At 41.3% G+C, this 71,479-nt stretch overlaps 4 protein-coding genes across 6 annotated transcripts in view; 3 read left to right on the top strand and 1 right to left on the bottom strand.

Annotated features, from left to right (window-relative positions):
* clstn3 (calsyntenin 3) overlaps nt 1-27,237 on the top strand; it is a gene marked incomplete at its 5' end in the record, with an annotated part of 37,012 nt that extends 9,775 nt beyond the window's left edge. Inside the window, 13 exons of the mRNA XM_084051949.1 lie at nt 991-1,176; nt 2,564-2,851; nt 3,894-4,006; nt 5,981-6,140; nt 8,873-8,932; nt 9,357-9,505; nt 11,125-11,273; nt 19,717-19,943; nt 21,119-21,280; nt 22,182-22,327; nt 24,391-24,526; nt 25,330-25,514; nt 25,805-27,237. Of these exons, the coding sequence (XP_083908075.1) occupies nt 991-1,176; nt 2,564-2,851; nt 3,894-4,006; nt 5,981-6,140; nt 8,873-8,932; nt 9,357-9,505; nt 11,125-11,273; nt 19,717-19,943; nt 21,119-21,280; nt 22,182-22,327; nt 24,391-24,526; nt 25,330-25,514; nt 25,805-25,954 (2,111 nt within the window). The 3' untranslated portion in view covers nt 25,955-27,237. The remainder of the gene's footprint in view (nt 1-990; nt 1,177-2,563; nt 2,852-3,893; nt 4,007-5,980; nt 6,141-8,872; nt 8,933-9,356; nt 9,506-11,124; nt 11,274-19,716; nt 19,944-21,118; nt 21,281-22,181; nt 22,328-24,390; nt 24,527-25,329; nt 25,515-25,804) is intronic.
* A 2,735-nt stretch (nt 27,238-29,972) lies between these two features.
* pex5 (peroxisomal biogenesis factor 5) lies at nt 29,973-51,529 on the top strand. 3 transcript variants are annotated; one of them, XM_084052837.1, is made up of 16 exons: nt 29,973-30,205; nt 33,004-33,161; nt 33,356-33,394; nt 33,574-33,691; nt 35,737-35,883; nt 36,351-36,435; nt 38,198-38,288; nt 38,689-38,811; nt 41,592-41,675; nt 41,952-42,071; nt 42,937-43,080; nt 43,964-44,034; nt 45,256-45,477; nt 46,265-46,430; nt 47,708-47,865; nt 49,271-51,529. In XM_084052837.1, exons 2-16 carry the CDS (start codon nt 33,048-33,050, stop codon nt 49,509-49,511), a joined length of 1,923 nt encoding a protein of 640 aa, XP_083908963.1. In that variant the 5' UTR covers nt 29,973-30,205; nt 33,004-33,047; the 3' UTR covers nt 49,512-51,529. The 3 variants fall into 3 exon arrangements, with proteins under 3 accessions (XP_083908963.1, XP_083908962.1, XP_083908964.1); XM_084052836.1 differs by having other exon boundaries at nt 29,974-30,198; XM_084052838.1 differs by lacking the exon at nt 38,689-38,811 and having other exon boundaries at nt 29,974-30,198.
* A 1,000-nt stretch (nt 51,530-52,529) lies between these two features.
* On the top strand, nt 52,530-57,198 carry cdca3 (cell division cycle associated 3). Its single transcript, XM_084052717.1, has 6 exons — nt 52,530-52,638; nt 53,238-53,403; nt 54,728-54,845; nt 54,979-56,181; nt 56,329-56,405; nt 56,927-57,198. Exons 2-6 carry the CDS (start codon nt 53,257-53,259, stop codon nt 57,017-57,019), a joined length of 1,638 nt encoding a protein of 545 aa, XP_083908843.1. The 5' UTR covers nt 52,530-52,638; nt 53,238-53,256; the 3' UTR covers nt 57,020-57,198.
* A 1,764-nt stretch (nt 57,199-58,962) lies between these two features.
* On the bottom strand, nt 58,963-69,293 carry gnb3a (guanine nucleotide binding protein (G protein), beta polypeptide 3a). The gene is made up of 9 exons (XM_084052696.1): nt 69,222-69,293; nt 67,484-67,606; nt 66,585-66,733; nt 64,839-64,902; nt 64,381-64,543; nt 63,499-63,565; nt 63,094-63,295; nt 61,017-61,233; nt 58,963-59,103 (listed from the first exon to the last, which is right to left on the bottom strand). The coding sequence occupies exons 2-9, from the start codon at nt 67,538-67,540 to the stop codon at nt 58,997-58,999; spliced, it is 1,026 nt and encodes a 341-aa protein (XP_083908822.1). The 5' UTR covers nt 67,541-67,606; nt 69,222-69,293; the 3' UTR covers nt 58,963-58,996.
* Between the last annotated feature and the right edge of the window lie 2,186 nt (nt 69,294-71,479).

Below are 71,479 nucleotides of genomic sequence, written 5' to 3'. Positions count from 1 at the left end.
GGTTCAGGCCAACACCTACATCGCACCACCGATCTGACTGATATGCCCATATATGCAGATCTCTGTATCTGTGAGTCCTTGTATCCTCTGTATGATCACTGATGTCATCAGCATATGCCCATATATGGGCATGTCCCCTTTTGTGCCCATATATGGAGCTGACTGATTTGTTTGCGCCGACGACGCTTGACAACACATGCCATATTTGGACGTAGCTGCATTGGGAACTCTTTATATGGTATTGGCTGAGTCATGGTGACATGAGCGGGACGTCAGAGGTCCGCCCACCGGCCCACCCACCGGCCAGACAATTTTAATATTAGGATGTTCAAAATGTTAAGAGTTTTGTACGTTTTCAGAAATGTTCAGAAAAGTTAGAAAATAGCCAATCTACAAGCTCACAATGTGTCGCATCACACTGTTTCTAATGTTTTCGATATAATGCTTAAGTGGTTAAAAGCTCACAAGTTGAAGTGGACATGAGAAGCTGTAGAGATGGGACATAGAGATAGATGTACAGTATGTGGGATGAGCATCAGAGGCCCACTTGTATCTCTGGTAATGGAATCAAGTGATCCTATCTTGTTGTTTTTCATTGGACATTCTTGGCTGGGCTAACTGGCTCCTCTATCCACGGATGAATACTCCCACATGCGTGATTCAGCTGTGTGTATGTATAGTATATCAATAGCTGGCCTGTTGAGATGAGAAGGTTGCTATGGAAAAACTGACGATGCACGAGACAGGAGTGAACAATTTACTGAAATGGTCCTCCTTTTCTCACACCAGGGCTGTGTGTACTGTAATGCATGTTGCAGCATGAAGATTTATTGTTGTTAATGCGTGTTTATGTTGTATACAGGTATGAACACTTGCAGCCATGGATGATAAGGAAACTTCTTTGTTTGTGAACCTGGCATGCATAATTTTGACCCTGTGTGTGTGTGTCTGTGTCTGTGCGTGGGTGCGTGCGTGCGTGCGCGCTTTCAGGATGGACCAAGCGTGTGGAGTACACTCCAGGGTCAGGCAGCATCCCTCTGTTCCCCAGCCTGCGTTTGGAGACGTGTGAGGAGACCGTATGGAACATCCAGGCCACCGTAGACCTCCAGACAGGTCATATTGGGAAGGGCTGTGATAGAGACAGCTACTCGGACAGATCTGTGCGCCGTCTGTGTGGTGAGTTCTGCTTTATAACTGACACATAAGACTGACCCATACACACAGTAGAATCTGAGATGGTCTAATCTTTACACTGCCCTCCAGAACCGGAAGCCTTGCATGCAGCACGTACAATGAAAAGCATGTACATTTAACCTTCTTACACTGTATTATTTTAACCCATTAAGACCTGGAACTGTGTCATTTTTAGATTTGAGCTAAAAAGCATTATTTTACACTTTGGGCTATTCAAAAATAGCAGATATACAAGCTCATAGCGCGGCACCAAGTGCCGCGCTACAAGCTTATAGATCTGCTATTTTTGAAAAATCGTGAAAATGTGTGCAAATCTTCTGAATATATATATTTTTAAAGCGAACATTTTTAACTCAAATCTTTGCTTCTGGGGGGTCCCAGGAACAAAATATTTTGATGGGGGTCCGTGGCCAAATACATATCATTTTGGGGGTCCTTGGCATGAAAAAGATTGAGCACCACTGATATAGAAACATAGGTTTTTCAGAATACTGTTGGGATTTAGGAGACATGTAGAATCGGCTTCAGGTCTCAATGGGTTAAAGGCACAGTGGCTATCTTTTTTCTTTATTGACATGTATGGTTGGCATGTTGAGCAGGGAACAACACAAGGGAGACATAGGAGAAGCATTATTTGATCCTAGGCCAGGAAGTGGCGTGCGTTGCTTCAGAGATAGGGGTCTTAAAAGAGCATACCGGTGGTGTGGCATGTTTAGCCCACTGACTGCTGGTGACAGTATACTTACTAATTACTGCCGATCATCTCCCAAAGCATACCGTGTTTTTTTATATACACGGTGTATTTATCTACAAGGAAGCCAGTGGAATCCATTCATTTCTGACAGACATATCAGCCAGAGAAACAGAGAATTTTAAAGGTTTTTTTATCATCTGAAAGTTTTTATTCAAATAATTAAATTTGATAATGATTTCAAAACCAAACAAACGTATGTTTGGAAAATGGTCAGTAATGTCTGGTACACCGTGAGGTGTAGTCACTAGTCAGTGGCGTAAACATGCCACACCACCAGTATGGTCCTTTAAACCTAAATCCATATGTACTGTATAGCAGTGGTTCTTAAAGTGGGGTCCAGGAAACCCCAGGGGTCCTTGAGGGGGTTCCAGGGGGTCCACAGGTAAAGCATTGATAGTTAAGAACCAAATGGACCCATACAGATCTGTAACTGTGAGAGTATAACCATTTCTCTCAGTGTTATGGGGGTCTGTGGCCTAATGCATACCAAAACTGGGGGTCCTTGAAATTAAAATGTTTGAGAACCACAGCTGTCTACCCGCAGAGGGACATAAATTGTTGTACTGACACGTTATCAGTATATTCACATCCTTCTTCCATTGTCCACATTGCCAGGTGCTGTAAGGGGCGAGGTGGACCTGCTCCCGCCCCCTTCCCCAGCGGCCAATTGGACTTCAGCTCTGCCTACTCTCCCTTCCTCTGATTCGTCCCTGGTGTTCTCCTTTAACGGCTCCACCAACGTTGCGGTGGTGCCCGACTCCGTGGTGTCTGCCGTGTCGGGAGACCACTTCACCCTGCAGCTGTGGATGCGAAGGGGCGGGGCCAACATCCAGCCGTCGACCAGTCAGACGAGAGCAAACCGCAAAGAGGAGGAGACCATCGTCTGCAGCACCGTCAAGAATGGTCAGTCACGCCTGTCAATCATGGATGTTCTGACCCAATTTACCTCTAATTACAGTTGACATGGTTTTAATAGATTCCATGATGACATACTGTGTTTATCTGGAATTTGAACATCACATTTTTAACAAAGTCTCACTGTTTAAATTGACATTGACAAAAAATAAATAGATAGATAGATACATTCATTTCATAGCCCAAAACCTCACATATTGAGAAAATCTCAAGAGCATTTCCAACTGTGCAGAGAATATGATGTGGCTTTTTAGTAAGGGAGTACAAATATTGTTCTTTGTCATTCAGACACCTCACATATAAACCCTGCTTCACAGGAGAATGCTGAAGGTGACTAGAAAGAATCTAACAGAATGGCTGAGAATAAAAAAAATCCACATGGGGAAAGTGGTTAAATTACCCTGTCGCTCAACAACGACCACCAAGGTGCCCTTGCATGAGGCAATTTAACCCCCATCTACTCTATTAGACCTGCTTATTGGCATACAGGGAATACTGTGGTTGTACGCGGCAGCTCCTCCACCTGAATGTGCGTAACTGGATAGATGTATCGCAGTAAAATAGTGCTTGACTGTAGTTCCATGGATAAACAAGGGCAGCTGTCTCCAAAAGATGCAATGTACTGTAAATACATAAATAAATCAGTGTGAAACGAGTGTTGGAGATCAGATTCTATACAAAGGATCGATACAGAGAGTATGTACTTCATAGAAGGTAGGAAATAAGGAAACATAAAATCGAAATGTAATGCAATAAAAAAAGCTATCTTTTTAGTTTTATACTTGTAACTATTCCTATTAACCACATGAACCCTAGCATCCCTATTCTGGGGTGAACAATAGCAGACCTAAAAGCTCACCACGTGTCAATATTTAGTGTACACAGAGGGAAAATGAAGGGTCCTACCCAGTATAGACCCCGGGGGGGCTATGGTCATCTATAGGGTTTAAGTAGTAACCCCTGACTACAACTATAAACTGCAACATTGACTGGGTTCTATTTTCCCCTGCTCTCTCTCTCTGATCCTCAGATGACTCCATCTCCCACTATTCCCTGTCCGTCCATGGCTGTCGTCTCTCTCTCTTCTATTGGCCTGACGTCTCCGCTGCGCGGCCCGTCAAGTTCCTGTGGAAACTGGAGCAGGTACTGTGGGAGAAGCCGTCAGCAGCCAGCAACTCGTGTTTTTTACTTAAGTAAAAGTATCATATCATCATATCATATCATATCAAAATATATTTACAGTACCAAAGTAGAAGTACACGTTTTTCAATCTTTTTCAAATATATACGACACGTAAGACAAAATAGGGCTTAAGTGGTTAAAGTATATATATATATACAGTATATGTATATATAATAATCTAAATCTGCAAAGTAACTATATAGTAACTATAATTAACTAAACTGAAGCTGTCAAACTATTGTAGTGGAGTACAAAGTACAATATTTGCCTCTGAGATGTAGTGGAGTAAAAGTATAAAGTCCTTGAGTAAATGTATTTAGTTACTTCACACCACTGCTGGCTGGGATGTGCTGATCAGCGTGTTGACTCACTGTGAATAGGGCCGATGCTGAGGGAATGTGATAAGTGCACTTTAATGGTGATTTATGCGTTGGCTTATATGATTAAGGAACTGCGTGAAATGCTTCCCAGCTGAGTGCTTGCCATTTGGAACGTGAGCAAAGCTGGAATGTAGGTGGGCAGGATCGGGAATGATGGAAATGTGTATGTGTGTATGGAGGGCAGGAATGATTTATGTGTGTGTGTGTGTGTGTGTGTGTGTGTGTGTGTGTGTGTGTGTGTGTGTGTGTGTGTGTGTGTGTGTGTGTGTGTGTGTGTGTGTGTGTGTGTGTGTGTGTGTGTGTGTCTCTGTGTGTGTGTGTGTCTCTGTGTGTGTGTGTGTGTGTGTGTGTGTGTGTGTGAGAGAGAGAGAGAGACATTTAGATCCATTAGGGAACCGTGTATGTTTGTATACATGCACTTATTTGTGTCCACGTGTGTGAGTATGTGTGTATGTGTGTGCGTGCATATACTTGTGTGTCCAGACGCATGGGCATGCACACGCACAGACGTCTGTGTGTGTGTGTATGTGTGTGTGTGTGTGTGTGTGTGTGTGTGTGTGTGTGTGTGCGTGCGTGCGTGCGTGCGTGCGTGCGGGTGGGTGCGTGCGTGGGTGTGTGGGTGTGTGCGTGCGTGTGGGTGTGTGTGTGTGTGTGTGTGTGTGTGTGTGTGTGTGTGTGCGTGCGTGCGTGCGTGCGTGTGGGCGTGTGGGTGTGTGTGTGTGTGTGTGTGTGTGTGTGTGTGTGTGTGTGTGTGTGTGCATGTGGGTGTGTGGGTGTGTGGGTGTGTGTGTGTGTGTGTGTCTACATGTTTTGACTGCAGCCGCTGCTCCCAGACAGATTGAACTTGGCTGGATTAAGTGAAGGCCAAGCTGATAGAGAGATTTGTCAAATCCCATTCTGTCTGAACCACTATCTGTGTTCCCTGCAGTCTAGCCGGTCCCTCAGACCTCGATATCAACTTGGTCTGCAGTCCCTCTCTCTTTCTGTCCACTAAATCACTGGTCTGTTTTCCCCTCTGCATTACCAATTAGAAGAAAGAAAGAAAGAGACAGAAGTTTCAATCTAACTTTCAAATGTTGATACCTTGACAACACAGGGCAATACCTACAGGATGTATCCATACCATAATTAGAAGGGTTAGTGAAAAAGTTTAGAAATAAGCTTAAAATGATGATGTTTACATGAGTACATATTTATGTGGTTATCATTACAGTTGGCATAGCAACTAATAATTGGCCGTCCACCAAGTGGATGGCAGAGTCCACACTGCAACTATAAAGATAGTGGAGAATGATATAGTTATAGCTTTAATTGGTGCTTGGTGTGGACGGCCCTTAAGGCACAGCTCCCTGTGCTTTATGGAAATTAGCCATCAACATTTTTAAGAGTCTCTATTAAGATAATAGTCTAAGACAATTGGATTGCTTTGTTGATATTATAATTAATCGTTATAGGGGTAATGCATTTTAATCTAATAAAGAATAATAACCCAATTGTTAACTAAAAGCCTGGATGTTTATACACTGATCTAACATCAGTATGTTATCTCCAACAGGTGTGTGACAGCGAGTGGCACCACCTCTCCCTCAGTGTCCAGTTCCCCTCGGTGACCCTGTATGTGGATGGCGTGACCTTTGACCCTGCCCTCATCCATGACAACGGCGCCATCCCCAACCCGGCGCCCCGACAGAGGATGGTCATCGGGGCGTGTTGGGGTAAGGAGTTATGTCTGAACACAAGTCCTTGATTGGTTTTGTATTGCTTCACTGTTCATTCTTTCAGTTCTTTATCTCAAAAGAGGAAAAATGTATTGCACACTTGCTGGCTCCATATGCAGTAGGGCATTAACCAAAAAGTCGACACCCACCGACAGAAGTTGACAAGTTGTGTTTTTATTAAGGGGCCAAGGCCGTAGGGCCTTTGGACGATCTACAAGCTCACAACTTTTCGGATAGCAACGCGTTGTGAGCTTGTAGATTGTCTAATTTGACTAGTTTTAAAATGCTTTTATTGGTAAATGGTTTGTGAAACACTGATCTAAAGTAGTTAGTGAAACAGGGGCTTGGTTCATAACGGAAGGAAAGACTTTATACATATCAACAGACACTAACTGGGTGGCCACAGCTCTAGCTCAATGGGAAGAGAGTCAGCCTATGAGTACAAAGGTTACTGGTTCAAGTCCTACTCCTGTCCCTGACAATGTGTTGAGGTGCTCATGATTTGGCATTCTTAGGTTAAGACATAGTTTTTCTTGAGTTTAGGGTCAGGCATAGTTTAGGAGATGCATAGGAGATGGGTGGAGGTGGGTGAAGCACATTGTCACCTTTTTCACCCCGGGGCTGTTTGCATGCCATGTCATCTGAGAGCAGGGGGTGCTGACCTTTACTTTTTGGATACGATGTGCGGAAAAAGGCAAGAATCATGCATAGTGGCCAATTTTCACGGTGTCGTCACCTGCCGTCACCTGCCGGCACCCGGCGCTGACGACCTCATCTTGGAGCTATAAAACGGAGGAAGAGGTTTCAAATTGGGCAGTAAATGTACGACAGAGGACCAGTGGAGTGTAATCGGTTACCGCCCGATGAGAGTGTTCAGCAAGGAGAGCCAGCGATGAATGTCATCACATCAAGTCGATTGAAAATTAAAAGCGTAACGTACCTCAATACGTACCTCAATGACGCGCCCTAGGCAGCGGCGCTGGCCGAGGTGCTGAACTCTGCCGTCACTATGCTGGTTGGTCCTGTGGAGACACTCACCTGATCGGTGGTAATGAGGCGAGACTCCACAATGTGTACAGAATGTTAACTGTGTGTAGTATTGGTTATTCACCAAGGACGGCAGTGATTCTAACTTTTTCCAACTATCAGTGTTACGCTCATTTTATTATTCTATGTGACCATCGGCAGTTCTCATATTGGATTTAAAACATGAATTAGTTATACAAGAGCTTCATTTTAATGTGGGAGCCGATGCACGCAGCAATGCCTTTGATGGGCTGAGGAGGTGCACTCATTGGCTGCAGCAGCCAATGAGTATCATCTCCAATGTTGCTGGCCGCCATGGAATATATTAAACGAATGTGATAATAGCGTCATGAAACGACTTGTCGACTCGACTTTGACTTTATTGACAGACAAATTGACTTGCAAAAATCAGTGGTTAATGCCCTCATATGGAGTGTTTTTATGATTGAAGTTTTGGCCAAGAGGCCTTCTTCAAAATCAAGAAAATGTGTTGATTTTGAAGAAATGTTGATCATTAAAATCACTGCATATGGAGCCAGAGTGTGCAACACTTTTTTCCCTTTTAAGTTTTATTCCCAGTGATCAGTACCTCACCACGTTTCTTGTGTTTTTTTTATTTTTTATCTCACAATAACAAATTGGTAATTTGTTTCTCATATCTTGTGGTGTTTTCACAGTGTTATCACTTATAATTTTGCCTTTTCATTATGCAGATAAATTGAACTAAGCCCAATATTCTTCAAGACTCAGTTTCTCATCAAGTGGCATTTCTTTCCATGCCAACTGAGTGACAAGAATTATGCACAAAATTGAAAGTAAACACACGGCAAAGCGTGAAAATAAATTCTATAAATGTGGCAGGCAGCAGTTGCGCCCAATTTGCATCCCATGTCGCATTCCACAGTCATCGGAATGTCATCTGAAATCACTCATCCAATGTGACGAAGCAAAGATGGCAATCTAGCGTTCCAGCATCACCACCGGTGGCAAGCTCATCAGACATTTCACTGCTGTCACTGACTCACTTCCTCATTTCTCTCAATTATATTTTGGTCAGGGCGGGGTGTGTGTGTGTGTGTGTGTGTGTGTGTGTGTGTGTGTGTGTGTGTGTGTGTGTGTGTGTGTGTGTGTGTGTGTGTGTGTGTGTGTGTGTGTGTGTGTGTGTGTGTGTGTGTGTGTGTGTGTGGTGGGTTGGGTTGGGTTGGGTGTGGGGGGTGGTGTTAGATGCAGCGTGTCTTGGAGCAGGCTAATAATATCACAGACTTATCAATTATTCATGGTGGCAGAACAACGACAGGGCCAGACGGTTGCCAGTTTTACCAGTGCTAATCGTTAAAATGGAACCTTCTGCCTGCCAATTAACTGTGAAGAAACATATTCAGTCATACACACTCTCAACTGTGGCTGTAGGCACACCACTGCCTGTTAGTGTGTGTGTGTGTGTGTGTGTGTGTGTGTGTGTGTGCGCGCAGCTCCAGCTGCTGCAAGCTAATGAGGAGTTGCTGTACCTTTGAATATCATTATTCTCTCGTTTGCTCCCCGCCACTATTCTCACTGTCAGCCAACCAGCCAACAAGTCTCCAACTTCGGACGTCTTCATGTGCACGTCTTTGTTTCACCCACACAAACCTTTTTTAAGCCTTGCTTTGTCACGCTCTTGGCTCTCTCAGCTTCCCTCTTCACCCATCCGTTTTCCCCCACAGAGCCCGAGGAGAAGCTGAAGGAGATTACAAACAACACCATCCCAGAGGGTAAAGACTCAGGTGACTTCATTTATTTTCTGCAATTTGTTGTGTGAGTGTGTACTTCAGTTTGAATGAGTAATGTATCGAGTGTGTGTGTGAGTTTGTGTGTGTGTGTGTGTGTGTGTGTGTGTGTGTGTGTGTGTGTGTGTGTGTGTGTGTGTGTGTGTGTGTGTGTGTGTGTGTGTGTGTGTGTGTGTGTGTGTGTGTGTGTGTGTGTGTGTGTGTGTGTGTGTGTGTGTGTGTGTGTGTGTGTGTGTGTGTATTTGTGCGTGTGTGTGCCCAAAATAGGTATACCACGCTGAAAGTGGTTAAGTCTGTCTGTGGATGTTCTAAATATTAAACCAATGAAAAGTATTGACAATAGCTCGTGACTAAATAATAAATTGACTGTTTGTTTGTTTGTTTGTGTGTGTGTGTTTGTATGTTCACCATGGGTCCTCAGGGAGGTACGTTGGTGGTTACCGTGGCCTGTTGTCTGGGGTGACGGTGCGGCCAGGTAGCGTGGAGCCACACAGCGTGGTGGAGTGTCTTTACGCCTGCAGGGAGGGGCTCGACTTTGGGGACCTTGAGACACTGGGCTCTGGCATGAAGGTACAAACACAGAATGTATACGTCTGCATTTCTACACAGCCTTTGACCCATTAAAGGATAGTTCACCAAAAAAAATAAAGTTTTTTCTTTCTATTGATTATTCACCCGATGGAGACTTGAATTCATGGATATTTTTTTGTTTTTGTCGCATTCCTAAGCCAATAATTTGATGACCGGCGGACCGGTAGGCAGCAGTTCCGGTAGCAGACACAATGGAGACTCTTTGTGTCTCCTATCACAACCGCTACCTGAGGCCAAATAATATAATAAAAAAATATCTTCTAAATTGTGAAAAACATATGTTGCTATATGCACATAAGTGCTCAAATCTTTTCATGTCAAGGATCCCCAAAATTATATGTATTTGGCCATGGACCCCCATCTCAAAATATTTTGTTCCAGGGACCCCCAGAAGCAAAGATTTGAGTTAAAAAGGTTCGCTTTAAAAAATATACATATTCAAAGATTTAAAAAAATGTTCACTTTTTTTATACAGCAGATCTACAATGTCATAGCGCGGCACGAAGTAATGAGCTATAAGGTTGTATATCTCATATCAGTTCTTTTAAAAAATCTCATCCGCACATCCATACACCAACAGCAGAGATGTAAACTGTGAGAAATGCTGTAAACAGGCCCGGATGAACGCATTGGCTCACGGGGCTGTAGCCTGGGGCATGAAGCGGCTCTGGGGGCACAAACACACCCTTGGCTGCATTAATCAACTACGCACCCCCGCCCCCCCATCCCAACAATAATACGGCAATGCTAGTAACATGTCAGGCGCATATAAAGGAGTACAATCATGCATACTTATGTGAAATAAACTTGCACGCAGCAGAATGGACCACTTTTTTTTCTCCAGATGGGGGTGGCAGATATACTACCGACAAAGCATCTTCACACTAATGAAAGTAATCGCCTAATTGTCTGCTCACCAAAACAGTATGCATAAATTATGAATATATCATCCAGTCACTCGATGGCAATAGTGAGGACGATAAACAAAACCTGTCAAAGCGTAACAAGACATCAGTACTCTGACATAATGAAGAGGTTGGAGACTGCGACACTAAACCTTGTCATCATAGCCCTGGGCACTACAAAGTCTGGCCATGGCTATAAATGTGTGTTTCTGCTTCAGCTGAACCAGAAATGAGAAACGTCTGTCTGCTTTCAGCGTGCATACTGGTTCTGATGATGAGTGTGATTTAACCACATGAACCTATTCTGGTTTGAACATTCGCCGAACATAGCCGATCTACAAGCCCATAACGTGTTGCAGTAATGTGCTGTGAGCTTGCAGATCTGCTATTTTCAGCGTAGATATTTAGTATAGAGGGAAAACAGGAGGGGACCTAGTATATACTCCAGTCAACTTAGTATAGTAGAGTAGAGGGTTTAAGTGGTTAACCCATTGTTTTTTGCGTTGGCTATTGAAAAATAGCAGATAAACAAGCTCACAGCACGTCACTTCGTGCAGCACTGGGAGCTTTTACATCTGCTATTCTTTTCATATTTTTGAAAAATCTTGAAAGTGTGATTTAGAATGCATTTGTAGTATTGACCTCAGGTTTTACAAATCAAAAACGTTTAAAATCTGAACTCTGACCTTGCAGGTTCATGTAAATCCCAGCCAGTCAGTGCTGGTGTTGGAGGGAGATGACATTGAAAGCTTTAATCGTGCAGTCCAGCAGGTCACCTACAGAAACTCTCTACGCTTCGCTACTCCTGGAGTCAGACCGCTTAAACTCACAACGTCCCTCAGGTACAGTACACACCCACACACACACCCACACACACACGCGCACGCGCGCGCACGCGCACGCGCACGCACACGCACACACACACGCACACACACACACACACACACACACACACACACACACACACACACACACACATGTGCAGGTACACAGACAACAATCATGCTCACAGACAAGCACACATAGCAACTGCTGATATTGTAACAACTTCAGTTACACACTAAGCTCAATAATAGTACAAGTGAAGTCACGTCGTTATCGATCTCTCACTCACTGTGCTTGGACATTGAACTCGATCAAACATGAACTTTGTTATGGCCATATGATAAGGATTGGTTACCGTATGGAGTGGATGTCACATGCACAGATAACATGGACTAATCTAATCTATTTGTTGTGAGCTGATCCAGCTCTCAGTTGAAGCTCCGGAATCGTTCGCCAAGTGTTGCATTGGGTTGAGATACAGTATGGTGACTGAGAATTAGAGCCCAAACAATAACAGATTTTTGGGTTTGATGCAATCTCGATTTTGGAGAATCCTAGACCATAGAATAAAATAATTAGACCAATTATTTTGTCAAAAAGTACAAAGTTTTCCAATAAATTTGAACTTGTAAAGACATTTAACATATATGCCAAAAAAACAGAAAACAAAACACTTTTTTTTTTTTTACCACTTAAGCCCTATTAAAAAAACTGAAATGGCTGATCTACCAATTGTAGTTCTGCTATTTTTTAAACATTTTTGAACATTTTCTCCAATAATGATGATGGTGATGATGCGATGATTTTCTCCTATGACATGCCCAAAATAGGTTGAAAGTGGTTACAAATCAGGACACATCGGCTACATAATTGCCGGTACCGATGTCTTCCAAAAAGTCCAATAATGGCCGTATATCAGCCAAACCGATATATTGGTCTGGCTCTACTGTCATGATGACACATGCTCATCAAACCATTCAGTGCCCTCATGCGTCCTGCAGATGGAGGCATTGTAAATATAGATTTACCATCAGGATAGAAATCCCTCACTTTGGGTGAAAGGGATCACTGAGAATGGTTTAGCCTTCGTTGGCTAAACCAAGAAAGGCTTTCGAATTGCACGTTACATCTTAATGGGCATCTTAATGGGCAATACTTAACAATAGCATCTCATTCAGAATACTCATGATATTAAGAATAAACACCTATAGCTGATTGATGATATGACATGCATTTAATATTTATGTCGTAGCTCTCTATTCTCATCTCATCATAAATTCATTTCGTCTCGTCTTTACAGTCGCGTAAATTTGTCCTACTGTAAATACAATTATTCGAAGCAAATACTGTATAGCTTGCTGTTTGGCAGAAATAAAAAATGGAATATACAATTTTAAATATATTTTCGTGAAAGGAAATTCATATATTTGTTTTAATTTGTTTTGGGCCTTTTCTGCCTTTAATTGATATTGAACGGTGGAGATGGACAGGAAACAGGGAGAGAGAGATGGGGAGAGACATGCAGTAAAGATGGTCGGGATCGGCATTAGAGCCTAACTGCCCGGACCGCTATGCTAGCAGTCTGGGCCGAAAGGAAATTAATATGAACAGATGACAGCTTCCTTTCTCAGCTTCCGGCAGGTGTAGTTCCAGACTCTATATAGCATTCGGAGATTGTGGAATAGTAGTCGGGCCATGCAAGACTACAAACTATCGCTCATGGTTCATAACACTGGGCATTCATACGCACTTTAATTCTCATTTCCTTGAGCAACATACTGTACGTATAAAGTTCCGTATCCCCAGGCCAGTCAGTCAGTCAAAACTGTGAGACATTAATTACATTTCAGGAGATATGAGCCAAGTGGCTCACAGCCTGTGAGATGTTCCAAATTACATCCATGTGCCAACAAATCTGGCGCACAGGGATCGTCTTACACAGTTTAAATTAGGCTGCATGGGCTTGCTGGGCTCCCTTCGGTATATTGTTTTGTGCCTGATGCATGTTCTTGTCTGCCCCCATTGAGTTGTCTTGTCACTTTTTGGATAAGCTAGCAAAACTGTAACCTAAAACGTTTTTTATTAACCTATAATTTGCCTTAGCAATAAACCCACAGGAGACCTAACTACCTGCTGTGACTTAAAACAGAGTGATTATGAATTTACAATGATACACTTCATTGCTGAGTAGTAGGTGTAATTTTGAAATAGATTACTGTATCACTATAGGTATGCAACTCAAACATTGCGACAGCGTCGACGGCTATTGCACCGCTTGGCGCGGGCCGGGCACTTGTATGTGCGTACAATTTTATTAATCGAAAGCTTGATGTTAATCACTTTCAACCTTGTGTCCCTATTTTGGGCAAAACGTTTAGAAACAGATCAGAAGCTTAGGTGTTGCATCGTGAGAACCTCGTAGCCCAGGAACTGAAACAGACGAACGGTGGACCGCAGCTGACCCACGTGCATCTCCTTGGCAATGTTGGGAGACGAGAAATCTACCACCACCTTCTTCTTGGAGTCCAGTGGAGGTGGTTGGATTCCATTAAGCAGCAGGTTGGTCAGCAGTTTGGACACAAACGTCCTCTTCAGGTGGATGTTGATGAAACCTGGTCCTGCGATCTCTGTCTTCTGGATGAGTTTGTTGTCAGGAATGTTCTGCATAATCCTCTCTGCGATCTCCCTGGGGTTCACCTTCTGGTTCTGGGCCTTTCAGCATCTGGGCCAGGGCCACGGCACTGCTGCACTGCAACTTGGAAGGTAACTACTGTTAACCTGACAAACAAGCAAGATGACATGGAGAGCCTTCGTAACAGTCGCCCCCCAGATATCCGTTGGAAATCTGAAAACATCGAGAACGCTTGAACCAAATAAATACATGAATCTGTCAGTGCAGGAAGACTGATTATTCGGGCTACTGGACGTACGTAGGACCGTTCTCCTAATTTGACCTCTACAGTCCGGATTTTGTTGTCTGCTCCTGTAATAGTTTGCGATACCCGTCCTGTTGGCCAGTGCGCTCTGGGCAACTGAGGGTCTATAACCATGACGGGAGTGCCTATCTTGAGTTCTGGTACATCAGTTTGCCATTTCTGACGGACCTGGAGGTTTGGTAGGTAGTACATCAGGAAATGCTTCCAGAAGTGATCGGCGAGTAGCTGACTGTGTCTCCATCTTCGTCTGCTTGACACGTCTGACTCACCGTATGTCACTTGTGGGAGTGATGCGTCCCGGGGGGGGGGGGGCAGGTTTTAATATAGATGTAAAAAAGAACAGTATTAACCCTCTTTTTACCAGTTCAGGAATGTTATGTTGGGGCGGAACTCAATAACAGAAAAGTTAAAATAATGGTTCTAATCAGAAGAAACAGATTTTTTTAATTTTATTTCTAAGCCCTGGTTTAAAAACAGGTCAGGTTTCGACCCTCTTGCGCAGAACCCCCCTCTGGGCTCACAACGCGTTGTGATGCATATTTGGGAGCTTGTAGATCAGCTATTTTCAACAGATGTCGCCCCAGAATAAGGACGCTAGGGTTCATCTGGTTAAATGTATCTAGCAATTCAATTGGTTTTGCACAGATACAGATCGTTAGCCATCTTTGAATCCATTGAAGCATTATTGGCATGGGAGTGAGTGAGCAGGTTTTAAAATGTGAGGGAGACCAGATGCCAAGGTTTTTCAATACTCTTAGGGAGGGAAGCCTGAACTCTTAGTGTAGATTCAGGCCAGATTTTGACAACATGCTTAAGACAGGAGGGGTAAGCGACATGGACAGCCTGTGTGAGCAGTCTGAGCAAATATCGATCGGTAGCTTTATGATAATGAAACCTTGCATATTATTTTCAGGTCTAGTGACTATTAAAATGATCGTACAATGCAGCTTTAATATGCAAAACCATAACCCCTCACAGTGAAAAGCCAAACTTTACAATTACACTGGTAATATTTATACGAACTGCCGCAATGCGATACCCTTGATAACATTGTTTATTTTTTCCATGTCCCCAGGCAGTTTTTAAAAGAAATACTTTCTCTTGTTTTCATTTATTGACACTAAGAGTCAGAGCAGAAGCCTGGAGGCTGGTAAAGACAATGGATTTGCAGGCCCAGCTATTATTCAGTGTTTACTGTTCATGAAGTGCCTGTGGAGACATGCATACTGAAAGAATAATCGTGTCGCTCAGTGAAATGCTGGGTCTTATGCCAAATTCTTAAAAGTCTTTGAATGACATCACACTATTTAAAATATGAAGTTATTATAGTATTTATCCTGTGAGAACAAAGCAGCAGTTATCAACAATATAGTCACCATTACCATTTATAGATGTAGTCTACAGTATACAGGAGTGGCCAAGCTCTAGGGTTATATCGATGATGTATTGATATTATATCGATATATCATGATTCATGATATGAGACTAGATATCGTCTGGGATTTTAGATATCGTGATATCGTGATATATGGCATAGCTGTTGTCTTTTCCTGGTTTTAATCACTTAATCCTTATTTTATACTCGCAAAATTTGGCTAAAATGTTTAAAACTACCGAAAATAGATCTGATATTTTCACTACTTTTGAAAGTATTTGAAAAAAATAAAAATAGAAAATAACATTTATATTATCATCGTCACAATGCAATATTATCATCACAATATCGATATCAACAGGGACGTGCACAGATAGACTCTAGGTGGTGCTAGAGCACCTGCCCTTTGCCCTCTTGACCAGAGCACCTGCCCTTTGCCCTCTTGACCAGAAGTGCCCTTTTGAAAAAAAGGGGAAAAAAACGTTGTGTTTTTTTTCAGTTTACAGCAGGGGTCTTCAACAGGGGGTCCGGGACCCCTAGGAGGTCCTCAGAGTTACTACAGGGTGTCCGCCAAATCTTTATGTGATATGATTTTTCTTTTTACCATAACCACTCGAAACCTAGCATCCCTTTTCTGAGAACTTTAGCCAAAAATAGCAGATCTACAAGCCCACAACGCCTCGCAGCGCGAGGCGTTGTGGGCTTGTAGATCGGCTATTTTTGGCAAAGAGGTATAGGTGTAGAGGGAAAAAAGAGCAGACCAAGTAAACAAAAAAAAAGTATAATTTACTTGAGCCCCTGCCCCTCAAAATGTCTGTGCACGCCACTGGATATCAAGGTATTTGGTCTGAATATTTGGGGTGATATTTGATTTTGTTCATATCACCAGCCCTGTACCAAACACAGAACTATGCAATAGCTTTCACTGAAAGGTCCATCTGCAGTACTGCAGAGTGATTCAGAAACACAGTGGGCCATTCTGCGTCACATACTGTGACTGTGAGAGAACAAAACGCACAGAAACTATTTCTGGGTCAACACTTTAACCACGTTAACAACTGTGAACTGGCTTCCTGGATTTGGCAGCCACTTTTGTTGCTGAAATATTAATTATCTTTGGAAAGGCACTGCACCGACGTGTGCATATATATCGTCGCTGTCGAGTGGAAACCTTGTATATCCAAAAAGATACGTTTTCATGAAATGAAAAAGAAGAAATAGATGGAAAAAAAGCCTGTACCAAATGGTTTATAGTTATGGGCTTCTTAGTTACAAGCTCCAATACTTTTCATTGGTTAACCACTTTAACCCATTAAGACCTGGAACTGTGTCATTTTTAGATTTGAGCTAAAAAAGCATTATTTTTTGGGCTATTCAAAAATAGCAGATATACAAGCTCATAGCGCGGCACCGAGTGCCGCGCTACGAGCTTGTAGATCTGCTATTTTTGAAAATTCGTGAAAATGTGTGCAAATCTTTGAATATATATATTTTTAAAGCGAACATTTTTAACTCAAATCTTTGCTTCTGAGTGTCCCTGGAACAACATATTTTGATGGGGGTCCGCGGCCAAATACATATCATTTTGGGGGTCCTTGACATGAAAAAGATTGAGCACCACTCATATAGAAACATACGTTTTTCAGAAAACTGTTGAGATTTAGGAGACATGTAGAATCGGCTTCAGGTCTCAATGGGTTAAACCCCCGGCGTCCCTATTTTGGGCATGGCATAATGGGCAAAGTTTGACGTGACGTGTTGTGAGCTTGCAGAGCTTTTATTTTAAATGTTTGAATATTTGTAGAACCCACAGAGAGATGCAGTGTGACCATTGATCTATAAAATAAAAAACTAAATATGGAGATACAAGGTTTCCACCTGACAATGACGATATGTTCTTACGTATCAGTGTCTCTCACCTCCAGTCCAGGAAAAAAAAATTGGTTGTCATTCTAGTCATCTGATCAGGGGACACATTTATTGCTAGGAGTAGGACTGTGAATGCAATTGCAATAGCCTGAGTTTCCAATAACAGAGTAGTATAATTGTTATACTCACAGAAGAGAGATACTGACAAAAGTCTGTGGACTAATTCTCCGGCTTTGCAGATATCCCGCTACGACTGTCTGCGGGGGCTCTTTTTTTTTGCTGTGTTTTAAGATTAGGATGATTACCTGGCAAAGAGTCAGTGCTGGAGGGATTGTTTTTTAATGTTTATTTATTTATTTTTTATCCCCAGCTTTCTTTCTAACTTGTTTTTACAAGTCTTGCAGTTTCAAGGTCACAAGCATTATTTGACAGATCTTTTAGCCTGAGGTCAACATTTTGGAGCTGTGTGTGTGTGTGTGTGTGTGTGTGTGTGTGTGTGTGTGTGTGTGTGTGTGTGTGTGTGTGTGTGTGTGTGTGTGTGTGTGTGTGTGTGTGTGTGTGTGTGTGTGTGTGTGTGTGTGTGTGTGTGTTTTAAGATTAGGCTGATTTAAGGCCAGCAGTTCCCCAGATGGCTAAACAGCAGGCCCTTCTGGAGAGGCTGATATAAGCAGCTGCTCACCCTCACAGATAGTATGGCTGTGCACACTCATGCACATATGATATAAGTTGATAAATTGCTGTTTTGTAGGACAGTGCTTGACAACATCCGCTTGTATATGTGATGTTTTATCTTATATACTGTACAGTAGATCCAAAATACATTTTACAACAGTAGGGTCATGTTAAAGGTAGGGTAAGTGATATGTTTTGGTTAAAACAAAAAGTATTTTGTTAAAAGGTTAAAATACTATATTCTGATAGTAATCATTGCTATAGAGTGTTTTTTCAGTAACAGATGTCTCCCTGTCTCTCCAGCTCTTTAATAAACAGAAAATACATTTTTCGGTAGGTGTCAAAATCTCAGCCAATCAGGAGAAAGTACCCATTTTTAAGCTTAATTTGTATAGTGTTCCAGTTCCAATTTTGCCTGCTCATTTCTTAGTGTCATCACTTCCAATTTCACTTGTTTAATCTGTATCCTGATTGAGTTCTCTGTCCTGGTTGGATAAAATTGGAAATGAAACTGAAACTGAAACGAAAATGCATTTTCTGTTTAATAAAGAGGTGGAGAAACAAGGAGACTCCTTTTACTGAACAAACACTCTATAGCAATGAGTACTATCAGAATATAGAGCTATCTAACACTTATTTTAACCAAAGCAAATCACTTACCCTACCTTTAACTTTCCTCTTCTACCCCTGATTTGAACCCGGTTTGCCTTTTTTACCATTGGGCTAATAGAGCCTGCCTGCTTGCTCAGGGGATAAATTGAATCTTGACCATCAGTTCAAAATTCGCGTCAGATCCTGTGTCTTGGTGAGACATGACCTTTGACATGATCTAAATGTCTCAATAGAAGAGCAGGGAGACAAATACAACCACTCCAATTGTATAAGTTATATTGTATTAACATACTCTACCATACAGATTTCCAAAATTACATTTTATTCATTCATTATTTTTTGCTGCTTTAATGTAATATATTTTATAATATGTAATGTTGTCTTATAACCTTTACATCAGTAAGGTGATGTTAATTATGTCTTTTTTAATTTGCTGTGTTCAGTAGAACCATTCACCAAAGTTGACCACTCTCATATTTAGAAAGAAAGGCTATTCTACTTGTTTGAAAGGAGGTAAATCATTCCACTGGGACGTACTGGTATCCAGGTTCTCTAGATTATGTATATCATCATATCTCTGTATAACACTAAATCTGAAACTCTTTCTCTTCCTCTATGTTTTGTCATACAGTTTTCTGGTAGTCATCATAACCCTAAAATAATATAATCCGTCCGTCATTTTCATGGGAGTGGAAAAAAGCGGTGTCCGCGCAATTGCGCTTGCGCATCCTATGGGTTTCAAGCGTAATGAGAGCTATCCCTTAGAAAATTTGAAATACAAAAGTATTGGCGTGGTTTGAATGCTAAGAATCCCAACTTTCTGAGATTTCGCTTGACTGAATGCGTTTTTGACCTTGTCCAAATCCTTTGGTAGATTAATTCATTATGTTCAGCTGGGGATTTCAACAGCGATTATTCAAACCTTGCTTGAAATGAATTCCAAACTACTCTCTCTCTCTCTCTCTCTCTCTCTCTCTCTCTCTCTGTCTCTCCCAGGTGTTTCAATGAGGAGAGTTGTCTGTCTCTGAAGCAGTTGGAGGGCTACCTGGTGGTCCTCCAACCTGATGCTCCACAGATTTCTCTGTCTGGGGTCGGACCCCACCTGGCCCGTCCTGCCCCAGAGTTTGAGGGTCCCCGTGGTGTCCCACTCTTCCCCGAGCTCAGGATCGTTTGTTCGCTGTCTCATGCCGTCAACACGGCTGCACAGGGGATGGAAGGGGGAGGTGAGTTTGCATTTTAGACAATTCACTGATGCTCTTCACCAGGACTTGACTTTTAATGAGTGAGCTGTCGGCTTGCTCAAGCACACTTCCAACAGGTTATAGTCTGTTGATGGACAAAGTGTTATGGAATAGACTCTGGAGCCATTAGTCTAACCTGTGACTCAGGCATCAGGAGAGTGGAGCCTTATCTCAATTTTCTGGTGGTGGGTGGATCCATGCCTCTGCTTTTGTGCCTCTGGTCATTCATTTTTATCACCAGTGGGGATATGTTTTATCCCTCAGACACGCATTTCTCTCAAAATATATTTGATATTTATTATATCACAATTTAACAATTTGATGAATAATACTGTATATGTTACCACATTATCCCTGACATCCCTATTTTCATCAATTGTCCCCAAAAAAATATTTGTGTGAAAAATACAAATTCACAACCTGTCATGATGTGACACTTTGTGAGCTTGCAGCTTTTCTTTTGGTATTTGTTGTTCAAAGACTCTATCTATCTGCATAACTGAAGTCCCAGGTTTCCAGAAGGTGTCACCTTCTGGAAATGAGGCGTTTACTGTTCCAGTTCAGTTTCCCATAGGTTTGTGTGATTGGCTCATCAGCAGCTTTGAACCGGAAACACATGACACCTTCATACACGTTATATACGCATCTGTTTCTGGTTTACATTTGCTGCCGAGCCAATCAAATGAAGCTACATGTATGGGAACATGAAATGGAACGAGAAATGAGTATGCCACCTTCTGGTAATCCAGGACTATCATGTCTTTTTATGCCCTTTACATCACAACTTTAATTTGTCTTGTATTTTTATCTATCTTGCTGTATTTTGAACGTGAGGTTGTTGCTATGCTGCCAACATTGAATCTTGAGCTTAACCTCCAACACATCACTGTGCTCATTGTGCTGTATGTAAAGTTAACACTCCTGAACTGCAGTCTCACAGCAATTTATGGAGACTTTAATGGTGTTAACAGACTTATTAAGCTCACAGCCTGTGCACAACCCATCTGCGGTGATGTGTAAATGGAAATGAGCTGATCTGCGAGGGAGGCCATCTGCAGAGCGCATCCAAGCTGTTTGTCACATGGCGAGGATGATTATGTAAGTTTCCTGTTGTTTCCCTTTCTCCTCTTCCTCATCTTGCGTCCTCCATCCAACAGCTCTGATGTCAGATGCCGTGGCCCACACTTTGGATGGCTGCGAGGTGCAGCCCCTGGGGGAGGAGCTAAACCCAGAGAGGGAGGAGCTTCTGGTGGATATAGATGTTCTGCGAGAGAGAGGCCTGGAGATCATTAACACCACCGCTTACATCGCCATTACAGGTACACTTCCACATTGACAAACACAAATGGCCTAAGCCTTAAGCCAACCTAACCTCTACAAATCTCTCTCCAGGTTTTAGCTTGTATTTCTTGTATTTATTTTCAAAATTATAATATACTGTATACTGCATATCGTCGGGCAGAAAGTAGAAACCAGCTTTTTCATTTTTTTTAATAAATAAATAAAAATCTGTGCTATTGAACACTATATATATATATATGAAAAGTATTAAAATGGATCCTCAAACTGTCGGACAAACCACCTAACTCCAACCTGTGGAGTTAGGTGGTTTGTCCCCCCCATTGATTAGAATGACGAAATCAGATGGAAAAAAAACTATCTCCGTATTACTGGTCAAAAACCTCCACTAGAGCTGTATTTGGGTAAAGTGATGATAATATAAGGACACATTCAAGTATCTGACAATGTATAACGTCACCATATCAACTTTGATGAGGCAGTATTGTGTTGTTCTAAGACAACACAATACAATAACTTTTTATTTCCTGAAAAGTTAATGTTTTGGACATAACTGGTTTCTGCCCGACAGCATGCAGAGATATCTTATAAGTGCCCTTTCTTCTTTTGGTGGTTTATTCTCTTGGTACTACTCAGTTTATCAGCAAAAAAGTTCAAAGCATTCCTCATACAAATGGCTGAGATAATGGGGGAGATGTTGTTGGCAGCAATATTGTGATCATTATTATATACAGTATTTGGTGTGGATAAGTATTTTATGATTTGTTTTGCGGTATACCGTCTATTTTAGCAATGGATATTATAGCAATGGATAGAGAAGAGAAAAACATATTTATCCATAGCTACCTCTCTATTGCACCACAATCTTGTCCAGTACCGACTTAATATCTCTTTTTTTTCTCCTCCTTGTTTCCTATCTAGGTGCTGAATCCATCTCTGTGTATGAGGATGTCCTTCGTTCAGTCCGCTATCGTCTGGCCAAAGGCTCGGCTCGCTTTGAGAGGCGTTTCCGTCTGTCCTGCTCTGAGATGAACGGCAGGTACACCAGCAATGAGCTGACACTGGAGGTGAGACCTAAAGGGATCCGAAAATGCTGATATCTAGATGTTGATCGAGATAGTACACAATAATACTAGGCATTATTACCCTAACAAAAAAGTGAGTCTGTTGAACTGCAGATGTTTCAGGCACTAAATCACAATTTTCAAAAGTGGGTTGGATGATAGTGTTGTACTTTAATCTCTTAAACCCTATATACAATACTTTGTTGACTGGGGTCCCCACTTTTTTTCCTGTATACCAAATCTCCTCCCCAAAAACAGCTGATCTACATGCTCACAACATTGTGAACTTGTAGATCAGCATTCTTTGCCTATTTTTGTAGAATGTTGGCCAGAATAGGGATGCTAGAGTTCATGTGGTTATGTACAAATCTACATAACCAGTTATGCAAGTAGTGCCTCCAGCTCCAACCACTCACCCTCCCTCTCAACTGCTGCCCTCTAAGCTTGTACAAAAAAATAATTTCACCCACTCTTTTATACCTGTAAACTTGTGATGTAACAATAAAGTTGAACGCGTTGTGATGCATTGTGAGCTTGTATAGTAGATTGGCTAAAGTATAAAATAGGGCTTAAGTGGTTAACGGCTAGTGCGGAGAATTGTTGATATCATATTATACAACATGTAGTTCCGACCAAGCAATCTGATTGGTTGAAATAGCTTTCTAGCCGTGCTTCAAACCAGCATCATAGCACGGGCCGAATCACATTAATAAATCACTCCGCGCCTGCTTAGACCATATATGGCACAGCTGTGCTGTAACGTCACGCTGTCCCACGGTATGAAAACAAACAGAGAGTATCCTGACCCACCGCCGCCACCGGAGAACAAACAGCTACGCAAAATGGACTATGTTGTTAATTTTGATTTATTTGGTGGACTTACGGTTGATCAATGGTTAGAAGAGGTCAAGAGGATGAGAAGGAGAACGCGAAACCGATCTACAAGCTCACAACGCGACGCGTTGTGAGCTTGTAGATCGGCTATTTTCGCCGTGCGATACCTTCGTACGACGGAGCATATAGCCTACTGGAATCAGCTGTGTTGTGCCTCAGCTGTGTTGTGCGCTCTGAGTGCCTCAGAGCGCTGCTACAGGGACTATTTTGTCTCAGTCAAATAAACTCTTCTCTTTACAGGGAAACATAATAGCGAAACATTTTTATTATGAATTGCCCCACAATATGAATACATTTGGATGTGTTTTGTTGGTAACTGTTGTATAATCGCAATATTACACTCGAGGGTGTGCTTTACCTTACATTATTGGCACTTCAGTGATGCTGGCGGAACTCGGCTGCGCCTCGTTCCTGACCGCATCACTGGCGTGCCAATAATGACGGTAAAGCACACCCTCTCGTGTAATATTGCTTAATTGAAACACTTTTGAGAGCTTGCATTGCTCTCCTTTTTCTGTTAGCTGACACTATAAAAGAGATACCATTAAGATAATTTTGAGAACTCACACAGTGATCACCGTGAGACTGAACAGTGTATATTTCTCAGGAGTGATAATTGAGAAGAGGAAATGCACTTTGGTCTCGACTGGCTCATTTTTATCTAGGAGATATAAATGATACATAAAGGAGATCATTTAGGATTTTGCTTTGCTTTGGTTCCATCTGTTTATGAGTAGGAGTAATAATCAATACAGTCCATCAATGCGCTCCTTATTGCAGAAGAAGCAAATCAAAAGCACCACAGATTGTATGCAAATGCAGATGGACTGTAATGATAGCAGTGCATTTGCGGTATTGTAGAAATTGCCACAATTGGACAGAACATATTGCATAGCTGACATTGCATGACGTGGCGTGCCCATAGAGTGCACAGTATAGAATCCCTGAATCCCTATTCCCTCTAACTCTCTCTCATTTGTCATTGTCACTCCCTCCCTCCCTCCCTCCGTCTGTCCGTCCTTCTCTCTCTCTCTCTCTCTCTCTCTCTCTCTCTCTCTCTCTCTCTCTCTCTCTCTCTCTCTCTCTCTCTCTCTCTCTTTCTCATGTATTTGTCTCTGTTTTCCACCTCCTATCCATATTTATGATCTCTCGGCCTCCCTGTTTTCCTCCAGGTAAACTTCCTCCACTCTCTGGACAGTCTGTACCACCCTTCCCACCTGCTGGCTTCCCAGCAGCAATTCCTCCATCCCTCCCATCACTCTGGAGAGCTGAGTGGTCACACCCTGCCCAACCCACACCGCAACTCAGGTGAGACCCAAATGTACCTGGACGCTCTGGTTCAAGTGTAACCATCTTTTATTTCGTGTCCAGTAGATATGTCTGAAATGTTTGATTTTTCTAGGGTTTCATTCCATGCTATATTCCCTGATCATGACCAACTATAAAATGTATGTAATGTATGTGAAGAAGAGTATAGCCAGGAATGGACCTCCATTACCCATTCATGGGTATTGGTGGAAGTTTAAAAAAACCTGACCTCTGGTTGTCCTCTTCAAGTGACTACAGAATTTACAGTTTTTTTTTACTCAGATGAGATGCAAATGAGATGCAAAAAAAGAATGTTCACTACAGAGGACAAAAAGGACCATCCGGGTCTCAGGAGGTTATTGATGCCTGTGGGGAAATTCAGGTTTTGTAGCAGCAACAGCAGTAAGCATGAAACACAGGATAGGTACAGGCAAGAGTAGAGAGTTACAAATATGTTTAAAAATAAGAATATGGGGGCGTCCGCTGGCCTAGCGGTCCAGGCGCATACCACATACGCTGGTGACGCTTGACAGCGTGTCGCGGGTTCGACTCCCGATCCCGAAGACCTTTGCTGTATGTCTCCCCCCATCTCTCTCCCCGTTTCCTGTCAGCCTACTGTCCTGTCTAAATAAAGGCATAAAAGCCCCAAAAAAATATCTTAAAAACTTAACTTAACAAGTAGACTTAGAATCTGTTTGACTGGGTTAACATAATGAACATCTTACAATAAATGTGTGAAATCTCTGTACGTACGTAGAAATAATAAGTAATGTGCTTATTACTCTCTTATCTGTTTCTGACAGTGGTGCCGGGAGCTGCAACAGTCATCATCATGGTGTGTGTGGGCTTCCTGGTTGTCATGGTGATTTTGGGTGTGTTCCGAATCCGCTCCATCCATCGCCGTGGCGAGGGTGCCAGGGGCGGAACTAAAGAGGGCGGTGGCCAATGGGACGACTCAGCCCTCACCATCATTGTCAACCCTATGGAGGTAATATCCTAATTGCCAATTGGCCCAAACTCCGACCTGTAAAAAGATAACAGCAGTAACAGTGACTTAAACCTTGCTAACTAGTTTTACAGGTCACAGGTCATGACATTACTGCAAAAACTATCCATTGAAATGCAGACGTATCAGTCATAGGTTTAGTTGGATAGGAAATCAACTTTAAAGTATTTATTTTTAGCTGCACTACATACCATTGCTCTGCGGCTTCATAGGGCCTAACTGTTGCCACTTTAAACCCCTTTGTCTGAACGGAGCCTTTTTCTCACCCGTAGTCCTACGAGTCTCGTATGGGCATTTCTGCAGACACAGAAGGAGAGGGCGAGGAAGATGAGGAGGGCGCGGAGTCACCTGACGATGCCAGCGATGACCAGCGAATCATCATCAAGAAGGAGGGAAAAGACGGCAACCCCCGCCGCTACTGAGCCAAGTTGTCACGGGAAACCGCGCACCGGCTCTTCACTCTCACACACACTCTCTTCAATATGTTTAATATCGACAACTGCTAACACCTCTAGTTTAAGGAATGTATGCTTACCAACACTACGCACAACACACACATACACACACACACACTGTAATACTCTTGACACACTATGCCATCGGTGACCTATAGCTGACAATAATGCAGGAAGTTGTTTTCCACCTAAATGTTTTATGGCACAATGTATACTGTACCAGTCGATGTAAAGTCAACTGCCTGACTGAACCCTCACCAAATTGCACGTGTTGCACCAGTTCTAAATCACAAGGTGGTAACAAGTCTGTATAGGTGTAGCACGGGTTGAATGAGATTGTTCTGTTTTGCAAAAACAAAAACACAAAAGAAGATTGTGTTTTAGTATCATAATGTAGAATGAATTCTGACACAGATGAATATGGAAGCAATTCACAACGTAGAGTATATGGCATTGTGTAGCTCTGTGGGGTTAACACGCAAGCCTCGAACCCATCACATTTCTTCCACCCCACCCCACAGTGACTCTAGTCTCTTTGCTGCACAATCTCTTTCTTCCCCTTTTTCAGTGGTTCTCAATGTGGGATCCAGGGACCCCCAGGGGTCCTTAAGGGGGTTCCAAATTGTCAATTTGGTTCCATTTGTACACTCTCAGAGTTACATTTACTTTTACGTACAATTTTACAGTGTACGTAGATTAGATTGGGGTCCGTGGCCTAATGCATATCAGACTGGGGGTCCTTGAAATCAAAAAGGTTGAGAATCACTAGATACATTCCTCTATTGCAGTGATCCCCCCAGAGTGAACGTCGAAAGAGGTCAGCGGTTACTGGTCATGTGACCATTATGAGGTCAGAAACACTAGCTTCCTTATACAAAATAAATAACAGTTAGAGAATACAGTATGTATGTACAGTACACTGGTTTGAACTGTGACACCCTAAAACTGTCAACACGCCAGGAGGAGAAATAAATGCCAGCCAGTACTATCTATTTTTTTGTCATTTGGTACGATGAAAATCTTTGAGAACTTCAGCAAGCAAACAACTCATTTTTCTCAAATTAAAGATTTTAGCATTACATTGCAGCGCATAATCTGTGCCTTTCCATTAACGTCACAGAATATGAGGTTGTAGGTGGAAACCATGCATTTGTGCTTAAAACAATGCACATTAGCTGAAACCTAAATGATAATGCTGTCTGTCCTGTGCGGTGAATTGATCGTATCCTTAGGTACTGCGATAGTGTGATTCTGGGCCATGTCTTGACCTGAACTTGACCTTGACCTGTGTGAAGGCTCAGATTAATGACATAGCGTTAACAATTATCCCCCCCCCCCCCCCCCCGCATATCCTTCTCCTTCTTCTCCCACTCCACACACACACACACACACACACACACACACACACACACACGGAGACACACACAAACACACCACAATGACCCCAAGAATGTGACTAAATCAACGGTTCTCATCTCTGGTCCTAAGGACCCACATTACTGCTCAGTTTCTATTCTATCAGGTAGTTCACTGCATTCAGATCTGATTAGATTAAATCTAGAATGGAAACTAGCAGTACTTTGGTTCACCAGCATCCAGAATTTAGAACCTCTCGTCTAAATGATTCACACCACACTGTTCCAGTTCCACTCAGTGCACATTCCTCTTATTGTACCACAACGCAACACAAGTAAATAAGAGGACACACAACCCACATTCACACACACACAAACTGTGTACACACACACACACACACACACACACACACACACACACACACACACACACACACACACACACACACACACACACACACACACACACACACACACCACAACGCTACCCCTGCTGTCTTCAGAATGTCAGCTCAGCTTGGGCAGTTTTGATTGTATTGATTGTAATGATTTTTTCTGTACATACAATGATGAATATTATAAATATGATGATAATATTATTATTACTATTATTATTGAAGCTACACTTCCTCTTTTTCTGCACAATTCGAGAGGGAATATATATTAATTTACACACCTTATGGTTTAGTAATAGTGTTTCTTTTTATTGGAGTAAATCCCATCTACAGTTCAGCATCAGAATACGTAATGATAATAATAGTAGTAGTAATAAGGATGATAATGCCCGGCTTGATGATGTCTATTAATTTGTGTGTTTTATTGTTGTAATTCAAAAACTTGTCAATATCTGAATCGCAGTAAAAAAAAAAGAAAAAGAAAAAAAAGGAGGGCACATTTGTTGTGAAAGCTAGGTTCTTTGTCACTTCTCTTCTTAAGCCTAGTGTAGGCCTATACTTTGTTGTATGATGGTGTTGAAAAGCAACTATTTTCAGCGAAGTATACGACGAAGTATGAACTATAGGCTTTACACTCCACGATTCTCTCATGTTCAGAACTTGATTTTTACTTTTACATTCCGTCCCTTCCATAACGTTTTTTTTAAATGAATGTACAACTGTGTGCTTCTCCGCACTTTTCCTTCCTCCCTCTTCTCCTCTCTTCCTTACTCCCTTGTCCCTTCCTTCCTTCACCCCTCCCTCACTCTTCCTCCGTGTCTCTTGCTGTCTGTCTGTGTAGCCTATCAGTGTGCAGTGCTAAACCTGTCAGTAAATAAAAAGCCTGTCGTTTTTAAGTGTGATGTTAAGAATGGATCAGAACATTGCATTAATAACTTATATTATTACTATGTTACTATTGGAACATTGACTGTAATTATTGATTACAATGATAACATGGATTATGATGGCTGATTGTTATTGAAAACTGTCAGAAAACATTACAAAATTCATAATAAAAACACTATATGACGTCCTGAGGCAGAGCAATTTCTTGTTAGAATTGATACCACTCTTAAAGGCGCTGTAAGTGATATTTTTTGGTAAAAACAAATAGATTTTGGTTAAGCGGTTCTATTATCTGATATAAATCATTGCTATAGAGTGTTTGTTCACTAACAGGGTTCTCCCTGTTAACAGAAAGAGTGTATTGTTCCAATTCCAACTTTGTCTTGTCATTTCTTTTTTTAATCACTTCAAAGTGAGTTCTTTCTCCTGATTAGATGACGTTTCAACATTCCTATATCTGAAAATGTATTCTGTTTACTAAAAACCAGGAGAGCTGGGGATTGGGGGGACCCCTGTTACTGAACAAACTCCTTCTCTCTCTCTCTCTCTCTCTCTCCTTTTCTCTCTTTTCCTGACACTTTCTGCTCCTCTCTTTCCCCCAATTTGTTCTTTTCCTTCCCTCTCCCCTTCTCCCTGGTCCTCTCTCTCTCTCTGAGAGAGCGAGCGAGCAATAACATGTAATGAAAAACATTGTTGTCAACGTGTTTAGAATAGATAGTGTCTCTACATCAATGACAAACTAAACGGTCACTTGGACTTTGCATTATTGCCCAACATCTGAAGTCCTGTTTGTCTCTACATAATTTTCAAGGTTACTTTAGTTGTGTTGATTATGGTCACTAGTGAGTCGTTTTGTGTACAGTGGTTACATCGTTACAAACCAGCTACTTTATATATAATGATATTAGTGTACCTACAGTATATGGATTAGATTAAGATTTCGCTCCGTTCTTGCTGTCAGGTGTTACACAGAACTTCATAACCTATCAAATAGTGTGACTCCAGTGGGCGCTGTTGGTGTGATCGATAGAGAAGATGCTTTACATGTACCCCATCAACTATTCAATTTTCTTTTAGATAGACTAGAATTGTTATTTTAGATTCATTTGTCAGAAACCAATAAGCATGGTTAGGCTTTTGCAGCCTGGTCTGAATGGAACATTTGTCACCAAGTTCAAATTGCTGTTTCTTTTAGTTTTGTCACCAAGGTACCTTCCAGTGAAGCGCGAATGTGACGATGTCGAACAACTGCGACCTCTGGGAATTAGTATTCGATAGGTCACCGATTCACGTATAACACCCATAAATGCAACAAGCGCGATGCTTTTCCTACGTAAACCCCGTCTGAGAATAGGAAACCCATTGTACGCTTCAGAACGAGTATTCGGTGATTTTTAGTGGGTCATGGGGGAAGGAGGTAAATAAAGAGACACGCTGCTAAAAAATACACAGGGAGATAGCTTTAGAAGTGTGTTTTTCTTGGAAGTCCGACACTTTGGCGGTTGTGACAACTTTGCCTCTGAATAATACGAGCATTAAAGCAGACAAAGAGGAGAAGAAGACCTCAGGAGAGGTAGGTGGTGAGATGAACATCATGCTTCTGCTACATTACATAGAAGAATGCAGTACAGTTAGCATAGCTAACAGTTAGCTCTCTCTACCATACATACATGGTGCTGTCTGGAAGAGCACCTTTGTCGTGTCTCATGTGAATTCGCTTCCATTTTTACTTTGCTATCTTGTGAAGTTTAACAGTGTGTTATTACCTAAGAACATAGGCGTAAGTTGATAACCCTGTCCACTCTGTCAACAACACTTGCAGCAAAGCTAACGCTGTAGTTGTTTTCCAGACCTGGGGCAAAGCAATAGCTGTCTGTAGCCTTGGATCAAGACTATCATAGGTGTATTTTATCGATTTTGACATTTGTATACATATAAAAAAATTCAAAATCGATCAAATACACCTATGATAGTCTTGATCCAAGGCTAAGCTGTCTGTATGTTCAGTCTTCTTCTTTCTTGTCCCCATAGGGTTGTCCCCTCGTCAGTCACTTTAATATTCTACTTTCTGACAGCAGTCAGTCACAACCTAAAAAAAAGGCTGGGTTTCCGACAACCTGTCAGACAGAGCCCGACACGTAGCTAAGCTTAGGCCTGCCTATGATGATGCATGAATGATTGTCTTAATTAGTATATGATTGATTTAGTTGACTAAAATTGTAACATACTTCTTGGGACATGTTGGACAGACAAATAGTACACACACACACACACACACACACACACACACACACACACACACACACACACACACACTTTATACCACCTTTTACCATTGGCAGTGTGTTGGATAGGTTGGGGCGTACAGTAGGTGAGGCAAGTGTCATTGTCTACATTAACTGCAGTAGTGTGTATTAATATATAATATTTGTCTAATCCTCTTTGTGTGTACATAATATACGCATATTACATAATCCTACAGCAGCTGTTGGTTTAAATGAAAAAAAGCTTATCTAAATCTATAGACCATCCTTAGACATATCCCTAGAATGGCTGTGATATTACATACATTTCACAAAATGTATGTAACTAAGTACATTTTATTTATAAAGCACCTTTCCAAACAATATTACAAAGTGCTGTACAATGGAACACAATATAAACAAGATTAAAACAAGTTAAAAACAAGGTAATATCACAGCCATTCTAGGGCTACCCTAGACAAAGAGTGTGAAAAAAAAACAGTCTGATCACTGACCACCTGTAAAATGAAACGCCTCATAATTGGCTAGAGTGTTTTTATTTTTTTGTATTATAGTCTATTGCCACTAAGCGTGTACAGTGCGGGTCAATGACAGGAGCTTAGGTTTCTGCTTTATGGAAATTGTCATCACTTTCGAGCACAGAGAGGGTAGCGAGGCAGAGCTGTTATTGTGTCTGCTGTCCTAGATATACAGACAGTATGCACTGAAGGTCGGCTGTGTGAACAGTAGCGTTCACCCTCTGTAGATTAACTGCATGCCACCTCTCATAGAGTTGATCATCAACTACTAAACCACCAGGTGAGTGAACTAACGAGGGAAGTGCCAAACTCAGCATTTTTGTAGTATACATTATTTGTATGTTGACATAATAATAGTTGTGTGTGTGTGTGTATGGGTGAGTGGGGGGGTTATACAGTACTGCATGTGTATGTACCGTAGGTCTGCCTGCAACTATAGATTACTTTCTTTGTGATTATTTTATTGATTACCTTTTTGATTAATTGAGTTAAGCTGGTTTAAAAAAAAATATATATTTTTTTATATATCGACAAATCGTTTAACCAATTAAGCCGTATTTCATACTTTGTGGCACAATGGTGTCCTGCAAAAATACTGAAAATAGCAAAGCACACACACACACTCACAAAGCTTTGTATTACGATGCATTGTGAGCTTGTAGATCTGCTATTTTCAGTATTTTCTTAATTTGTTACATTTAAAAAAAACGTTTTGCCTATTATGACATGTCAAAAATTGGGATAGATAATTAATCTATTTTATTAAATTCTCGATTATTGCCAATTGTTTTGAATCTATTAAGTCTATCAGTTCGATTCATTGTTGCACCCCTAGTGTACTGTATCTAAGGTTCTGCCCTGTGTTCTGCCCTATCCTGATCACATGGATACAAACTGATGAACCAATGGATATCGGATCCTAATTCTAGTTTTCTAGCTGTGCCAGCCTAAGCTTCGAAATGGTGAGGAACACACAAGTTATGGCAGCGTGGAGTTGGTTGTGTGTGACATGTCAGCCAGGCCAGGGGCATAATGGTTATGGCACTGCAGGGGAGAGTTTGCTTTGCTCGGCCTGTCAGCCTTAAATAGACCACCATATCTCTCAGCAGCATTCTACAGCTCTGATTATGGCTCTTGTTGACTCTTGTTTATGCCAGTGAGTGAGAAGGGGTAAACATTCTCTAGTGGTGATGTTTTGGTTTTCCAATTCTTTTCAAGGGAGTAGACATAAAACCTTTTCTTGAGAGCGTGTGATTTGCCAAACTGAGTGTTAACAAAATATAGTCATTGGTGCAGAGATGACTGTGTCTGCAGTTGAGTTCAGCGTTGCGTTCCCACATTCCACTTCAGAAACAAAGTGATGGACATGTTATCTGCAGGGCTGGTCTTGAATTGCTTTCCTTTTCAGCTGTTCCTACTGCTATCTCAGACTGTGACTAATATGAATGACTTGGTGCTAATTCATTTATGATTACATCAATGATATCCTTAACATTTTTTAGATGTAACATAACATTTGTTTGTTTACTTTAGATGGTTCAATCTGGTCTTCTTCAACCAAAACAAAACTAAAGCCTTTGTCCATTTCCTCCTCAGCTGTAAGGTGGCCTGATTGGGGTTTGCCTCTTCCTGGTGTTGCCATGGCGATGCGGGAGTTGGTGGAGGCAGAATGTGGGGGAGCCAATCCCCTCATGAAGTTGACCGGTCACATGACCCAGGAGGGAGGGGCATGGAGGCACCGGTCCACACCCACAGTAAGTAATTGGAATGCATTCATTAACATAATATGGAATACAGAATGTATCTGATTATAGCCTTGTTCTTCATATGCTATTGAAATTGATGAACAGACTTATTAAACTGATAATTGTTGATCTATGAAATTTGCTCATTGATAATAAAGATTGTCTGGTCCTAATATTACCTTTTTTCCTCTCTTTTCCTTAAGCATGCCCCCACACCCATTGAAATAGCAACTGAAGAAGAGGTTAGTGTTCATTGCACAGTCTGTGTATATGTGTGTGTTGTTTGTTCTTTGTGACAATGTATTCAGATGGAATTATTTCTGTGGAATAACAAAAGTGTGACTACCGCTGCAAGAGATGTTGAGCTCCATCAATATCCATCTAGCTTGTTTTATGGCGGGTTTGCGTTGTCTCTTTTCAGTTGGTGAATGAGTTCCTGCAGGCCCCTGCACGGCCCCCACACACCTTTGACATGGGCCAGCTCCTAGAGGAGATGCAGCAGATCGACCAGCAGAACTACAGACAGGCTCCACAGAGAGGTTCACTTATGTATTTTACTGTATTGCCTGAGGCTGTAAAACCTGATGTGGTTTCTCTTTGATTTCATCATTCCTTCTTTTCCATACATTTCCCTCAACTATTTCTGCCCTAAGCTAGGGTTCAAGTGGTTAAAGAGGTTGATTTTAGATGGAAGGTATGTTATCTGGATGCTTTCTAACCCCATCATAAATCATAAATGTTTGGAAATGTTTTACCAACATTACCAACATAAACAAAGCTATTACATTCCCTAAAATACTAGGGGATGACACCAACTGCTTGGTACAGAATCAGAGAGTTGTGATTTGTTAGTTTCAAGATGGGGATATATCCAACCAGCATAGCACCCTACACAACCCATTCATTATCTGTGTAATATGCTGACAAGGTCAAAGGAACCTTCCCAGACTCTGGATGCAGTCTTCTTTTTTTCTTTTTTCTTTTCTTTGGGGGGGGGGGGGGGCTAACAAAATACAGCACATACAGTAAAAATAAAAAAGATATTTTCAGGGCTTAGATAGACAGGAAACAGAGAGAGAGAGACAGGGAGTGACTTGCAGCAAAGGGCTCGCGAATCGAATTTGCGACTCACTGTCAGGTTACATTAGAACCTATATGTGGTATGCACCTTAACCACTAGGCCACCGGCACACCACATACAGTTTTCTTTGTCCGTAATGTTAGTACTTCTGTCAAGAGCTGAGTGAGAGAAAAAACATTTCTGCACTGGAATTTGTTTTATTTTTGATGATGGGGATTTGTCTCACTGATTGGGACTTTACCCTCCTCAGCTCTGATTGTTATTTAATCTGATAAGCTCATAAAGGACTCATTAGAGCTGCAAAATTGATTGTGCATTTACTTTTATATATATATATATTTAATTTCCACAATTTGATTTCTCATATCATTTAAATCCGTTGGCAATTCACAATCGCTTAGTAACTGGAGTCATCATCTGCACTTAACACATTCATGCACTCACCACAATACATGACTTCATACACATCTCATACCAAGGACCACAATGGAAACAAGCTGTCAGCGTTTTTGTGTTATCCTGTTGATGATGGTGGGTCAGGTGTATATTATTATGGCATATGTTTTTTCCATGATCAACAAAGATATCAATCAATCAATCTCCATATGTCAACAGCAGTGCAATGATGACATTGGTCGGTGCTCTCATTCAGTGTCACTTTGACTATGCATGTACCTCATGGTACAAGGGTATCTCAGGTCACTGTAGACAAAGTTGCAGACCTCCCAAAATAAGCTTGTGAGGTTACTTCTAAAATTGAACCCCAGGTCTCATCTTACCTCCGCCCACTTCAGTAGCCTGGTATGGCTAAGAGTGGAGGAGAGAGTATCTCACCTCTCACTGTGTCTGGTCTTCAGGATCCTAGATGCTTCTGTTCCGAAATACTTGCTTAATTACCTTCCCAGAGTGAGGGATGCTCACAGGTACTCAACTCAACCAGGGGAAGTTCATATGATTTTGTTCCGCCTAATCCACAAAGGTGGACCACAATGGATTTTTTAAAACTATCTATCTCAGGGGTCTTCAACAACCCTAGGGGGTCCTCAGAGCTACTACAGGGGGTCCGCCAAATCTTTGTGTGAAATATTTTTTCTTTACCTTAACCACTTGCACCCTAGCATCCCCTTTTCTGAGGAGAACTTCAGCCAAAAATAGCAGATCTACAAGCTCTCAACGCCTCGCGCTGCGAGGCGTTGAGAGCTTGTAAATCGGCTATTTTTGGCAAATAGGCTATAGGTGTAGAGGGAAAAAAGGGCAGACTTAGTAAAAAAAAAAAAAAAAATCTGAAACACAATTTTATACAATATAGAGGGGGTCCCTGCTTCATCTCTCTCTCAGCTAGGGGGTCCTTGGCCTGAAAAGGTTGAAGACCCCTTATCTATCTAATCTAAGCCATAGGATGAACATTGTGTATTATTCTGTGATATTCTGAAAGTTTAGGTTTGATTTTGACCTTTGAATGTTGGTGTCTTATGGCATTGTCTCATTCTATCTAACTAACAGCTCCAGGTGTGGCAGCGTTGGCTCTGTCTGGCGACTGGACGGCTGAGTTCGTATCAGGTGCTGACTCTGCCTCCTCGACGGGTCTGACCGGGCTTGGTGACACAGCCGACGCAGACTGGACAAGGGAGTTTATCGCTGAGGCTGCAGGTAGCTTTGGGTTGCATACGGGAGATGATCATCTCTTTCTGTTCACTGTCTTTCATTGCCGCTTTGTCTTCCTCTCTTTTCATTTTTCATCCTGTTTCTCAGATTCTCTCTCTCTCCCACACACACACACACACACACACACACACACACACACACACACACACACACACACACACACACACACACACACACACACACACACACACACACACACACACACACACACACACACACACACACACACTGTGTGTGTGTAAGTTATTTCAATATAATTTATTTTAAGCACGATCTATCCCCTGGGGGAAGATTGCACACTCACTTCAACCAGCTAGGCCTGGTTTAAAGACGGCATACATTTTTCATGCAATTTTGGAATGGAAATGTGATGGTATAAGTGCTCCACACGTATCAAATTGGCCCTAGCTTTTGACGAGGTGGGATACGCGGGTGTCTTTCTGTGTTCTTAGATCCTGGGCGCTGGGCAGAGGAGTATCTGGAGCAATCAGAGGAGAAGCTGTGGCTGGGAGACCTGGGAGAAAAGGACCATGAGTGGTGAGATTCAATATTCTGTACTTTAATGCCATATGAACTAATAGGTATGGTGCTGTGTGCATTGGTTCCCTCTCTCTCTCTCTCTCTCTCTCTCGTGCGTGTAACAGGCAGACAGGCACAAATAGTTTAGTGTCCATTATTCATAAGCCTGTTTGCCTGGTGTAGAAATCTTCCCTGAAACCTGCTGGTCGTAGGCCTTGAGGCTGCAATACAGCTTGCCAGACAGTGGCTGGCTCTTTAATAATCTAATAATCTGATGCTCTGGGCTGTCACATGTCACACATGCCAAGTGGTGATGCAGTCCAGGATGCTCTCGGTTGTGCCTCTGTAGAAGGCCCATAGGATCTTGGGCCCCATGCCAAATTCCTTCAGCCGTCTGAGGTGAAAGAGGCTTTTGCTTTTGCTTTGCCCATACTCTGCACCATCTTGCAGTCAACTGAGACATTTGGTAGGGAAGACACATTTATAAACACACCATAAAATCCATCAGTGAATAAGTAAACACTAAAGAAAACAAAACAAGTCCATCCGGCATAACCACAGAGAGGGAGCCATGGGAACAGGCCAAGAGATGTGAAGCAGAATCTTTATCTGGTATGACTGCAAAGAGAGAGAAGGCCATAGACGTGTGGGTGCAGGAGAGAGGACTGAAAGGAAGAGAAGAATTGAGATGGAGCATGCACTGGCAGAAAAAGCTCTTGAGACCTTAAGCATGCTCTCGTTGAATTGATGCTTTTGTCGAGGCGCTGTTCTGTGTCTGCAGATGCGATGGTCTTATCTGACAGCGCTAATCACCGCCGGTCACACAGCCACAGAGGAGCTCCATCATGATACTCAATGAATAGGAAATGAACGCAAGTGCTTGAAATGCTGACGCTCAAATGTCTGTTTTTTTTGCAAGGTCGTGACATTTCATTTCCACTGAAAGCACAGATTGTGATGCGATGAAGTATTCACTTGCATGCATAATGGTGCACTTAATGGATATTTTAGAACCTATTTAAGCTGAATCGTTTGTATCAGCTCCATCTTACACACATAACAGAAGAGAAGTCAGCCACTACAATGTCCTATATACTGTGTATATAACATGACACTAATACTGCATTCATGCAGTGATGAAGGCCGACTAGGCCGAAACGTTACTGCTGCTCAGGCATTTGCAGCCCATCCAGAACGCCACTGCCCGCCTCCTCACTGGTAAAAAAGAAGCGGGATCACATTACTTACTGTCCTGGCCTCCCTTCATTGGATTCCGGTCCGCTTTAGAATCGATTTTAAGCTTTTAATGTTTGTTTTTAAAGCTAGAAATGGGCCTTTCCTCGCAGATCTTCTTCAAGACTACACTCCATCTAGAGCTCTAAGGTCGGCCGACCAGCTGCTGCTGGTTGTGCCCATGACCAGGTTAAAGACCAAAGGTAATCGAGCCTTTGCTGCGGCTGCCCCGAGGAATAGCCTGCCGCTTAACATTAGAGCCTCTCAGTCTATAAACACTTTCAAATCACTTTCTGAATACATACTTCTTTTCTCTGGCCTTTGAGCACAGCTGAAACTGGCACCCCAGGACCATAGACCCCACCTCACTGTTTTCTGCTGTGTGAAGTACCGTATGTATGTATTGGGTATTAGCATCACAGTAAGAGCTTATTTCTGTGAAGGAGTGCCCACCTCCTCCACTGCAACAGAAGAGAAGTATTTCTGTTGGTGGCATCCTTATATGACTTTGGTTTATGAATAACTCTGTCTTCCGTTGATCTGATAGGACTAAAGAGTATCAGCCAGGAGACGAGTTGAAGCAAACGGCCAATGAACTTGTGTCAAAGGTTGATGACCCCAAGTTACAGAACACCGAGGTGAGCTGTGTGTTTGTGTGTACTCGACTCCCTCTAACATATCAATGTGTCGTACCATTCTTAAAACATTTTGACTTATTTATCACCATACCCATCCCCCCAGTCTTGTCTGTTTTGAGGAGTGCTGTGAGAGTGCACTTTAATGTTCATATAGTAAGTTGGCTGCATTTCCTTGAGGTTTCCATCTCTGGCAGTCCTCTTTGGTAATTTGATATCCATTACACATCAAAGACGCGCCTCGCTACCTTATTAACTTTGTGTACTTTAGTGTACGTGTTATGTTATGTTAATGACCTCAGTGTAAATGTCCCCTGGTGATAGTAATGGCCATTGTGTTATTGTCATTATTCTTTTGTTTGTTTTTGTATTTATTTATTTTTCCCCCCCCGCTGTTGTGTAGTTCCTGCGGTTCATTAGGCAGATTGGCGAGGGCAGTGTGACAGTGGAAAACAGAGCAGACAAACAGCTCACAGATAAAGCTCAGGCCACGGAGGCTCAGAACTGGGTGTCCAACCTCAACCAGGTACGAGACACCTTCCCAACAAGCATGGGCGACAAGCCAATTAACCACGTGAACCCTAGTGCCCTATTCTGAGCATGTCACATTAGGCGAGCATTCGGGCAAAAATAGGCGAACGTTCAGCGAAGATAGCTGATATATAAGCACACTGTGAGCTTGTAGATTAGCTATTTCCGGCGAAGATATTTGGTAGAGGGGAAAAAGGGAGGGGACCAAATACAGACACCTGGAGGACAACGGTCAAAGAATTATGTGGGGTTTAAGTGGTTAATACTACAAGGAAGATATGAGTAAATGAACATATTCTTAATAACAATATGTTTTTAATTGGGCTGTGAATCGTCAGCTTCTTGGGGTCACGATTCCGTTTTTTTCTGATTTTTTTCAAAACAAAGGATTCTCGATTCAAAAACGACTTTTTCGATTCAAAACGATTCTCGATTCAAAACATAGGATTTCAGGGTCTACTCCAGTCTGCTGGCATGAGAGCAGAGTACATTTACGTAGCTTTTATAATTGTATTTTATAATTGTAATGGTTTTATCAACTGATAATAATGTAAACACACAAAGGTAAATCCAAGATAAAAAATATATGTATTAAAAAGAAAAAAATAATAATTGCGATTCGTATTCAAGTGTATTCCCACACCCCTAGTTTTTAATACATTAAAAGATAGCTAAAAAACAGGCACTAGAACAGATACTGTGCAGACAGACACAGAAAGACAGACATGACGCAACAGAGAAACACAATACTATGACAGGATTCAGGTAAAAAGTCAATAAAGTGGCCATTTATTATTGAAGAGGACAGGGAAAATTCTGACATAACACTTTGCAGCAACTTCTACAGTATGTCTCGAGAACTCTCAAAGGCTCTGGAAATGCCTGAATAAAATAGAGTGTCCCTCCCTATAAGAAAATCAATTGCAAAAACAGGAGTAAACTGAGCAAAACATTTATGAAATAATATAAACATAAACATAAAAACAACTTATACAATCTCATAATGAAAGAAATACATGAATCAATATGACAAGTAAAGACCACTGAAATGGATTACAACATCCCAGTGATTTGGAATGGTACTAACCACTTACCACTGAGCATGGGATAGCTGCAAATGGGAATTCACTGCTGTGGATTCAATCTGGTTTCACTTTCCCACCACCGATGCCACTAATATACGCCTAGTGACTCACTGCCCCAGTGTCTGATGCTGTGTAATATAACCACAAAAGCAACCGCTAGCTTGTAATATGACCTTCCTTACAGCTGCACATTGCAGACAGAGATTATCCAGTGAAGAATGGATTCTTGTGAATATGAAATCTTGTCCTTTTATATATTCACAATATTAATATTTCATATGCCTCCTAGATGCCCTTATTCCTCATGACATAACTAGGATCAGGATGAATCACCTAATCTACACTTTTCCCATTTAGGACTCCCTCACAAATGAGATGTTACATCTCAAAGGGCTATCTTTTCAATAAATTGTGAAAATTCTGAAATTATATTGAGGAAGACCATTTCCCACAGCACAGCAATCGCATTGAATTCACTGAATTGACTCCCAATACTGTTTCTGCTGAGACTCTGTTCATAGCTGTGGCTTTTTATGCACCTAGTGCTGTCCTCTAACTGTGACATCTAATCCCCCCCGCTTCCCGTTTGCCTTTGAACTCTCGGCTTCCTGTTCCCTCAATTAACACCTGCCATCCATCTACTCCGGATTGCAACAACTCCTTCCCCTTCCAATGAACCCTTCACCAATCACTCCACTCGCTTCCTTAAAACCTCGCCCCTTGCTCCTCTGCTGCCAACCCACCCACCCTTCACCCCGTCCCGCTTAACCCTCCTAGTTCCTGGAGGAGACTGGGGGAGGGAGTCTTCCCTTGGAAAGCCAGCAGAGGTGTTCGACTGTTGAAAAAGCTAAGGCTAAACAGGCTGAGCGGTGGGCCAAAGTCTTCGGGCAGGTAGGACCACCACTGGTGTCATGACGATGTCATAGTCAGCCTTGTGGCAGTTCCATGGCAGTGCCAAGGGGTGTGGCATTTGAACTCGATGTCGGGGTCACGATTGTAAGATACTTTTTTTAAGTGCAGGGTTTTGTTGTGGCTTCTAATTACAGCTTATTACTGTAACCTCTATTGTGCCCAGTACTTCTGGGCACATCTTCTGGCAATCTGTGTGGTAATGTACTGTATTATTTTCTGAGATGCAGTCAGCTGCTGTGAAGTTTGCTGCTGTTTATAAATGTATTGTACATATTATCAAAAAAAAAAGAAAGTGTCAGATTGGAAGCTTAGGGTTAATAATAGAATGGGATATGAGTAAAGATGTTAAGATTGATTTTAGGGAATACATGAAAGAGTGGGAGAAAGGGTGTGGTTCTGTTTGTTTGGCTTCTCTTTCCTTCCCCTCCATCCTTTTTCCATCTATTTCTTTGCTTGTTTTCCATTCTGAAACTCAGCCTATTATGCTGTTGACGCATACTGGACACCAGTAACACTGTGTATAATTGCTAATTATGTTTTAATAATTATTTTACATCATTTATATTTTGTAGGGATTTGTTTCTCTTAAAATGCTCACTGACAAAAACGGCAACAACCAAAGAAAGCCAACAGAATCATTTTGTTGCATAAATCATTTAGACTAATTATATTTAAGAATAGCTCATTCATATTAACGTAATAACGCAATTAATATCAAGCAAGTAACGGGTATGTAATTTTAGCCATAATAGTGCAGCTCTATGTTTTTCCCGTCAAGGTGTCAGAGGAGTCAGCTGAGGCCTGGGTAGACGAGTTTGCCACTTCAGGACCAGACTTCCAACAGGCCAAAGCTGCAGTGGAGGTGAGACTAAACCCCAATGCAAATTCAAACAATGCTTATATTAGGTTGAGTTTTAAATGCATATATATATGATTAGCTACTGTAGTGTATGTCTGTCCCCTCACCACACTTTTATACTTATAGGTGAAGTATTTATAAAGATCGATGTTGCGATTTGGCCAAATGAGACTTACAGTAGATCGTCACCACACAAGTCGACCACACCATAAAAGAAAACAATATTGGAAATTAATTGGGTTATATGATCAAAGTGACATTTGTGTGTGTTTGATCCAGAGTGACGTGGACTTCTGGGAGAAGCTACAGCAGGAATGGGAGGAGATGGCCAAGAGAGACGCAGAGAGTCACCCCTGGCTGTCTGACTTTGACCAGCTACTCACCACTTCCTATGACAAGGTACAGTACCTATCATCACTGCCAAACAGGTGGATGTATTGAATATTCTGCTCAGAGTTTGTGTGTGTGTGGTGGTGGTGGTGGTGGTACATAGCCTGGGACCAGACGAATCTGCGAGTGCAAAAAAAAATGCACTCTGCGATTTGGGTCTGGCACCGCTCCTTAGAGAATTCATTTCCTGCTCCAGAAGACGTGTGTAACCAATCAGGGCCCAGTATTCGAATATGGGAGACTGTAATTGGTAGTTGGTTGTAGGGCTAACCAATTGCGTCGAGGGCCATTGTTTTGATCCCGTCCCTTGGGAAAAAAAACTTCCTCATGGAAGCACCAGACTCATATCCACGCAGTGATATAGTCGGCTACGCCAGGCTAGGTGGTACAGTATGTGCGTGCATGATCACATCTCTGATTTCACACAGTACTCTATCGGTCACAGTTCAAGTTTAAGGCTTTATTGTTCAAAAAAAGGGGGGGATTTGCTTTCCATGAGGACATGATCACCCAATATAGGCTAGGATATAGATGTCTTGAAAAAGATAGATATAAGGCTCATAATTAATATGTAATGTCAGTATCAGCAAATTGTTACCTACAACCAGTAAGACTTGCATTTTGGTCATTTGCACTCATTCTTTTCTGTTATCTTCCTTCATTCAGTGAACGCCTTTGGCACTATGTAGCGCCCTGAAACCACAGCTCCAGTCAAGCAGTTGATGCATTTAATAATAATGAAAAGACATTTAATGGAATATGAAATGAACTAACCCTATAACTAAACTAAACTAAAACTATATTCAAGTAGTGACTGACTATGATAGACCAATTTAAAAATGAATCAGCTCCATGTCTCTTGTATTTGTTCCAGGGGTACCAGTTTGAAGAGGACAACCCTTACCTGTCCCACCAAGATCCCCTGGCGGAGGGCCTTAAAAGGATGGAGGAAGGGGACATCCCTGGTGCCGTGAGGCTCTTTGAGAGTGCCGTACAGAAAGAACCAGAAAACCAGCTGGTGAGACACTTTGGGCTTTGGTTTACTTCATGCTACATGCTCTCCTCTCTTTGCATAGGAGCAAATGTCACGTCAAACTCCATGCATTTTAAGTTTCCTATAGCTTTAACATATAGCTTTAAGCTGACAGATCTATCTGTGAACTTTGGCTTGGTATTCTCTCCCATAGTAAGAATGGCTTTTATCGGATTGCTGACTGCTTTAACCCATTAAGACCTGAGGCCGATTCTACTAATGCCTTCTAAATCAGTAGTTCTCAAACTTCTTAGTGCCAAGGACCACCAAATGTACAGTATTTGGCTGTGGACCACCATCTGTAAATATTTTTGTCAGGGACCCCCAGAAGAGAAGATTTGTGTTAAAATATATTTTTTAAATGTTTTCTATTTTTTCAAATGCTTTCAAGATTTTTTTTTTTTTCTCCAAAAATAGCAGATGTAAAAGTTTGAGCTTGTATATCTGCTATCGTTGAGAACCACTGTTCTGAAAAACTTATGTTGCTATATGCTCAAATCGAAAATGAATCGAAATACACAGAAACAAAACCTTCTCGTTTGTGTCATATTTTATGGCATCTTCAAATAAAGGGTGCGAGCACAACTCCAACTCTTTTCAACAATGCTAAACTTTCTTACCGGGTGCACGGTCGGGAAAAGTAACTTTACAATAAATCTCAGTAAGAGAATACCAGCACTCACGGAACAGTCCTTTTAAGGCACTTTTATTTATATATATATATTTTAAGCATGGTAGTATGCTGCAGAGCAGACAGCAACGTACACGTTTCGGCGTTAAGCCTTCATCAGCGTTGTGTGAAATTTTATGGCATGTCTCAGAACAATCAATCGTGTGCTGACGTTCTTCTCTTTTTATTGGATTTCAGGCATGGCAATATCTGGGAACCTGTCAAGCAGAGAATGAGCAAGAATTTGCTGCCATCAGTGCCCTCCGAAGGTATGGACACAGAATTGCTAAAAAGCGAAAAATGGGTATAAAGAAGTTTAATAAAGGAAAAAGTCTTTAGCCTCACCTGGAATACAGACAAATCGATATGCAATATGTGATACACTTGAAACCCATTAAAAGCCACTTACATAAGTATGACATCCAAGCCTACTGATGGCGTTTAAAGTATTTAGCAGAACTGCATTTTATGTGGAGAATTAGACTTAATGCATTTTGAATAAAGCTATTGATAAACTTCTTGTTACCACCGCGCTCTGACTGCGATATCTTCTTAGACCAATAACATTTACAAAAGTGATGGGTCACACTCAGAAGGAAAAGAGTGAGTTAACTGCATGTCTTTACAATGAAGGACAAACGTTTCGGCTATCCAGCTTTCGGAAGGCTGGATAGCCGAAACGTTTGTAAGATAAGATAACCCAATGTTTATCTAAGTTGGTCTCCATTCTCTACAGTATGACCCTGTCAGAAGAAAATCTTGTGACCCATTTTAGGGACCCGTCGCCACTGGTTGAGAAACACAGCTGCCTACATTGCCGCAAATACTGTACCCTCTAGTGGGCATGATTTTCAGCTGCAGCACATTGACCATCTGCAGCACAATCAAGATCGGGGGTTCCCAAAACCTTCCATGCCAAGGCCCCGAAATGAGCATAGCTGCTGCCCCCTATTGTTAAATGGCTTTAAGGAAAGAAAGAAAAAAGTAAAAATAGCCAATCTCCAAGCTCACGACGCATCGCATCATGATGCGCTGCAAGCTTGTAGATCTCCTATTTGACTCATTTTAAGATTTTTTGAAAAAGCTAAGGCTTAACAAAATAGGGATGCCAGGTTGAAAGTGGTTAAACTGGCACAATAATCTAATAATGTGAACTTGAATTTAAATTCAATATTAAAAAAGAAAAATGTTTTCCCCTTAATTTTCCCCTAAATTGCCGCCCCCCTGGCGCCCCCCCCTGGGTGCATTGGCCCCCACTTTGAAAACCAGTTATCTAGATAGCTTTCTTTCTGGTGTGGATTCATCATCATGAACGGCTTCTTTTTATTTGCAGACATGATGGCTTATCAATCACAGTTGTAATAAATAAAGTTGCATTTACCCATGTGGGTAATCGTAAACATAGGCTAATGAATACAGCAGCCTATTATATTGTGTGAAGTGGGTGTCTGAGTATTCTTACATTTTTCTTGTCTCTCTGCCTCCGTTAGATGTATAGAACTGAAGAATGACAACTTGACTGCTCTGATGGCGCTGGCTGTCAGCTTCACCAATGAATCACTGCACAGGCAGGCCTGTGAGACTCTCCGTGACTGGCTGAGGCACAATCCCAAATACCGCTCTGTTCTGGAGCAGAGCGAACGTGAACGGGAGAAGGATGGTGCCAGAGAGAGGGAGAAGGAGCGAGAAAGATTTGGATCGCTGCTTCCAGAGTGAGTACAATAGAAGAGAAACTATTTTGTCCTAATGTTCCTTTAATGTCATGGTGGTAGAACCAAAAACAAACAAGATACAATAGATTCATTATCAAATGGATGTATTCTACAAATTCTAGATAATAATTACACAAATGGATACTGGTAGAATGTTTGGAAAAGCCTCACTCTGTTTTGTTGAAATTGTAATTTATACTCAACTTGATAAAAACTATTACTGACTTCATTATCCAAAAAATATTTAAAGCTGAGGAACTGAATAAAACACAATTGTAACCCATCTGTATGGTAGATTATGTTAATACAAATAACTAGCACATCTGCAGGTTTTGGAAGTGGTCTCTCTACTCTCCCATCGAGAAATGTAGACCAGGTGGCAGGTAGGACACCTACTGGTTGGCAAGTAGTACTGCATATAGCTCATAAGCACCATATCTCCCATGGCCAAGAAGTGCTTCTGTCTTGGAAGTGGTAGAATTGACCTGAGTTAAAATCCTGGGTAGGACATGAAACTTACAGATTGCAGCTCTAACCACATGAACCCCAGCATGCCTATTCCGGGGGTAATATTTGCCAAAGATAGCAGATCTACAAGGCCAAAACGCAACTCGTTGCGATGCGTTTTGAGCTGGTAGATCTGCTATTTTTGGTGAAGAGATTTGGTGTTGACGGAACAAAGCGGTCCGACTACAGTTGTAACTCAAGTCTGTTTCTTTAAGAATAGAGGGGCTTCAAGTGGTTGAAATCATGAACCCTTTCATCCCTCTCACTCGTTCTTTCTCAGGTCATTGTTTACTGAGGTCCAGTCTCTGTTCCTGAGTGCGGCAAATGCTGATCCGGCCCGGGTGGACCCACAACTGCAATGTGGCTTGGGGGTCCTCTTCAACCTGAGTGGAGAGTATGACAAGGCCGTGGACTGTTTCACCGCTGCCCTCTCTGTCACGCCACAGGTTGGAACGGTCCCCAATACAGCAATAATACTTAGCCTCGTTCCCAGCCTTTTCTCATCTCTGAGGAGAAAAGCCTGGTCACGACCTAATGCAGAGAATGTCTGTAGGACGGGACTGCTGTCATTTGTATTTCCCACAGAAACTGTCTTTTTCGACCAAGCCTCAACGTAACTTCCTTGGCAGTACTTCCGCCAAATTACAGTACTTTTGTTTAGACACTCAATAGTCTCGCGCAGCATTAATAATACCCAAAAAGGGCATTCTGCACTGTGTTTATGTGTACCAGAACAAAGTAGTAAGGGGGCACAGCCAAATACTATTGTTGGCAGCAGAGATGGAATATCCCCAGAGGTATTACAGCATTTCTACAGTGTTACTGACTACTACGTACTGACAAACAATGTCTTTCAAAGTAGTATACATGTATTTACACAGGGTTCCTACACAAGTTTGGAAAAGTGTGGAATTAGATTTTAGTCATTTCCAGGTCTGGATAAGTATGGAAATAAGAAAAAAGAGTATAGTTTCCACTGAGACTATTGACCAAATCCACACATCCCCCACAAAATTGAAAGAAAATGTGGCAATATCTCTGAATTGCATATACGGTATATATATACATAATTAGAATCACAAATAACATTGTGACAAATGCTTGTCTGAACATTTTTTAGTTAAGCAGTGTAGTTATTAGAAAATGTTAACTATCTCCTTCTTCATAAGGAAACCATAATTGTTTGGCTGCATTCATCGTCATGTCCATGGACACAGTTAATAAATGAGGCTTCACAGATGGCGGAACATTTAATTATTTTTTGTTAACTCATTTTCGGTTGTTGATTCATGGGGAGAACGCATGTTATTTAGACAGATACCATGTTCATGTGTTGACCTGGCATCCTATACTTTGTATAATTTCAATGTACAGATTATTTATTTTTTGATATTATACTGTTTAGACTGATGCTAGTTCTTGGTTAACCTATGATCCTAGATTACTGAGGCACTACACTGTCTATATACATTTAATGTATGTGTTTACCTTGCTTACTATAAGTCACTCTGGATAAAGAGTGTCTGCTAAATGCCTAAATTGTAAATTACATTTCTTTGTTAATATAAATGTTGTAATGGCACTCACTGGCCACACTTTATGGGATTATTGCTGTTGGAGTGCAGCTCTGTACTCACTTGCTACATCTGGGTCAAATTTTCCCTATGCACAACATAAGCTGTCAATTTCTGAATTCTATCTCTCTTTTCCCTTTCACTGTCAGGACTACCTTCTGTGGAATAAGCTGGGTGCCACACTGGCCAATGGGAGCCGCTCGGAGGAGGCAGTAGCCGCCTACAGGAGAGCATTGGAACTGCAGCCAGGGTTCATCCGCAGTCGCTACAACCTAGGAATCAGCTGTGTCAACCTAGGAGCACACAGGTGAGGGAGACACGTTAATGTTGAGAGGTATAGTGTTTGTTTTGTTAGGGGGATAACCCTTAAGATCAACCAGAATATGTTGTAGTTTCAAGTGACCTTGAACATTGGTAGAACATTGATTTGTATAGCTACCTAGGCTTGATATAATATATGTATATCATATTATGTCCACATATGTCCACATATTGCTGGTCATCTTTTACTTACAGTATGCCCTTAGCCATGCCCTTATTAAACGCTGTGTCTTATATTTTGTCTTGTCATTAGTTTATTCTCGTATTTATTTTACTGCATGTGTTTACATATGTCTGTAGACAGATTTTGTCACAGAGATAGCGTCACAACCGTGTAACATGCAGTAAAGAAACTTTACAGTTGTGTAGTTCAGAAAAACACTCGAATGTCTTGGTTTTCAACATTCACTACTACCAAATTGTCACGTTTTCACCGCAATTGAAATAAAGTCGGACTTGAGCCTTATGACCTGATTAGACTTGATACTCTCCCTGATAAAAACTAAAAGACATTACCAAAAAGAAGTCTACAGCAAGTCAACTCTTACTTTTTCTGAATGTTACATTATATCATTCCCTCTGTAACAGGGCCCGGCAGGCCTGTAGGCAGAGGAGAACTACTGTGTTCTGTTCTCGCCTTCCTATAGTATTATGGTACGCCTTTTGTGCCCCTGAGCAAGGTGGCGCAGTAGATGAAAGGCAGTAGATGAAAGGGAAATAGTAATTCAAAACTGAACACAGACACTGCAATCTGTCAGTGCTAGCACGGAGGACATCACAGCAGGTAGAGAATCACTGCACCCACATTTGCTGGGCAGACTAGGTTATACATTTTTGGTTGTATTTAGGCTAATTGAATACCTGACTTTACATTACTGACCCATATGTTAAAATTCTATCCCAGATCTGGTATAGAATGAATCTTCTTCGCTCACGGAACAGAGGCACACAAAGATTATTGACAATATTTGGATTTGATTATCATGGCCAGATAGCTAATTTATAAAACTCAAGGTTCTACCAAAGTTCAACATCCCTTTAATTTCAACAGTCTAAACAATGCCATGCCATGCAGTTAAGGCTCTGGTCACATACCTGTTTTAGGTTTCATTCTTGCCGTATGTTGATGTCATGCTGCTTTTAACTTTGTAACTTTGTTTGGAAAAGCACTATACAAATAAATTCATTGTCATCATTATGTCACTGAGCAAATTTTCATGACACATATTCCTGGACCTGATTCTATTTGGTTACAAAATGAATGTGACTAGCTGCCTGTTAACTGAATCATCCAGCATATTCAAACTTAAATTTGGTCAGCACAAATTAAATGAACCCAACAGCATTACCATCCCCTGTTCATCCTGCCTTCTCCTCCCCTCTCTCTACAGGGAGGCTGTGGAGCACTTCCTCGAGGCCTTATCCCTCCAGCGCCAGGCTTCAGGGGACGGCGCCTCGCGGGGGCCCGGAGGTGCCGCGGCAACCATGATGTCAGACAACATCTGGTCCACCCTGCGCATGGCCCTGAGCATGATGGGCGAGAGCTCTCTGTATACGGCCGCCGACCGCCGTGACCTGGATACGCTGCTGGCTTACTTCTGCCAGAGGGAGGTGGAGGGCGGGTCAGATTGAAGTATGGGCGGGGCTGAGGCCAGGGCCAGGAGAGGGCTGATACCATGCGAGTGCTTTCTGTCAGGAACAAAGTGTTTGGCTGAGGTGGAGGAGAAGTGAGTAAGGAGGACAGGAGGAACAGGGATAGAGATATAGAGAGGTGCCGTACAAGGTGTCTCGGAGTGGATGGAACTGGAAGAGGTGACAATAAGGGAGGGAGGTATAGTGAGTAGGACACTGAATCATCCAATAAACAGAGGGAATGGATCATGTACTCTCACTGGGTCTCTTTGCGTGCATACAATACTCCAGTTACTGTCAATAATCAGGTAAAGGTAATAGTTTGACTAAAGGTCAACTTCCCTCAATAGCCTGTGTTCACATGGATGTATGTGATAGCTGGGTTAGAGAAGAATGTGAAAGATCTTTGGTGTGTTAACCAGGTTATGTCCATCCTAATTATGACCTTACTTTTGTTACGATATGATCAGGCTAACGGGTGTACGCGATAATTGCTATAGTCTGCCTTAATGGGTTTAAGATCAGATTAGCATGCCTGTAAGTGTACCCGGTGTTACCAAATGGACTGTATCATGGACTCATACTGACATACAGTGAAGGGACAGTTCACCCATACATCTGAACCGTATCTCCTCTCAGACTTTATCTGAATTTATTCTCCTAGTAAGATTTTCTGTAGAGTTTACTGTTGGCAAAGACGGTTTATAGTTTGGAGGATATGTGTGAGATCATGCGCAGACTAAATGAAGTGTTTTCTGGTGTAATGCCCCTTTAAGTGACTCATATCCAATGCGAGAGTATTGTTCTCTCTGGAGAGATGCCACCAGCAGCAGTAATGGTTAATTTATACTTTCTTGTACGACCAATGTTGTTCACAAAAAATAACTGATGATCAATCGGAAACAAAACGCAAGGTGGGAAATCTGTTATGTTCGGCGAGCAACACGGTTGTACGACAAAGTATAAATTGGGCTCAAGTCTCACTGTGATGGCTGTACACACAAACATAACCAGTCTATTTCAAAATAGTTTTGCAGGTTTCTCTTATAATTTCCTCCCCTTGCACTGAACGGATCAAAACAGAATGGGCTTAATGAAAGGTAACGTCCATTGATTATGATTTCAAGTCTTTTGTAAAATAAAAAAGATGAAGGATGATGCTGGAGTGTCCATGTGACTTGAAATTGTATTTAGTAACCTGTGAAAGGGACAGTTTTGTTATAGAACTCATTGCTTTCACAGCCCTTGTTACTGATGGCTGGTAAGTACCATTCTAAACTTTACACACATTTGTAGATTTTTCAAGGTACGATATTACCGCTGTGCTTAGGAGTACTACATTTGAAGGGTTTCATTCCAAAATGGTAGATATCCATACCGTACAAAAAGGTTAATCAGTAGCCAATTGAAATCATACAATGGATATTTGCCTCTAAAATGCATATTTTGCATGCACAGGTCTTAAGTCAGCTATATCTTTGAATATAACATAGTAAATTTTACCACGACGCTAGCATGACTGTTGTAACCACAGTTATCACATTGTTCCAATGCCAGATATCTGTGTTAATGAAACTCTTCATTTTATAAATAGTGTTCTAAAAAGTTAGTGGGATTAAGGCTGGGCCAGGTTCACACTACATACTGTATCCAATCCACCAGTTGGAAGGGCTGAACTGTCTGCTTGTTTGTCTTTCTCCCCCCAATAATAATCGGATAATAGTCGGCATGATGGACTGAAAACCAGCAGGGCTGTTGCCGTTACTAGTGGCATTTTGTGTGTGGAGGATCCAGTTTGGGACATAGTATGATCATTGTAATAGGTTTTCCAGGCTCCTCCGCTCTCTTGCTTTTTTCAATGCTTCTTGTTGTAAGACAATTTGCTTCATTGTAAAATAATGCTATCTGCCATATTGTGTATTGTAACATAATTATTGCACTATTACTGTTTTCAAAACTAGTTAACCTAATTGTAATGTTTAATATAATATTCAGCAATAAAGCTCTGATTCCACATGTCTTTTTTCAAATTTCTGCATTTTCACCAACAAATTTGCACAGCTCACTTGAAAAGAAATGCACCTTACACGTCAGAACAAAGTTTATGAATATGCTACTATTAGTGTATGTATTTACGTTTATTTATTGATCCTTGAATTGGTCCATCAGATATTTCATACATTTTTGGGCGGTAATACACTTTTGCAAGCCCAATTTGTATCACGGGTACATGACAAATGCCTCCTTTGGTGTGATATGCCTTGAAAGACAAACCCATGGAAGCTCTAGCTCTCCACTCCACTTATCATATTATGATCATGTGGTTCCAACATTGTATTTCATAATGCAGTGGTGGAAAAAGTTCTAAATGTACTATAAGTACCAAAAGTAGAAGGTAGGCTACTCATTATGCTGAATGTCCCATTTCACAACTTTTTATGTAATGTATAAAATTAAAAATCCTTTGAAAATGGCAGATCTACAAGCTCACAATGAGTTGCAATGTGACAAAATGTATAGGGGTGAAGTGGTTAATGTAATGTTAATCGAAATCTGCAAAGTAACTAGTAAGTTTTCAAATAATTGTAATGGAGTAAAAGTACAATATTTGGTTGTTTAGTGGAGTAGAAGTAAAAGTATTGAAATTTGGAAATACTCAAGTATGGTAAAAAATAAAAATAAAAAAAATCAAAGTTGTACTTAAGTACAGTACTTGAGTAAATGTACTTAGTTACTTTAAACCACTGTCATAATGTGATAAACCCATAGGCTAAACCGCCGGCTGTTTTGTTTCAAACGCTTATCATAACGCTTATTATAACAGTTATCATTTAAATGTTTCTCCCACTTCCTGAGTGTGGGATGTTGTAAACCAATCAGCGCTGTGGAGGCGGTAACTGGAGTGTTGTAAACCAATCTGCGCTGGGGAGGCGGTGACTGGAGTACGCTGATTGGTTTGTTTGAAAATAACATGCACACGGTTGCCATTTAAACGTAGTTGTTGTGTTCTTGCTGTGTGTGAGGCAGAAAGTTTGAAACTAGAAAGCTAAGCAGTCGTCTACGTCTTGAGTCTGACTCCGTCCGAGGGCAAATACACAAAAGACAAACCGTTTTCAACGTGTTGAAGGTAAGAGAAGTATTTTTTTTGCTAGATAATAACTAAATCAACATGGAGGAAAATGGATGTAATGTGCCTCATTCAACGCAAACTAGCTGCATCTCTTTAAAATGTTTAACTTCGTGAAGAACTTTTGCAGCACATTCAAACTGCAGGAGAGCAGCTTGGCCGTTTGCTTAGAATTTGCTAACGGTTAGCATTAAAGATGTTTCCAAACGTTTAGTTTGTTAGTGTTGCAATGTCCGCTTATTATAAGTAGCATGGGTTTCCGAGGCTAATTATAAGTGACTTTGGGCTTGTTTTTCTGTAAAGTTGCTTTTAAAAATTGGTGGCTGCGGGGTTTTTTGGGCTTTTTTCTAAAGCTTATTTAGGCTTGCTTCCACATTTAAAACAATATATATTTAAACATGTGGTTCTCAACTATTCATGAAATGTTTTGTGCCCAGGGAGCATTTGTGTTAGGATATCTATTTTTTTAAATTTCACATTTTACTGCAATTGTGTTTGAAAATTGCAAATGTACAAGCTCACAACAATGCGTTGTGGGCTTGTTTTCATAGACCTGGATGCTTATTTCTCTCACAATCTCATTTTCCATCCATTTCCAGGTAACTAGTTAGATCCACCATGGGCTCCATTCTGTCCAGAGAGAGCACGCTGGCCGTGTCTTCCACGCCCAAACCAGAGCCACAGCGCATCAAACATGAGCGACTCGGTCAGTTAATGATTGATCCACGTTCTCCTTCAACGGACATCGACCGGACACCCATTCAGGTTATTTTTTACTTTAATATATCATTTATATTTAGCAAGCTAGATTGATGCCAACAACACTGCTTCGCTCCGGCAGGGGATTGATACCAGTGGTGTAAAGTAACTACTAAGTACATTTACTCAAGTACTGTACTTAAGCACAATGAGTTTTTTCTTTCTTTAAATTACTTTAGTAGAGTATTTCCAATTTTCAGTACTTTTACTTCTACTCCACTACATCTCAGAGGCAAATATTGTACTTTTACTCCACTATTATTTGAAAACTTTAGTTAGTTTGTGGATTTTTATTATTACAAAACGCATATTAAAAGGTAGGTTAAGTGAGATTTTTTTGGTTAAAACAAAAAGTATTTTGTTAAACTATATCAGCACTATATTCTGATAGTAATCATTGCTATAGAGTGTTTGTAAAGTAAGTAACAGGAGTCTCCCTGCCTCTCCAGCTCTTTAAAACAGAAAATACATTTTCCATAGGTGTCAAAATCCCAATCAGTAGAAAGTACCGGTACCCATTTTTAAGCTTCATTTTTATAGTGTTCCAATTTTGTCTGCTCATTTCTTTGTGTCAATACTTCCGATTTCACTTGTTTAATCTATATCCTGATTGAGTTCTCTGTCCTGATTGGATAAAATTGGAAATGAAACTGAAACGATAATGCATTTTCTGTTTAATAAAGAGCTGGAGAGACAAGGAGATTCCTGTCACTGAACAAACACTCTATAGCAATGAGTAAACACTCTATAGCAATGAGTAGTATCAGAATATAGAGCTATTTAACACTTATTTTAACCAAAGAAAATCACTCACCCTACCTTAACAACTTCAGCTATGCATCTCTCCCTCTGTCATTTGAAAATGGCTGCTCTACAAGCTCACAAAGCATTGTGAGTTTGTAGATCGGTTATTTTCAAGATTTTTATACATTTGAAAACTTGTGAAATGGGACATTCTGCGTAATGAGAACTTTCTACTTTTGGTACTTTAAGTACATTTTGCAATTTAAATGTATACCGTTAATTTGTATTCTATGAAAGATCTTTCTCCTGATTGGATGAAATTGGTATCCTGACCTGAGACTGCATATTTCTGTTTACTAAAGAACAGGGGAAACGGGGAGACTCCTGTTACTAAACACTAATTAGCAATGAGTGCTATCAGAATGTAGAGCTATTTAACAAAAAATGTCACTTACCTGTTTATTTTTTGAAGTTGTGATGATGGTTTGTCTTGTGGTGTGTTTGTGTTGTTCTGACTGTCTTGTTTTGACATTAAATTAATTTCAATATATAAAAGTCATTCTGTATTTGCCTGTGCTTTATTTAGGTTGGTGCACCTTCCGAAATGTCAAAAGCGGTGCTGAATGGATGTGCTCTGCCTTCAGAAGATCCCAGGTCGCCTACAATTGGAGTTACCCGTACACCTGTGAGAGATGACATGCAAGGTATAATTAAGTGGAAAAACATTCCAACTTCTGTAGACATGCAGTTTCTACTGACATGTACTGTTTGTACAGCTTTTGTCATGTGGAACTAAAGCATTTATTACTGACTGACATCTGAACTCTTATCTTGCAGTGACAGCTGGCTCCTTTGCTCGTCGGCTGGGCGTCCTTTTTTACAACGAGGCGTCCAGTGTGTCCGTTGCTCCTCCTGGCAGGTTCTCTAAACCCTCCAATCTCAATGTAGAGGAAGAAGAGACCACTGTGACTGGGGAGCTGGGTTCCATGGAGCCCCTCCTGTCTGGCCAGGCCCCCCAGACCTTTGGCACCATGGCTCAGCATGCCAACCTCCTGACCACCCCAGTCAGGTCTCCTCCTCTCTGCACGGGTGACATGAGTCCATTTGTGCTGCTGGAGAACATCCAATTAGAGGTTGAGAATGAGGCTGACCTGACCCTGGAAGAAGCGGAAGAGGCCAGAGAGTCCCCCCTCCACAAGAGGCTGAGTATGAGCCTGATCACTTGCCATGAAGGGGCAGCTTCATCACAAATATTGGCTGAGGTGCACTGTGACAGTCCATCTCCGGTGGCTACAGTTGCGGTAGAGCAACTATTGGTAGGACCTGACCACTCCTACGCCCATGCCTCTTTCACCCATGACCCTGCATCTCCTGCCCAGCTTGACGTGCCTACAGTGACAGTTTCAGTCTCTTCAGAGCAGCTTGAAGAGGCAGCAACACAGGTGTCTGACTCCATAGAAACGGAAGAGTCAGCCCCTGTACCTGAGCCCCAAACTACCCCTGCTGCCCTTGAGCACCAAATTACCCCTGCCACCCAAATTGCCCTTGAGCCCCAAACTACCCTCGCTGCACTTGAGCCCCAAATTACCCCTGCCACCCAAATTTCCCTTGAGCCCCAAACTACCCCTGCTGCCCTTGAGCCCCAAACTACCCCCGCTGCCCCTGAACCCCACATTACCCCTGAGCCCCAAACTATCCCTGCTACCCTTGAGGCCCAAGCTACCCCCACTACCCTTGAGCTCCAGACTACTGTCACTACCATGAAGCCTTCAGCTGTTGTTGACCCCATCCCAAGCCCCCAGGCTCAAGAGGTACAGTCCTGTAAAGGCCTCCGCTGTCCCAACCTCACCACAAAGAGCCCGAGCCAGGTCGTCTTCAAACCACAGTGGCTCGGGAAGGGCTTTGGTGCTACAGGGCTGAGAGCCAGAGGTGTGCAAGCGAGGAGAAGCAAGGGAGGTTCCTCTCCTCTCGCCGTCAGGGTGGCTGTGAAGAATGTCTTCAATGACAACACGGGACAGTCCGCTAAACCCAAGCAGAAAGGTGTGTGTAGGAAGTTTGTGGCTTTGGTTTTTCAATTTGTAACACATGTGACTCTTATGATACTTTTGATGACATCTTCATTCATCTGCGTGTTCTAAATCAAAATGCTTACATCAGTGTGTTGGTAAATGCTTCTTCCTCCTTCAGGTAATGTACTGGGTGAATCCCGATCCCCGCTGCAGCTTCTTAAAGAAACAAACTCTCCCAGGGAGCAGTCATCTCAGGTACGCATGCTTATACGTGGCTTGATGGTTAATTATTTATGAAATATTTAGGTTACTTGATGTGCCACCCCATTAAATTCAATTTCACATGATAAAAGACGAGCGAAATCAATAAACTGCTCAAATGCATGCACAAAATAATATGAACACTTCTATTAACCATTTACCATCAGTTTTGTCATGCACTCTAGAGTTTAGGCTGCCCAGGTCAAATGTACAGCACATTCCAACAAACATGTCCTCCAAAGCAAATTGGAGTGTTGAGCACTGGGATATTGCAAATCAAATATATATATATATATATATATATATATATATATATATATATATATATATAAAAATCATTTAGATGGACGCCTTGTTTTATTGTTAATAAAATAATCACACACAGACCCCCCCCTCTTCTGAAATGTATCTCAAGGCGGCTCTTTATGATCAACTAGCTAAAATAAATAACACTGACCATTTTTAAGTTGTTGCCTTTCCCCACCTCACACACTCTTCCCCCTCTCACTTTCTAGATGAAACTGAAGGTGTCCACCCCAGACAGACAGAGGCTTGGACAGTTGGACCGCAGAACCCTGGCCGTCTCTCTGGACAAGGAGAACAGATGATGCAAATGCGGTGCATGGCACTACACTACAAGATGTGTACATTATCCTGCCACTTTAATCATAGGATGTTCTTTTAAATACTATTTCATTGTGTAAAATCATCTCGGCAACTTGACACTTTGTTTGCAGTGTTTGTTTATTGTGATTTTGTAAATAAATAAATGTTCATTTAATTGTTACGTTTCCTTGTATCATGTCTTTATTACATACTGGTTCAGCTCTCACTTTCTTCAGTTGCTTATTTTTCCCAGTCATTTGAGGTTACTTGGCAACAATTACAAATTGTGTTGGTTTTGAACATTTGGTTTAATTTGTACAATACTTTATTCTCCGGGCTATGACTCTGACAGTGGTTTAGAATTAATTTAATTGTTGTGTACTTGCATACCTTGTAGCCCACAGCAGAGCAACAAGAAAGGATGAAGATGTACTCTGTGTATTATATATATAAAAATGCCTAGGGTACCACTTAAACACCAATCCAGAGAGGAACCAAACCGTTGGCAGCACAGTGCATTTACAGAGTTTGCATAATTTCAGTTTGGTAGTGACAACTACTGCTGGCTTTGACATTCTTTCATGCCATGCTTTGACAACTTGTCACTTTCAACTTGAGCACATGATAACTAGTAGCCTAAGCAAGGCGCTTCAAATGTTAAAGCACCATTACACTAACGGTTGCATGAGCTGTTAAACTATGTATCATGAAGCCTAGCTATTTTAATGGCTTACATCAGAAATGTAGATATTTCATTACCAAGTTGTTACTGGGCACTTACTGTGGTCAAACTTGCGATGCAATGGTAATGAGAAATGATTACAGGCAAGAGTCACGTTTAATGTAGAATTCCACATTTATTATAAAGTCTTAAGAAAGGTACTATTGCTTTACTATGCACAGTGTATATCCAATATTGGAAAGGCAGTCCAAAATCAACAAGAGCTGGTGTAATATAGAAGTGAATGACAGTTTTAAGCAGATTAGTTTGTATGTACATGAACCATCACTCAGGTAGATCTTGTTCTGTGCATAAAGGAAAAGGTAAGCTGTCACATACAGACTGGTATATATTTCTCATTATGTGCACAGTATCCATTAGCATCCATGTATAGTCATACCAGTACTCATGTTCTCTGGCTGAAAGATGGGTTATCTTTTTTTCTAAGTGCTCAGTGAACCGTTAAGATCCATTTGATTATCCCATCTGCCAATCCCAACGGTTTACTGAAAGCAGTTTTTATGACTAGCTAGTGGAGCGGGCAGGCAAAGAGATTATCAGACCCCAACTCATAGTCGACATGGTCTATCAAACACACCCACATATATATATAAAAAAAACTCATGAACACTAACAGACACCTGCAAACTAAATCCATCTTAATGCAATTTAGAAAATGTATAGAGAAAGTAAACGTAAGGTCTATAATACTATCAAGGGAAATCTACCAAAACTAAAGGGAGAAAAAAAAGCAGTTGGAAACAAAATGCTCCATGAAATTCATTTCAACAGATGTTTGTAACTTGTGGTTGATATAAAACGTAACAACACAATTTGTGTGAACCTACATTGTCTGTAACTGGACATATGTATATTTAACTCTAGTCTCATCCAATCTCTACCATTTCCATTTGGCAACTGTTCTCATCTGGCTTTCCTCCCAATTGCTACAAGAAATGCACGTCTTAATCAACTGGATTGGATTTCAACCAACAAAATCACCACTCTGAGGATAACCCTGGTATTTGCCCCCTATACTTTTAGAAGTAGGTGTGAGAGATTTGTAGAAGAGTGAAGAGAATCTTCCCCTTAAATTATGACCCTTCTCACACATTTGAAATGGGACTTGGCACAACAAAAAACACCTCTTACTCCAGTCCAATTCTTCCCTCTTCTATAACTCCCACCCCCACAAACCCCTTTACCAACCCTCCCCATCTCAAACCATCTTCTCCGCCTGCTAGTGGAGAACCAGTCCTTAGTTCCATATCTTCAGGAAGTTGTCCCAGGATCCTGTGCAAGCAGCCGTTCCGTCCACATTCACTCCCATACAACTCACCCTGTTGTCATGACCAGACACCACCCCTGGAGTAGAATATCACAAGAGATAAAATGGACAAGTGATGAGGAGGGTGCAGTGTAATTATCAAATATTATTTGGACACTTCAAACTCAATACCATTTTAGAAAGACATTTTCAATAATGTCATAATGTATGGTCTCTTTAATATTTGCACATTTTCTTGATTTCATCCTAGACTTTTTTTCATTAACTCTGCAGTCAAATGAGGCGTAGTTTGTGTAGTCGCACGTTTTGTATTTGTAACTGCTGCTAATTTATTATTTTTGTAATTATTTTGTGTTCTCAAAGTTTTTATTTTATTTTGACAAACTGTCCGGATGCTGTATTGTGACAGCTTCCGGCGTCATTCACTGCTCAGACTCACCGTGTGAGCATAGGAATATTTGTAGACAGCATGGTCGCTGCTGAACCAAGGTTTGTTTTATTTCTGTTTTATGTCACACGTTTATGTTTGTCAAATGAGTTGTTTGTCATGTTTTATTATTAGTTTAATTGATTGTTTTGTTTCAGTTGTTTTCAGTTGTTTGTTTTGGGCTACCTGAAGGCTCATTCTCTTCATTTGATATTATGCAGTCAATGAGGTAATTTAATTTCTTAAGTGCATCTTTTCTTTCCTAATGTTTTGTGTCCGTTACATGTTTGTTATCCTTATCGTTGTTTATTTTTTGTATGTTTACACAGTTTGACGTTGGGGCATTTAAGCCAGAAAGGTGCTTGAATAAACCATCAGTAGCAAACCAACTGCTTCGTACTTGACTTGAAGGGAGTGACAGTATTGGAATGATGATGGAATATTGGCTAAATGTGTTTTTGAATGGGGTTTGTACAGGTGGAAGCATGTCTGGAATAGAAAAGTTACGCTACGGTATATCTTGCTGAAAATAATACATCTTCAAGCCAACAACTTGTCAAGATGTGATGTGTTGTTGGCACGCAGATGTGACCTGTGACAGTGTCATGTCACATGATACTGACCATGATACTGACCATGATGCTGACATGATACTGACATGATACTGATGATGTCATGGTCAGTATCATCATAGATATATATAAAGGCTAGATGGCTCAAGGGGGCGGCGCAAGCGTCGCTCAACCGCGGCCATCTTGCGACGGTCACTCATAACATTATGTCTATGGTGCATATACTTTGAAGTAACCATAGCGTGCTCAATTTTCATCCGATTTTCAAACGGTTTGGTGTTTTGTAAACACCAAAGATGTAGTTATGATACTGCATACTTATAATCATGTTTTTTTTTTTATACAATAATATCATAACTACATCTTTGGTGTTTACAAAACACCAAACCGTTTGAAAATCGGATGAAAATTGAGCACGCTATGGTTATTTCAAAGTATATGCACCATAGACATAATGTTATGAATGACCGTCCCAAGATGGCCGCCATGTGGCGACGTCGTACTCCATTGGCCAGCAGCGCGGGTGAGTCATCTAGCCTTTATATATATCTATGAGTATCATGAACAGGCCCTGACATCCCTGTGACAGGGCTGGTAACATGGTACCATGGTAACATGTCAGGGCCTGTGACAGGGCCATGACAGCCTTGCCATTCGGTGCTGTGAGAGGGGCCTGATGTGACAGTACAACTCTACTTATAATTGGAACAGGCTTTTTCTCTCTCCCTGGGAAGTAGGCTAATAATTACATAATAATCGCATACTGCATACTAAGAGTCCAGTTTAATGTCAAATCTGATATTTGGGGAAAAAAAAGAAAGCTTGCATTTTAATTGGGTGTGGGGGTCGGTAAGGGACCTGGATATTGGGTAGGGGGGCACTGGCCCCAAAAAGGTTGAGAAACACTGGATTAAACCATTTGTCTTGGGCTTGGCAAAGAGATACCCCACTCCTTTGATAAATATTTCCCCCTCTCAGTTTGTTTACTCACCGACTTTCTCAGACTTCAGCGTGTCCCAGATGTTGACATTGAAGTCGTCATAGCCAGCCAGTATCAGCCGCCCGGAGAGGGATGGTGCCACGGAGGTCACACTGGCGGGACTGGCGGTGTCCTGGTAGGTGATGAGCTCCTGATCAGCCCGCAGATCATACAGCTTACAGGAGCAATCATCTGAGCCGGTGATCACTGCGTTACCATTGGGGAAGAACTTGTGGGAGAGAGGCAGAACAGAGGGACAAATAATGATTATGTACTGAAGCAGGTTATTGTGGTGTGCATGGAGGACAATTATGTCAATATGTCTGATATTATAATCTAATTGAGGGAAAAGGTGTGATAAATGGAATGCGCACCTGTTGTACAAGAACTGCTTGTGTAGTACACTAACTTTTTCAGCTTGAGACCCAAAATATACATTTAGTGCCTCCCCGGGACCCAAACTTACTAAATGTAAATTAATAACTGTAGCCCTACTCCAAAAATAATGAAAATAGCCAATCTATAAGCTCACAAGTCGCAGCTCGATGCATTGTGAGTTTGTAGATCTGGAAAGTTTCTACATTGAAAAAAGGGCCAATACATGCACACCAAATAGGTTAACGACAGGTGCATAGGACAAAAGGAAGGTCCAAATGCAAACAATGTAACAAGTCCCGCACACTGTCTAGGTCTTTAGACCTTCCTCAGGACAAAGTATGGAAAGTTTACAAATTCTTTTGAAACAATTCTGTTTTTTTTTGTGATTAAAAAAAGATATATATTTTGAAATAATAAAATAAATTGTAGGAAACATAAATAAAGGGATATTTACTTGTGACCCCAAAATGGGTCCCGACCCATTGTTTGGGAAACACTGTGGTACACTATGCCAATTTTTAAACTCAGGCACATCTTATGCAACAGAATCTTATGCAACACAAAACTCATAATCCAGATGTACATTCAATCCACCCTGTTCTCTGTAACTCTAACATGGTCTGGTGCCCTCATTTGGTGTGCTTCTATGAACTTGATGTTCCTATCCACGAGTTTCCAGTGTCACATAGGGCAGGGGTCTTCAACGTTTTCAGGCCAGGGACCCCCTAGCTGAGAGAGAGATGAAGCAGGGACCCCCTCTATATAACTATTGTTTTTAAATTAGGTCTGCTCTTTTTTTTCCTCTACACCTATACCTCTTTGCCAAAAATAGCTATTTTTGGCTAAAGTTCTCCACAGAAAAGGGATGTTAGGGTTCAAGTGGTTAATGTAAAAAAAAAAAATCCTATCACACAAAGATTTGGGGGACCCCCTGTAGTAACGCTGAGGACCCCCTAGGGGTCCCGGACCCCCTGTTGAAGACCCCTGACATAGGGCATTGAGGGAATTATGGGCATCACTTCCTGTTGTCAGTCATTCTGGACTGTTTCCCAAACAGTGGGTCGGGACTCAGGACCCATTTGTGGGTCGCAAGTAGTCTCACGTGGCCAGACTGTTGCCTCCCACAATTTTCAAATGTTTCCGGTCATACATAGCATTCGGAGATTGTGGAATAGTTATCTGGCTACGCGAGATAGGTCGCAAGTGAATATCCCTTTATTTTTTGTTTCCAACATTTTTGTATTAATTATTATTATTTTCAAATATTTTCAAAAGATTTCCACAAAAAAACACATTGTCATGAGTTGAAAAAAAATTGAAATATTTTGTATCTGTTGTTTTCACTAGTTTGGGTCCCGGGCAAACATCTGATTTCTCTTTTGGGTCTTGAGCAAAAAAGTTTGGGAACCACTGCTGTAGTGCATTCTACTTTGCAAATTAGGTGATTCTGATTAAAGAGTCCAGACCAAGCATGACAACTACAGTACTATATATGTATATGTAAACGTTTTAACTGACTAAAGTGGTGAATTAAGCGGCCATTAAGTCACCTCTGCCTGACTTGTAGCAGATCTACAATAGTAGATCTAAATAGCAAATAACAAGCTCTCAACATGTCGCACTGCAACGGGGTTGGGAACTTGTAGATCTGTTATTTTCGGTGCCCATGCGCAACTGAGTATGACTTTTAGGCATTAGGAGAATGCCTCACCGAAATGGCATTGATGTCACTCTCGTGTCCTGGAAATGTTTGATTACATTGGTTCGCTCTGATGTCCCACAGCTTGGCTGTGAAGTCACATGCCCCGGAGATGAAAGTGTTGAAGTCTGGAGACACGGCCAGCGACATGCAGTCACCTAGGTGACCAGCGTATACAGTCTTCTGTTGTCCTGTCTCAATGTCCCATAGTATACTGGGAGGCAGTGACAAGGAGAGAGAGTGGCACAGGAAGGAAGGTATGAATTGTTTGGTTCCAAAATGAGATATGTTTTAAAACACTTGACACTTTACACTTATGAAAAGATACCACAGCATTAAAACAAAGCATCCCATAGTTTGAATTAATATCCCATAATTCAGTATCGTATGTAGACATTACTTATAATGTATTCTTACCAAGTACAGTCACCTGAGCTGGTGATGATCTCACTGTCACTAAGGAAGCGACAGCAGGACAGGTAACCTGAGCAACACAGAAACACAATATCATGTGTGAGCTAAAGGGATATTTCACTTTCAAACAGGTTTAGGGTCATTTTAACGTCTACTCAGGATTTTGTGAGCACCCCAATTAGTTTTTATGTTGCTTGATTCAGTATTTAGATATTTGATATTCATTTTATCAGACACGCCCCCTTCCTATACAAACCCATTGTAACTTCAAACTCCATTTTAACTATGATAGATTAATCGAAAACGTGGTTCTGGTGACTCATACTGCCCTCCTAATACGTGAGGGGCCATGTTTTTTCAATTACTTTTTTTATTAATTTAATAGTATAATAGTTTTTGTATTTTATTTTTTCCATTTCCCCCAAAAAGTATTAAAAATTCAAAAATGAATTTAAAAAGTAATTGAAAAAAACATGCATTAGAAGGACAATATCAGTCACCAGAACCAAGGACCGGTATTTTCGATGAATCTGTCAAGATTAAAATGGAGTTTCAAGTTACATGGGTTTGTATAGGAAAGGTGAAAAAACAGTGAAATATCCCTTTAATCAGCTAGGACATGCCTGGGCCTGACCATGCTGCCATAGGATCTCCCTCCTCCAATAGATACCAGCAATTTTAGATGAATGGTTTGATGAGCATTAAACAATGATAAATAAACCATGTGCCTGTGAAAGTAGCCAGCTGGTGAATTAATGAGTATTTTGGAATTGTGCCAGGGGCCATATCTCGATATTAAGCTGGATGAGTGTTTGTTAGTTCTTAATTGAATGTCCTGGGGATTTTGTGGTTTGTTTGACAATTCTTTACTCTGTAGTTTCCTACCTGTGTGTTCAGCCAGCTCGCGCATGACCTTTATTTGGCCGTCCTTGCCCTTGAGGTTGTAGATGGAGCACATGTTGTCCAGGCCTCCACAGGCCACCAGATTCCCTGAGGGAGCGTAGGCACAAGTCATCACCCAGGATGATTTCAGAGGGATGGCATTCACCTGTGGACACACAGAGATATTAATCAACAGTACAGTGTTAAAGAAACATGTCACTGAACCTGAAGGCTAGAATAAAAAATACCAAGCATAGGACAATGACATCACAAACAATTGAGACATTTGCATAGCCGGTAGGTTCATTGGCTCTGCTCTGAAATATTCCCACATGATGCTACACTGTCGATGATGTATAATTGTGATACCACTTAACTATTGGCAATTGTTGGGTTCTAACATACATCTAAATCACATCTTTTAGCTACAGTTGTAAGATAGAGCTGTAATTCTATCTCACCTTGTTAGTAGTGATGGTGTCCCAAACAATGAGTTTTCCATCCTGAGAAGCACTGACACACAACCTGGTATAGACAGCAGGACAATGAAGGGACAGAGAGAATGAGAAAGCAGGGGAGAAAGAGAGAGAATAGTGTTTAGTGAATTCAGCAGTAAATCCCACAAGAGTATTATATCTGCTGTGATTCCCGACTATGTCCTTTGATGTATTGTTTACACCAGTGGTGTTCTTTTTACTTAAGTAAAAGTATCAATACCAATGTAGAAATACTCTGTTACAAGTGAAAGTGCGGTATTCAAAATGTACTTCAGTAAAAGTAAAAAAGTATTGGCATCAAAATATACTTAAAGTACCAAAAGTTCTTCTACAAATCTACAAAGTAACTAGAAACTAAAGTTTTCAAATAATTGTGGTGGAGTAAAAGTACAATATTTGCCTTTGAGATGTAGTGTAGTGTAGTAGAAGTATTGACATTTGGAAATACTGCAGTAAAGTAAAAGTACCTCAGAATTGTACTTAAGTAAGTGCAGTACTTGAGTAAATGTTCTTAGTTACTTTACACCACCGGTTTACACACTAATCTGTCTCAACAATCTATTCAAGTTCAAGCATAGTGAGTAGAGAGAGTCTGGTAATCAAAAGTCAACGGTTCGCCTCCCGGTCCTGATCTATGTGTCGAAGTGCCTCTGAGCAACACACACATAATCCATAAATGCTCCCCTCTGAGTGATCATCTGAGCAGTCATTAACTGAAAACTGGATTTCCTCCGTGGGACTAAAAAGGTCATGTCTGTCTTTTAATCACGTCCGCACCCCACTGACATCATTTTACTGACATCACAGACTGGCCTCCAAGTACTTTGTGCCTATTTCACCCGGACTGCATTTATAGCAACTCTCTAATCTGTGTAAGCCCCATGTTCACGGGCAGAGACCTCTGCAAGGCACCAACCTGCTTGTCGGGAGGAGTTAAGGGTTCATCTATTCCACTTGCTCAAGGACATTTTGATGCAATCCCAGTAGTAAGGATTAAACCGGCACCCTTTCGACTACCAGACAACCGTTCTACCTTCTGGGCTGCTGCCGCCCCAACTATAAAACTGCCCATTCTATTTGTAAAAAACAAAACACATGCCTAACCAGTACAAGCCTTGAACATGTGTAATGCTACTTTACAAACTGTCACGCTGTGTGACTATTCCCTCTTGTTTATTCATCCATAAAATAAAATAGCAGTGTGATCACTGCACAAATCCAATTATCCAATCAGAACTCCCTCCATGATTTACCTGTAGTCACAATGTGCGCCTTTTTATATCTGACACACAATGAATCTGGATGGTGTCTAAATATGATACATTTTGATCACAGTTAAAACTAGCTTTGTTTGATAGTGGAGTATGAAGGAGTAAACCATATGATCGAGGTTGTGAACTAACACAACAGGTGATGTATTATTTTGTGCAAATTATGCTGTTTCTAATATTGCCGTTTCAAAGGAGTGGTCCTCCCCCCTTGCATTTTTTCCTTGTTGAGTTTGGCAGGGAGGCACCTCAGTGGCAGGGAGGTGACACTGCACATTGCTACCAACAGCTAGAAGGTCCTGGGACTGGGGAAGACTCTCTGTGAGCCATTGCACCATGGTGTTCACATGGGTTTCCTCAAAAGACACGCATGTTGGGGACAGTGCCCCTCACCAAGGCCCCGGCCCCAGACCTTAGAGCTGGGTGCTGCTCAGTGGCTTACTTGGCATCGGTGAGGCACCAGTGCATGGCGTAGATCTTGGACAGGTGGCCCCTTAGTGTCTTCCTGGTTTTGAGTGTGACACGTGGCACCGCTTGTACAGAACCTGATGACTGCTGCAGTGTGGTGTCCTGGAATGTCTTACGGACATCCTAGAGAGTACACACACACACACACACACACACACACACACACACACACACACACACACACACACACACACACACACACACACACACACACACACACACACACACACAGTGTTTAAGATAATGCTAATACTGAATATGTTAATATTGCATGAATATTGAACAGCAACTATGTTTGGTGGATTACAAAATGTCAATACCATGACCAGAGTTAAGTTTTTATATTAATAAAGATTATACAATAAATACAACTTTAATTATTATTTAGGGTAATGTGGTAATATGAATAATGTTTTAGGAGGGAGTGGAGCGATAAGATGTCATCAAGTGATGAATGCATATTGACATTTTAGAGCTGTCGGGCAGAAATCTTCTATCTCTATATTTCATCCTTTTTAGTTTTTTCTTTCCATAAATGAATTCCCTATTTTTATACTTTGTGTTATGACAGAGTACAGTATGAGTTGTGATCTTGTGGATCGACTATTGTTACTATTTTTGGAAGAAAAAAAAACATGCCTGTAATGTCATGCCCAAAATAGGGTTGAACGTGGTTAAGTCTGTTTTATAAATATTTAACCAATGAAAAGTTGGCTTGTGACTAAATAATAACTAGATTGCATACGAATATGAATATGAATAGAAGGTTTCTGCCCGACACCAACAATATATTGACTGTGTAAGTTGTTACATTTTATTCTATGTTCATGTAATGTTGATTCATTATTAATGATAATGGCTTGGCCTACTGACAGTGATCTGTTCTTTGAGGTTTTCTGCCTCCTTTCGCAGGTCCTCCAATTCACCCATGGTAACGGTCGTTAGGCGCTGTCACCAATGGAGACAGGAAGATATTGCAAGCAAGATGATGTAATCCTGAAATGAAGAGGAGAGGGGGGGGGGGGGGGGCAAGACAAAAGAAAATATAAACGTTTTGGATTAACTTTTCCCAATTTGTGATTTGTACTCCATTATCAAATATATTTACCCTAGTCTCAATTACAAAAAAAAAAAAGATTATTCTACCACTCCTCTTAGCTCTTGGTACAGGAACTTTCCACGTATTTTCTTGTAGAATTACATCCTTGGCTTAGCAGCAATTTTCCTACTAATGCCCAATATGTAAAGATTACATCACTGGCTGCCTCATCGTCACATATAATGGAATTTTACCTGCATGTACCTGAAGACTTTTACCCTCTCTAGCTTTGATCTTTGCTTCTCAACGAAGCTCTGTTTTGCAATTCAAATTGGTCCTCAACTGCTTTGCAGACCTTCGCAAACATGCACATATACACACAAAAAAGCATGTGTTGTTTGAATAAAAACACACCTGATTGTAAATGCAATACAGTGTGTACTGTCATAGTAAGTATAGTATAGTATATAGTAGTATATCACTATACAAAACTATCATCTTTTATTTAACGATTAATCCAGCATCTGGCAAATTCAGGTGTTTTTTTCCCCCCATGTCAAGTTGTCGGTGCCTGTCACCTCTCCAACAAGCTCTTACTGTTGATGGCTTTTTAGCTATTGAATTTGGTAATGTCATGATTAATTGAACGTTTAACAATCAACCAATCACCTAATGGACAAAGTCATACAGTGTGACAAATGGCAAATGCTCTGTGATTGTAAGGGGTGGCAGTGGCTCAGGAGGTAGATCAGCCATCTTTTGTTTGATTCCTGGCTCCCCCTGGCTCAAGTGTCCTTGAGCAAACACTGAACCCCTAACTGCTCCCAATGAGCAGGTGACGATGAACTTGAACTCCTAACTGCTCCAATGAGCAGGTGACAATGAACTGAACCCCTAACTGCTCCAATGAGCCGGTGACAATGAACTGAACCCCTAACTGCTCCAATGAGCAGGTGACAATGAACTGAACCCCTAACTGCTCCCAATGAGCAGGTGACAATGAACTGCTCCCCCAGGTGCATGGTTACCTCCGCTGTCTGTGTGAATGGGTGAATGTAAAGCACATTGTAATGCACTTTAATCACTTAACCAATCACTTAACCCCAGCATCTGTATTGTGGAAATCCATATTTCGCAGAAATTAGCAGATCGACAAGCTCAAAGCATCGCAAAGCTTTCCCCACAAGAACAGAAAACTGAAAATCGACTAGTTTAGAGCCCTGAGGGACGGTCATGGCGATCAACCATATGGGGGTTAAGTTGTTAATGGACAAATTAATACAGTTTGACAAACGCAATCAAGGTGCACTAGCAAATTGTGAGAGATATTGTGAGATACAATCTCGACAATTGCTGCACACAGTTGACTTTGAACAGATTCAGGGAAAGACAACGCTTTGGTACTTTAAACAGAATTATTTCAGAATGAGATTATGCTCATGACTTCATGATCAAACACATGCATTATGAATAACCACCGCAACAGCACATTATCTTTATGCTCGAACAATGTGAAATATTTGCATTTGCTGATTGCTATCAGTTGTTATGATGCTATTTCCTTTATCTTACCTTGAGAGCTGATAGGTTGGACTATTTTCCTTGATCTTATTGAAAGTGTCCCTGAAGCAATCTTTTTCTCTCTCTCTCTCTCTCTCTCTCTCTCTCTCTCTCTCTCTCTCTCTCTCTCTCTCTCTCTCTCTCTCTCTCTCTCTCTCTCTCTCTCTCTCTCTATTTGAATGTCCCAGTCAAAACTCATGACCATGGGTATTTGCCTCTAATTTGTTTGAAAAGAAGAGGAGTGGAAGCTTGTGATGGAGGAGGGAAGGATTCTGTGGAAGAAAGACATTTGATTTTGCAGTCGTTGTTGGGCCCTATTTCTTTACATAAGAATGACTTAAGTAAATACATATGAATAAAGAAAGAATGAAGAAACTTTGAACCTTAATGTAAGACAAACTTTTAGTTGGATTTCTGATATGTGGCCTAAAAAGTAGCCAACATGGAAGAAAGAGATTTGCTTTCTCAACATTCTGCCTAACCAGTTGAATTATAGTGTCCCTATTCTGAGGTCAACATTTGGCAAAAATAGAAAATACAAGCTCACAACATTTCACGACACGTTGTGAGCTTGTATATCTCATAATGTCAGTGAATATTTATAGTGTACTGTAGAGGGACAAAAAGTAAGAGGGCCTTGTATAGAGCCCTGGGGGACTCAGGTCAACTAAGTACAGTATGGTTTAAGTGGCTAAACCTTTTTCTTTAACTGACCTATCCATAGCAAATTGATCAAATATGAGTTAAATATCTTGCTAAGGGCATATGGACTGGGACCTTTTGTTTTGAAATGGGAACTCTAACCATGAGGCCACCCAGGGGAATCATTCTCAATCAGAATCATGACGGCCATAGATGTCCTAATCTCAACTATGAGCCAATCACGATTCAGTTCAATTAAAATCAACACACATGGGAAATTTTGATAAAGTTCAATCACTTACAAGTACAAATGGAGACATCTGACTGTATCCCTCAACTACCATAAGTGTTCGGCTGAACTCACCTTAATTGACTAATTCATCAATTGACTGCAAATGGCTTCATTATCATAGTTTTTATAAAGTGTAACTTGTTGAACATGACTGTGTTTTAAACAGTGATGATGCACTCTTGCTATTCTGTCTCTGGGACTGCCTTTGTCGTGTGATTAAAATGCCTGCCCGGGTGGGGGGTGGGGGGGGGTGGCTGCCTGATGGTACATTAACACACGAGAGAGAGAGAGAGAGAGAGAGAGAGAGAGAGAGAGAGAGAGAGAGAGAGAGAGAGAGAGAGAGAGAGAGAGAGAGAGAGAGAGAGAGAGAGAGAGAGAGAGAGAGAGAGAGAGAGAGAGAGAGAGAGAGAGAGAGAGAGAGAGAGAGAGAGAGAGAGAGAGAGAGAGAGAGAGAGAGAGAGAGAGAGAGAGAGGTGGAGTGGAGTGGAGTGGGCGGGGGAGGGGTGTATTGGGAAGTGGTAGTGAGATTTAAATCCGAGTGGCTGAGATTTTAAGGGAGGCCTTTTGGATCAAATCTGCTCTCATCCGATTACTGACTGCTCTTTGCATCTGGATAAGAGACGGAGAGGGACGAAGGGAGGGAGGTGGGGGAGATAGAGGGATGAAAACAAGGGAGGGGCAGATAGAGGAGGGAGAGGGGGCAGATGAGAGAAGGGATGGGGTGATGGAGGGGTGAGGATGAGGTTGTGGGAGGTGGCGCTGTGTGAAAATGGAAGACGGGATGTGTCATTGTAGGGATGTGCGCTGTGGTTTGAAACCGAATGCCCTCATCTACTGTATAAAATAAGGTCTTAAATAATTATGCTGCCTCCTTTGGCCAAGTTGAAAGGAAAAAAGTCACAAATCTCCAAATCCTTCACGGAATAAGGATTATTAGATTAAATGAATGTAGGTTGATGGACTTTTGTCTTAAAGCTCTTATCTGCTTTGTTTCACATATAAACTGCAAATAAGAAACTGGCCCACTATTGCTATCAAATAGCACAATGTAAACAAACATTTTACAAATTGTTTCATCATACAGATTGTGTCCAACAATATTAAGAGTCAGAATAACCTAAACAAAAGTTCATCATTCACATAAATCCCTCTGTGTCACACCACATAAAACATAACAACTTGGAGTCAGGGGAATTATTCCATCACCTCAGAGTTAAAAAGAGTTAAACCAATAAGTCAAGTTAACATATGTTATCGTTCCATATTCCTGTGCAAACGTCAAATGAATGAGGGTTGTACACTTCTCTCTCCAGGGTGTCATGACACCTCATGAAGG

This window comes from Gymnoscopelus microlampas, assembly GCF_963454915.1.
Source record: "Gymnoscopelus microlampas genome assembly, chromosome: 3".
NCBI lineage: Eukaryota > Metazoa > Chordata > Actinopteri > Myctophiformes > Myctophidae > Gymnoscopelus > Gymnoscopelus microlampas.
The sequence above is the reverse complement of the archived record's forward strand: the minus strand, read 5'-3'. Positions and strand labels throughout refer to the sequence as shown.

Excerpts from the sequence above, each read along its gene's own strand:
- pex5 (XM_084052837.1), top strand. The coding sequence starts at position 33,048 with ATGGCGATGCGGGAGTTGGTGGAGGCAGAATGTGGGGGAGCCAATCCC. Across the intron at positions 36,436-38,197 it reads GGAGAAAAGGACCATGAGTG|GACTAAAGAGTATCAGCCAG; the intron begins GTGAGATTCAAT and ends TTGATCTGATAG. Across the intron at positions 42,072-42,936 it reads TCACCACTTCCTATGACAAG|GGGTACCAGTTTGAAGAGGA; the intron begins GTACAGTACCTA and ends TATTTGTTCCAG.
- cdca3 (XM_084052717.1), top strand. The coding sequence starts at position 53,257 with ATGGGCTCCATTCTGTCCAGAGAGAGCACGCTGGCCGTGTCTTCCACG. Across the intron at positions 54,846-54,978 it reads TGTGAGAGATGACATGCAAG|TGACAGCTGGCTCCTTTGCT; the intron begins GTATAATTAAGT and ends CTTATCTTGCAG. Across the intron at positions 56,182-56,328 it reads CGCTAAACCCAAGCAGAAAG|GTAATGTACTGGGTGAATCC; the intron begins GTGTGTGTAGGA and ends TTCCTCCTTCAG.
- gnb3a (XM_084052696.1), bottom strand. The coding sequence starts at position 67,540 with ATGGGTGAATTGGAGGACCTGCGAAAGGAGGCAGAAAACCTCAAAGAA. Across the intron at positions 63,296-63,498 it reads AGCTCAGGTGACTGTACTTG|TATACTATGGGACATTGAGA; the intron begins GTAAGAATACAT and ends ACTGCCTCCCAG. Across the intron at positions 59,104-61,016 it reads GCTGAAGTCTGAGAAAGTCG|GGGTGGTGTCTGGTCATGAC; the intron begins GTGAGTAAACAA and ends ATTCTACTCCAG.